The following is a 72089-nucleotide window of genomic DNA, read 5'->3' on the forward strand; positions in this document are numbered from 1 at the left end:
GATGTGATGGGATTTCCTTATACATCCCAATTTGAGGAGGGTAGGTTTAAACTAGTCAAATTCTGCAAGGGCTAAATTGTTCCTCTTAGACAGGAAATGCATGCAGCAAGAATTTAGGGCAGTTTTCTTTAAGTTAAATTAAATATATGAAAAACAAAAGCATAAACACTCAGATATAGATGATGAAAGAGAGTATATATCTTCTTGGTTAACTCAAAAACTTTATTAGGGAGCGGGGTTATCTTTTGAAATGTTAAGAGCAGTGGTACTACTTGTGGTGGCGTGATGGATGGCATATGAAGATTCGCTCGCTCAATGTTTGTTTACGAGAAAGGTGATGAATTAAGTGTTAAAAAGCAGCCTTTGAAAAGAGTTTCCTTAAACTGCATATTGATTTGCTCGCAGTGTAAGAAGGATTCCATCTGCAGCCTTATGTCTGCTCTTTTCCTGCTTTGCTTCTCTTAAATTGGTTTTGCATTTATTCTCTTCGAGTAACGTGAAAACTTTCGCCACCCACCACCATCTCTCTCATCTTCTTCCTTTGCCTTTTCTTCTTAGACATAATTCAGTAGTTTCACATCCAAGACGAACTTGACTAGATGCAATTCTTAATTTCTTATGCAAATTCCACCCTATGGTTCTGATTGGTTCTATGGAATATGCAAATGGTATAAATTTAGTATAAATTCCTAGCTAATATACTTCTTAAGGAATTAATAAACTTGCCCCTTGCGCCTTGAGGCATTACCAATATGAGGATTAAATTAAAAGTTGCTTTAGTGCTGGCCCTAGACACTGAATTGAGTTATTGCCGACAATTGAATGCTTGACAATGACAGTATGATTATCGAAAATTTAGATGGTTCAGTCCCATGCAGTATGTTATGTCGAATGAAACTGAATTCAATTCATTAACATTCAACAATCACCATGTTATTAACTCGTCGATACAAAGCCGCAGATGAATGAAGGAAAGCTTTTTATTAGGATTATAATTTGAAAGTAACCTAACACGTACAATAATCTCAGCCTAATTAGATACCATGCTCCTTCCCCCCCAAAAGTCACCCTCGTGACTCAAAACTTAAGAAAAAAAATATATATCAAAAGAGAAATGCATTACACCAAGAACAAACAATGATGCTACGGCCTATGGGCGCTTGGCCTTGCCACAATATAATGCATTTGGAGGAACATCAGTCTCTGTATACACGCTATGTTCATTGTTCCATACTCGTAGATATAATTGCTGACCCAAATACCGTCTTGACCAGATAGCAGACCTCAAGTTCCACATACCCTTGTTGTCCAATGACACATACACTGCGCTCCAAGAACTTGGATATACCTGTTCATTCCAGAGCAATCACGATTTAGTATAAATTTTAAGTTCTGATTCAAAAAATTTGAGTAATCACTTTTGTAATAATGCTTCAAGACAACGTTATCTTATACCATCAGGATCACTGTGTTCTAGCTAGCATGTGATGCATATTGCAGCTAGCAGTTGCAGGTATAAAGCTTTATGAAGAATTAAATGATACTGCCTAATCTAGCTAACGTTAATTACTTGGAGTTTTTTGTAAAAAAACTGTTTCATTTACCTGAACGGTGTGTCGGGAAACAGCATCAGCCAAATTGTACTTTTTCTTCATATCAGTTGTCCATTGACCACCACCATAACTGTGATTTTCAGAGATCATTAGCTTAGTTGTTTTTTCATTAATAGATAAGTTGAAAATAATTCAAAGAATGGAGGGCTACCCAACAACATAGAAACTGGATCCATCGAGATGCCAAGATTGGACAGTTGTGTCGTTGTTCTGGAAGACGATTTCAACGTAGTCATGAAGAGTAAGTCCAATGACAGAGACACCAGCCTTGGCGAGGGCGCCATGAGTGGGTTTGTCCTTGATGGTTTTTAAATCAAAGACACCAGAAATGTTATACCAATCAGCAAGCTTCAATGGGGTGGATGGATCCACATAGGAGATCCCATTAACAGCATATCGAAGCTTGCCGTTTATCTTTACTGCTGTATTCTCTAAAACGATGGTCCTCACAACTCGTATTTGACCATAATGGAATGATCCTTGAGGATTGGGCCTGGCTGCATTTGCTGTCAAATTCGTTCTTCACAAACCAAAATTAATTGAAACCAGTTAGAATATTAATACATGGTAATTAAATAACTAGACATGTAAATTCATGTTTTACTTGTAATTAATTGTGATGGAAAAATAAGAATAAAATCGTAGAGAAAATATAAAATGGTGAGTACCTGATGGTCCTGGCTTGCTTCATAGACCAGTGAAGGTGATAAGTGGGAGCAATAGGCAAGGGAAGAGAAGGTGGAGTATGAGAGCCATCATAATGAAGAATAGCAGTAGTAGTAAGAATAGGCTTAGTGAAACGAGAAGAAGCAACGATGTAATAATCTTTTGGTGACCCATTTAATGTAATTTCAACAGCTACAGATTGACCCACATGAACATCAATCGACTCATACACTTCCTGCAAAGTGTGAGCTCCTTCAACTTCAACAAGTGTCATCGTATGACCCTGGATCCTGAAGTTGATGGATGTTTCTATGCATAAATTTGATACCCTGAATTTGTAGGTTTTTCCTGAAATAATTAAATACATTAAACCCATTTAAATATTATCTTAAAGACTAATATGTTACCAACATATATGTTTATCAGGAAATCAAAAGGATGAAACAATTACCTTTTTGACCAGTAAAGGACAATGAGTTCGGCCGGCCATTGATAAGAAGACTATCAGGAACTGGCAATGCATGGCCATCATCAAGTCTTTTCTGCAAAGCCTGCAAATTAAAAAGAAAAAAGTAGTATGTACTAGAAAACTTTTGCCTTGAAGGATGATTACAAAATTGAAAATAGACGAGGAAGACTATTGCATGGTCCCAAACCTTGTGGTCACCAAAGTTCTTGTACCAATCACTGACGAGAATAGTGAATTCTTGAGCAGGTATGGGATATGGAATTGATATGACAGACCTTGCTGCAATATTAAGAGCCCCATAACCTCCAAAAACTCTATGCATTTGTGTTGAAGGGAAGTAATTATAGGTTCCCACTTGATCTTTCAACTGGAATTTGTATGTCCAGTTTGTGTTTTGAGGGATTGGGCAATTGGTTCCCAGCACTCCATCTTGCCATGAGGTTCTTCTTTGCTTAACTCCATTCCTAAATTCCCATAAAACAAGTGTTGGATTAAACAAATTAACTTGCCCATCAAACTCACTTAATAAATACGTAGTTTTTATTTCATATATACAAGGAATTGATTTGTAATGTTCTGGCGGTGATTTGTGTAATTAAGGCCAAGAGAAAGTCAATCCTGGCTCAGTCCAGAAGGAAGAGAAGGTACCATGTAATGAGGAAAGGCTCATCCAATTTGTTAATGACATTTACAATTATGTTGTCATTAGTGACGGCTTCAATTGGAGGTCCAGGAAAAAGACCATTGATTAGAATTCCCTGTACAATCATAAAAATATGTAAAGATTAAATAAAATAATAAAAAGACTTGAACATGAAAATTTCTAAGCTGAGTTTTCCTTTTTGAATTCGGCAATGCAAAAAGCTAACCTGCTGATGACCACCGAGACGAGAAACTGTTCCGTAAGTAACAGTCCATGTATAATATCGATATGGGTCTTCTGCATTAACCGAAAAGACACTCAAGCAAGCCAATACTCCAGTTAAAAATTGCAGGAAAATGGCTTTTCTCATTTTATTAAAAATCTTCGACTTCCAAATATATCTGCCCAGCAAAACATGTTTACACAAGCAAATTATTGTAATCGATTACTGTATAGTATGATCAAACAGTCAGCTGCTTGAAGTTCGAAATAACATCTAATTAAAATAGGGAATGTGAAATATAATCATTGATTAATAGTATTAGACATGGATGATTATCAATATCTGATAAAGGATGCAACGAGCTGATGTATTCCTAGTTGGTAGTAGCCAATCTTTGTTTTCAGTATGGAATTAAATTTGAATAGAGAAAGGATAGAAAGAGAAACATACCAGTTTAAACCAATGGCCTCACAGCCAAACAATGACGAAAGAAAAATTGTAAGTGGAAGCGAAGTACGATGAATGGTCGAGCTCTCATAACATATATAGACTGTTTATATAAAAGAAGCGAAGTAAGAATGAAGATGATCTTAGCAGAGCCAGTATGGACACGTAAATCAATGCATGAAGGCTCGTTTGCGGCGTACTTTATGCACAACTCATTTTCACCTTAAAATTAATATTATTCAACTCCAAGTTGCTATTTTAACTAGAATTTCTCGAAACCCTGCTGAAACCCGCCACTGAATTCTTTTTTTCTTTTTCTTTTTTTAAATTATTTATTCTTTGCTTGCTATATTGGTTTCACTTATATTTGGCGGTGATGTTAAGCTTAGATTTGGATATTCGTGGGTAGAATGGTGGCGCGAAGGAGGAAAGAGGTAAGGAAGCGAGTGTGACGCAGCCGAGAACGGATCATCATTAAAACCAAACGTAGTTGATGTTATGCCTCAAAAGTCACATTTATATTAGCCTAATAAATATTTTTTTGTACTAACTGTTAAACCCATATCTCTTTAAAGATATTCTTACCAACCCTATCTCTTTTCAAGAAATGAATAAACGAGAGTCTTCCATGTGTCAAGTCAACTTGTAAAACACTCATTACATTGAGTGCAAAAGTGTATAAATTAGCACTTCTCTTCCCGAAGAGAGGGGCTAGGTATGTGAGAGCTAAAACATAGATTCAAGCTCAATTCTTTCTCTCTGTAAATACTGTATTTCTTCATTTTTGTATGTTTTACGGGCAATATCATAGAAATAGTCAAAGATTAATAAAATAACAGTGGATGTAAGAGTCGCTTGTTTGAGTATCCGAACCACTATAAAAACCTCTATTGTTAGTCTATTATTTATGTTTTCTGCAACATATATAATCTTAGCTCCATATTCAAATCTCATGGATCCATCATGTGTAATTTCTAAAACCCTCTTAATACTTTGCACGTGCGAATCGTTGGCGTCCAAAATCAAGCGTCAACAATTGACTTTTTTAGTTAATCAATTGTCATAATAAAGAGAACGCAGAGAGATTTAATAAGATGTTTTTAAGGTTTAATTAATGAGATGATTGGTTAATTAGATCTTCAAAACATCTTCGTTACCATAAGAAGCAAGAACCAAGACAAAGGGGGACTAGGGTGGATCGACTGCTTTGTTTTGTGTAGAAGTAATAACAGCTTGTCAATTTCACAGTTATATTGATTACAATTAATGCTATGGTAATTAATTATAGCTGTTGGATTGAGCGTCTTGAAGTGGAAAAGCGATCAAATATGTATTTAGGTTTGTTAGATAGATGAATTCCTCTACTATTTCAACACTGCAAAGCTCTTAAATATGATTAATGGCACAATTTCCTATAAAAATGGCACCTCATGAATATAATCTTAAAAAAAAAAAATATTATGTTTACAATTCAATCTCTTAATCTTTTTTTACAATTTTAACGTGTCAGTAGAGTTAACATTATCATATCAACTGACGACTTTGACTAAATATGAACGACTGTTCATTAGCGACGAATAACCATTCATTCATAAAGAACAATCATTCTTTATTAATGAACGACTGTTCTTTCATAAAAAATAATCATTCCTTATAAAACAATGGTTGTTTGTCCCTAAAAAATGGTCGTTTGTGTTTAGTCAAAATCATTTAGTGTCTTAGATATAGTGAGAGTTGACGCAACAATTGTTAACTCAACTGGTATATTGAGGTTATAAGATTGGATTATGAGCTTAATATTTCTCTAAAGTCAAAATTAATTCGAGGGTCTTTGCTGTGTTTGCTTAAAAACAACAATGGCAAGGTGGTGCGCCGCGTGTTTTACCAATAATCTTTAAGATCCACATCTCATTTTATGCTTACATTTTACGCAATATGCGTACATACAATCAGAAATTGGTTTTGAGTCTTATACAAATATTGGACATTGAACATGCATTCATAAGAATTAAGAAACTTTTGACTTTCTTATCTTATATTAATAAATCCAGCTAGATAAACATAGATTAATTAAGGATGAAACCATCTGAAGCATTGGTGCAGGGTACTAATCTCCTGGTACATAAACTGATTAAAGCCAATTAGTAAAAGGTGTTTTGATATGCAAGTTACTCGGTGAATAGGATGCATCCCAAGGACAGATCTTATGGGGAAACCAAAGATAAAATTACACATGCTCCATATGGTAGACCAACTTAATTTCTACACACATGAAATTGAGTTCTTATCATGTGATGTGCTCACAGCTACTATCATTTTACATATTGTTTTAAAATTTCTTGGCTTTTCAATGTCCTAATTATAACATTATTTCTTCCTAATTTTTGGAAGATGAGGCTGAAGTTTACGACAGTATAGTACTTTCAGGTAGAACTTTAGAAGCAGTTGAAGATGACTGTTTTCAAGGTAATTAGTAGCTTCAATCTTGTTTTCAAGCATGTAACTCTTTTACTTTTAAAACAATATTCAAAATGGTAAACAGTCCATTGTATAATAATTTAGAATACGGTCATCATTCAAACTCCAATTCCAATATGCTTCTTTTTTCAAAGAGTTCATCCTTAACGTAAAGACTGATAAATGCTAAGACTAAAGCATCAGAAACTAGCCAGTGAAAAGTGATATGAAGATTTTCACGAGCATAGGCGCTTGCATTTCGGCACAAAAATTTTGTTGTTCCTTTTAGCCAGAAATTGATGTATGCAAAGGATGTTAGCATAAATTCGTTTGAAGCTAAGCATGAAGGTTTGATAGATTAGATAATAAGTTCCCTTTCTGTAAAATAGCTTGAAAAAAGCTTCACTTTTTTCTTCAATTTAAATTCCGTCTGTTAGGATCTAACTGGCAAATCCAGAATAATGTTGCTTAGCACAAAACATACATACAATGAAACAAATATAATTTATGGGCCACAAAGTGAAAAAAGCATTAAAAACAAGAAGCTTCAGCACAATAGCTGCCCATGTGCTGGCCAGAATTCCAAAAAGAGTAACTACTGAATTTAAAATATCAAAGATACAACTTCACAAAAACCATGAAACCAGAAGAAAAATACTTTATAAATACTGTAGGCCATCAATCATAGATAAAACCAACTAAGTGAAAAATAGGTACAAATATATTAAGCTAATACATAATCATGTCAATGAAAATCCACCTAAATGTTTTTGAGATGTACAAATAAATAATTGGAATCCTCAAATCCGCATTCTTTTCTCCCTAGCAAAGACTCTTGCTTTCTCTTACAGTCATACCATCATGACTGATAAAATCAAATGACTAGTACTATTACATAATAATGAGACTAAGGGTGATGTCCAACAGCTTTCCCACAGAGTAGAATATTAGAGGGAGGGTCGTATTCATTAGCGAAGCTGCGGACTGCATTATAAACTTTGAGATAAAATTGTTGTCCAAGATATTGCCTTTCCCATATTGCAGACCTCACGTTCCACATGCCTTGGTTATCTAAGGACACATATATAGCAGTCCAAGATCGTGGATAGACCTGCAAAGAAAATTCAAGTGCATGAGGAAAAATTATAAGTACCTAACAAAGAACTTAAATGAGCGTTAACTACATTTGACCACAATACATAAGCATTATATAGATGGATTTAAGCTGTAATTTTTATTACTCATTTGTCTTGAGTTTACAGAGTATAGTTTTAAATAAAAAAAGAAATAGTAGCATTATATACAAGCATGAAAACAGGTATAATTATTCTGACAATAGTAAACAATAGCAATGCATGCACAGAGTAAGGAAGCTAAGATCAATTAAGCTTTGGTTTAAGTTACCTGAGCTGTGTGTCTAGTAAGAGTGTCAACTAGATTGTAGGTCTTTTTCTTGTCTGCTGTCCACTGTCCAGAACCATAACTGTACATAATACAAAAGGAACGGTTAGAACCTACCCAACTGGCAAAAAGCAAATACAACTTGGCAATGAAAAGTTTGACTTACCCAACAACCCAAAAATCATAACCATCAAGATGCCAGGATTGCATGGTATTTTCATTGTTTTGAAAGACAACCTCGATGTACTCGTGAAGCGATGTTTGCAAAACAGAGGTACCTACAGTTGGGGAACCACCAGAGGGTGTACTTTGGATCGAATTCACACTGAAAACTCCAGGGATGTTAAAATAATCAGCAAGCTTCAGAGGGGTATCAGCGTTCACGTAAGAGACACCATTAACTGCATAACGCTGCTTTCCATTTATTAAAGATGCTGAGTTTGCCAGAACAATAGTCCTTGTTGTGGTTATATTTCCATAATGGAATGAGCCCTGAGGATTCGGCCTGGCAGCATTTGCTGTCAAATTCCACCTGCCATAAAAAAAGTTATTGTTTCAATTACTACAATGGCTTAGTTTTATTAAGTGAAAAATGTATATCAGAAGGTGTATCAATGCCACTGAGATATCTTCATTTAACGACATCATAAGTGCAAATCTAGGAGTAGCTAGTCCTAAAGAAAGCTAACATGTTTTTGTGCAACTGGGAGGATAGATAGCATAAATCTGCTTGTGTGAAACCTCCTATCTTCTAAAGTAATTTATACCTGAAAGTTCGGGCTTGCTGCATAGACCAATGTAGTTGGTTTGAAGGAGCAGCAGGCAAGGGTCCTGAAGCCGGGGCCTTAGAATTAGCATAGTGTAATACTGCAGTAGCTGTGAGAACCTGCTTGGTAAACCGTGTGGATGCAACAATGTAGTAGTCCTTTGGAGACTGATTTAAGGTTACCAAGACAGATAAAGATTGACCAACATGCACATCAAGTGAGTCATATATGTTCTGAATTGTGTGAGATCCTTCAACTTCAACTAGCTTCATTGTGTGGCCCTGAATCCTGAAGTTGAATGAAGTCGATAAGCCCACATTTGAGATCTTGAACATATAGGTTTTACCTGAAAGCAAAACAACCATTGTTGGTAAAGACATATATTGTAGGATGAAAATTACTTTTTCAAGGAATTAAAAATATAGTTAGTTAGATGCTAAGTATGACCTTGATCACCAGTGAAGGTGGTATGTGCCTGGCCATTTATAAGAACTCCATCAGGAAATGGAAGAGATTTCCCTGAGTCCAAAGTTTGTTGCAATGTCTGCAAGCATCAAGATGTTATAGTGAGTACGGTAAACATGATACAGAGAATTGAACAATGAATGGGAAGGACAAAATTTTGGGTTTAAACACCAAACCCGTCCAAGTTAAAAATTCAGCTTTAAGACATATATATAAATTAAAAATGCTTTGAGTGAAAGAAAAATTTGAAGCATACTTCAAACAAAACCTTCTAAGTTATAGTCTAAATTTTGACTATTTCTAAACCATCAAACAGTGCCCAAGATTTTCCCTCCAAAATGAAGATAATGCAATGCAATGTAATTTATGCAAATAAAAAAGATTCAACCTTAACTAACTAGCAGCATCTCTACACGTGATGCTTTCCTCCTGATATAAAAGAAATACAGAGCTACATAATGGATAAGATGCTGCTTAAAAACAATTAATGCGCACAAGTCAGAGTGAAAATACCACTCAAACTTTAACATATCACACCATTGCTTTTGCCTTTGCAAGAGTATTTATTGAACTGTTTATAACTTGCAAAGTGGCTGCATTTTAACTCGGTACTGAGAATATGTAGGTAAACAGACAACAATATTTTCCATCTTGTGTATTTCCACCAATATCAGCAAAAACCATAAACGTAGCAACTTTATCAAGAGCTTAGATAAAAGAAAAAAATAGCTCACCTTATGGTTAGTCTTGAACCAATCACCAATAAGTAAAGTGAAATCTCCATTGGGGGTAGGATAAGGGATTGGGATCCTTGGCCTCTGATAGACATTGAGTCCTCCATATCCTCCAGCAGCTCTGTGCATAAGAGTTGAAGGGAAATACGTGTAGGTTCCAATCTGATCCTTGGTTTGAAACTTATAGGTGTAGTTTGAGTTTGGGGGGATGGGACAATTGGTTCCCAATACTCCATCTTGCCATGAGTTCTTCCTTTGTTTAATACCATTCCTTTTAGTCACAAAACAAGCTCTCGGTAGTCATTACACAATGTCATATTTCCAGACACCACAATCAAGTGATTGGATATGGAAATAAATATAACAATATCATCACAAATGAAACAAAAGCCAGTCATTTTTATAGAGCTCTAGAAAGGGGTGGAGTTTTTCTCTCATTGTTTTGTCTATAATGCAGAGGAAGTGTAAGAAAAGCACAAAAGTTAAGCTTTCAAATCTCACATTCACTCTTATCAGATCTATACAGTATTAGCATATAGAGAAAAGAATGTACCACAATGGCCTTATCTAAGAAGAAATATAACATCAAAAGACGCACAGACAGAGGGAAAAACTCACCATGTCAAGAGGAAAGGTTGATCCAGCTTGTTAATAAGGTTAAGAATGATGTTATCATTAGTCACCACATCCAATCTAGGTCCAGGAAACTGACCATTGATAAGAATCACCTGCAATTTAAAAACTTTCAGAAACCCGAAGGAAACAAGATACAAACTGAGATATTCCAAAAGCACCAACAAATATAAAACAAACCTGTTGGGGAACGCCAAGAGGAGCAACGGTTCCATAAGTGACAGTCCAAGTGTAATACTTATATGGGTCATCCGCATTCACCAAAGAAACACTCAAAACAGCCAAAACTCCACAAATCAGATGGAGCAAGACTGTACTTGCCATTGTACCTGCTAAACGTGAGTGAGTTAAAATTGGCATATGAGCAGTCAACCTTCATGCTTGATATAGATTTAAAAAAGACAGAGATGTAGAAGAGTACCAAATATGAATGTATTATAGAATCCAGCTCTAGTCTGTTCTGGGTCGCAATCTAAACAAGGAGTGAGCTTTTTATAAGCAGAGAGTGGGACAAAGCTATGAGTGAATAACAAATGTTACTTCATTTTTAGTAAAATCTTAACGCACTCAAAGGATTCATAAAGTAACAAAAGGCTGAATGACATTTTCCCACCCAAAGTTTGGCAAATATACTTTTCCCACCCATTGTTAAAATGCAAGACATTAGTTTTGACGGCAAAAGGGCATTCTCGACAGTTTACACAATATATATTATTGGGTTAATATTGTTACACCCCTAAATTACAAATATATAACAATTATCTTCACCAACTTGGGAATTAGCCTTTTAAACCCCATATCTTCAATTTCTATAATTAAAATAGAGGTTTTACTTTTAAAGTACAGGTGTTTCTAAACAAAATTAAAATTGTATATAGTAGATTAAAAATTATAATAATATTAGTCAATTAAATATTTATACAACTACAAAACAATATTTCATTAATTGTATATATTTATCATATTTTCACGATTAAAATAAAAATTTATGAATTTGAAAATGACAAATAATATTTATATTTTTTGTTATGTTATTATGTGAAATTATCATGTGTCTTGTTGTATCGTTAAACCTGAAGGAGGTACATGTAATTCCGTCACAAAGCTACACGAGTAAGATTATGGTCGAGTTGAGTTGAGTTCAGTTGAGTTTTCTATTGATTTAACACGAAGAAATGTTTGTATATATAAATTATAAATAAGGTTGTGTAATGTTCGGCGCATTTGACGCGTTTCCGCGTTATCATAATTCATAATATAGGTTGGTTGGTTGCTTCAAACCAAAGCTTATTTACCTCATTTCATTATACCTTTTTTCTAGAAGCCCCCTCTGATCCCGCCACTGATTCATTCCTTCCTTTTTCTTCTTTTTACTTTTATCTTTTGACTACCATTAAAATAAAACTTTTTAGAAATTAATATTGATTGATATTTATTACGGGAGGCGATAGTATTGATTGACATTGGTGGGGTAGTAATTGATGGGAGCAAGTTTGAAAAATGAAGATGTGAAAGCATTCGATATTATATTTATATGGATTTCACATGCACCTCTGTAACCAATTCACATTCCCAATTTCGAAAAGCCTTGAAATTTTTGGCAGCTGTCTTTATATATATATATATATATATATAATGTTTCTTTAACGATTTAAGACCGAATAAAATATTTATTATTTAAAAAAATAATTTATATTTTAAAGTTGTTATTACATTTTTTAACTTGTAAATACGTTACTAACTAATATGAACATCTTTTTGTTAAAGTCAAAAGATTTTTAGCTTCTCAAATATATTTATAGCTTCTTAGCATAAAAAGTTTTGTATTTTTATATTATCGTGATCGTGATTATTTCAATTTTTTTTTTTTGTCTAATTGTAGCAGTGATTTCTTCTTCAGTTAAAACATATATGACTTTTTATTCATTTAAATGATTAAGGAAGACATTAATATCAATTATATTAGTGTAGTGAATTGTCGAATCTGATCACTCAATTTTATACTGACTCTTTGATTCACCTCACCTATTTCATTTATAATTTATAATTCATCGATATCGAGAGTCCTAATTTTGTAATATTAAAACAATTGACAATTGTTTTTGGTTTCATATCAGTTTGATCATGCAATAATTACATTTATAATTTCATCAAAGACACTTATTTTTGCTGGTTTCAAGACACAATCTTCTATTCGTTTTAAAAACTAACAGTTAAAACATGAATTGAAATTATAATTCTGTACTAATAAAATATGAATTATATAAAATAAGAAATTTTTATAATTACACCTTTATTAAGTTATAACTTCTTTATACTAATAAAATTAGTTAGTTACAGTATTATTACCATTGAAAAGTTTTATTATATATTTATTTATTTATTTCTCCTTCTAAAAACAATGATTCAAACATTTCTGCATTATTATTATTATTTCAAATATATATATAGCCGCACCTCGTGAAATGTGTCACTTTTTGTCTTAGACCGTAGTCCACATATGGACATAAAATCGACTTCAAAATTATCCCCATGTCTTAAAATAATAAATGCGAATTTTTGTATAAAGTTATTGTTAAAACAAAAGAATTAACATGTAATCACAATTAAAACAAAAATTTAGATACTTTAGGTCATTACTTGATGGTATATAACCCTAAAGACAATATTGTAAATGGGTCAAATATAAGTATCCAATTTTTATTTTTATTTTTGGTTATCGTTCAGACTAATTTACACGTATTTCAATTAATCTCCCATAACCTTTTAATAGTTATCTCTATTAGTACGAGACTCAAACTCAAGAATCTATATTGGATCCCTTTACTGTTTTACTTTCAAGCCATTCAATAATAATTATAAGTGTCCAATTGTCCAGGTAGAAGTTTTTTGAATTAATTGAAGTTTGGTCAGCCAATTTTCAATACAAACTAACATGGAATCAAATCAATCAATAATCCAACCTAACTAATACAAAATAAGAGATGTGTTCCCAAACAACCGCTTGGCTTCTCTCTTATCAAAATATTCACACAATTGGCTAGTCAACCGACATGTTTGTTCATTAATTAAGGGCAAAATAATTATGGTCATTTTGTTGTAAGATATATAAATCCAATGTATTCCTTGTTTTTTTATTTTCTATAATCACCCCCTACCCTTTCGCTCAAAAAATTTTTTTTTTTTTTAGTACATTCAATACTTTGGTTTTTAAAATAACTAATTATAATAAATAAAGAGTGAATTAGTTAGTCCAGGCTGTTAATTAACTGTTTTTGCTTTTCCATATAAGAAAAGAAGCAATAGGAATAAAAGTTAATAATGGGTAGTCACGTGTTATGTTGGTGATTTGGATAATGGGTATTGACTTTAAGACAGGAATAGGTCCCACACGTTTTGCCAGTATGGCTTTGGGTTGTTTGCGCGTGATTCACCTTCACCTTCACCTTCACCGCCCCAGTCCCCACCTAGCCTTTCAATTCTGTTATCGAGATTCTAATTCTACCCTTAAATTACTCATCCCATATATATTTTATTCTCTTATTAATTAATAATAAAATATATAAAAACTTGTAATTTATTAAATAAAATTAGAATAGAGAGTGAAATTTAATTTTCTAGATATAGAAAGTCAAATTCACTTTTTAATTTATATTTAAAGAATAAAAAATCTATTGAACTCTTGTTTACAAACTCCTTGTAATAAAAAGTTTGGAGCATATAAAAATTTTTTTGAAGATGCTCTAATAAAATCTATAAAAACTTATAATTTATTAAATAAAATAGGGATAGAGAGTGAAATTTGACTTTATAAATATAGAAAGTCAAACTCACTCTTTAATTTATATTTAAAGAATAAAGAATCTATTGGACTCTAGTTTTTATGGATAAACTCTTTATAATAAAGAGTTTGAGTAATATAAAGAATTATTTGAAGATGCTCTTATGAACTGTATGAAACTGTCCGTTGTGAGAGGAGAGGAGAGAAGAGAGCCTTTGGAATTGGAATGACTGAATCACTTTACACATTTTGCTTTCTCATTTCTCTTTTACTAGGATGGTAGTTGGAAGAAATTTAGTTAAAAAGTGATGTTCATTATGATGTTTGCTCCAAAACCTAATCAATTTTAATAAAATACATCATCAGGATTGGGCCATTTTCTCTTATTACTTGCTTCCATAGTCAGATTAATCATTTTCACCCTTCTATTTTACCTTGTCCTATTAATATTTTTTTTTTTTTTTTTTTTTTTTTTTGTATACTTCTCTTTATCTCTCTTTTCATAATGGCCATACTTTTCCATGGGTTGAGTCACTTTGGAAAGAGAGCTCAACACTGCACTGGCCCGGTTTAACAAATGCCAGGCCCCGATTCTTCAGCGATTGGGTTTGATGAAAAAACTGCAGCAAGGCCCTCTTCGTTATAAACAGACTTGGATAAAATCACGTCTATTGGGCCTCAACTCAGGTGTGTTCATGAATCTATGGAGAGATTTTCACGACTGTTGTTCTTCAAAGTTCAAAACCAGCTGCATCTTTATTTTGAGTAAGAACAAAATTGTATATTGCATGATATTTGTATTTCTCTTTTGAGGACATCTATTGATACTACAAGGTATCACATGACTCATACCATCTATCAATACATTACAATTTATTGGCGGTCAGATTTGTGCCATGCATCCTCAAGGTGTGTCGAAGGCTAATGGCTTGGATCCTCTCACGTGTCGTCTCATCAGTGTTTATCTTCTCTCAAGGTGATTACTGTCAAAAGTATGGGTTAAGTTGTCATTAGCATGACTCGACCTGTTACAAACATGGAGATTACTGACTCAGATCCTAATTAAGGGGGTTATGCGTGCAAGCAATCCCGTAACACCCACTCACAACCATTGTCAGATAAGTCAAGTATAAAAAGAGCCCACGACCTCCGTTCCAAGAGATTCCAGTATTAATAAAGTCAAAGAGAAAAATACATTGATATGTTCTAGAGAGAATTTAAAGAGAATAGGCCGCGAGAGCTGAATGTCCTTCATTTATCTCGTGAGTTTCCCTCTATAACCTCATTCAATCTTGTAACATCACTCAATAATAACCCAACAGTGGATGCAGGTTTGGTTTTCATACCGTCGAACCACTATAAAATCTCTTTTGTTCTTTATTTTGTTACGTCGTTTTAACAACTTTGTTGGTTACCAATAACCATGCGTACATCTTACCTGGTCTCTTCCGAGGCTGGCTGGGTATCTCTGCTTGGTACGAATTATCACATCAACACAATATTTTAAATAAGTAAAGATTTCAAGATGTAATTTTAAACTTACATCCAATTGATTTTAATAAAAATTTCATTTAAGAAAAGAGATAAACAAGGTAGGGGGAGCCATTTTAGAACAAGAGGTAAAATAACATAATATTGGGTTAGGTTATTTTAATACAAAATTTTACACAAATTTATTATTCAAATCCTTGTCCATTAATTTAAAACAATCTAATGGTTGAAAAGGAGAAGTTAAAAATAGCTATAAGTCAATAACTTATAAGCCATTGGATTGTCTTAAATCAATAGATAAGAATATGTGTTACATATTTGTATTAAAAATTTGTGTTATAATACTTTATCATATTTAAATACAATAAAAACTCTCTATAGTGATACTTTATATAGGAATAACCTCCATGTAGTCATAAAAACTTTCAGTTCCAACTTGGGCAATTATAAATAAGAATAAATTTCGTATTGTAATAAGTTATAATTTTATTAGGTCTCGTCTTAAGGAACTTGCCTCTACATAGTAATAATTATATGTATACTGTAAAACATATATGTTATATTACATTAAAGGTTTAAGATAAAATAAAATATTTATCTAAAGTTGTTTGAAAATATTATTTATGCTTTAGAGTTGTTACTACATCTTTTATTGAAGTCAAAATATCTTTAGCTCTCAAGCATGTTTAAAGCTTTTTGGCACTAAACTTTTGGTATTTCTGTACTATCATCCTTAGAATCATCTCATTTCTCTTCTTGTTTGATTTCAATGATGATTAATTTCTTTTTTAATTAAAACATACACAACTTATTACTCATTTCGATGATTAATGAAGACATTAATATCCATTTGATTAGTGTAGTAAAGTTGTCAAATCTGATCACTCAATCTTGCATGACTCTTTGATATCCATTTTCATATTATCCTAATGCTATTAAAATAATGAATTAAAATCCTAATAATACTAAAACATAAATTATAAATAAAAAATCAGAACAATAATTTTTGAATCAAAACAATAATTCTTGTAACTACACCTCTATTAAGTTATAACCTCCTTATAGTAATAAATTTAGTTGATCCTAATATTATGACTATAGAAAAGTTTTACTGTACCACAAATTTATCATTTCTTATTGTACTACCTTTAGACTCAGCATTAGCATTTAAATGACTGTCTTTATTTCTACCAAATATTCCAATACTTGTAATTACCAATTTACTTGAATACAAAATAAACTAATTCTCTTTTTAATTTTTTTTTTTTTTTTAAAAACACATACATCTTACACTATTACAAGAGACTTTATTATCCGATGAGGGAGATGACACATAATGTGGAATGAATGTAGGTAGATCCATTCCGTGTGTCACTCATTTTTGTTATATCTAAATGCGGTGGGAATCATGATTTAAGATTTGAGTTCTCACCAGTCACGACAAGAGACTACGTACCTTCAACTTCATATAAATAAGAATAATATACCACCTGTGCTGTACGAGCACTGCATGGCCTCCACGTAACCTTATATTCCACACGTGTAAACCTTATTGTCCTCTCTCACCTTCACCCTCACCCTAGATTAAACATACCGCACCAAACTTTCGGACAGGAACTGAACAATACTTTTAATTTATCTCCAACTAGAGTTCATCTTCATTTTCGTATAGTTTTTCAGTATGGATGCTAGTGCTACAGAACAATCATCTTCACCTACAGCCCCAGTCATATCGTCAGGTAATTTAATTAAGCTACCTGTATATAGCACATTAAGGCCAAGAGTTTGATAACTAATTAAATAACTTTCAATCTTACTAATTAATATATCCAGATGTTTGGAGAGATATATTCCTATGGAGAAGAAAGAATCTGAGTTTAAGCGTTTTCCTCACGTCAACAGTAATTTGGGTATTGCTTGAAGTCTATCACTTTAACTTTGTCACTGTTGTTTCATGGGTGGCCATGGCCATTACTACTTTACTCTTCCTATGGGGAAACATACGGAAACTTCTCGGCAAGTAAGTGAGACAGGTTTTATATATATGTCTAATAATCTCTTTAATAGTTGTTTTCTCTTTCATGGTTTTGGTGTACTTTTGGTTTCAGAGTGCCACCAAACATGTCAGGACTAGAAATCTCAGAGCAGTCAGCTTTGGAGGTTGCGAATGCATGTCGAGGAATTGTTGAAGAAGTACTGAAATGGATGTTCCATGTGAGTGTTGACAGAGGGTGGTTTGTGTTTGTTCAAGTAGTTGCTGGATTGTTATTGCTCTCCTATGTAGGAACCGTCTTCTCTCTGCTTACACTTCTTTACATAGGTACTCTCTTGCTTTGAACAACTAACACAATCGATCCTATAAATAATTCAATACACAATTCTTTCTATAAATGTGGTTTTTGGTGTTCTTAATTTGCAGGTGTCATGATGGGCATGACAGTTCCAGTGAGTTATAAAAAGTACGAGGATAAAATAAAAAGCGGTGGGGAGTGCCTGAAAGTGAAGTCCAGGAGATTTTATGACATGATTGACGACAAGGTAATCAAGAATATGAAGAACAAGATTGTCAAAGAAGAGAAGGAGAAGAAGATTAAGTAAAATCTTTTTTACAAGAGTAGTGTATAATACAATCTCCTTAATGAAATTGGTAGCTTTTTAGCAACTGCACTAATTAAAATTTAAAAAAAACAAGAATGTTGTCAGTTGCTAATATATCTTAAATCAAACCTTGATATTAATAATTACACCAATGCTGTGCTATTTTTTCCTGGGCCTTAAAGTTTAATCTAAGTCTATGTAAATCTGCTGCCACAAAGTATTAATCGTTTTTATCTAATTAAAGAATGGATAACTCATCTCGTGGATCCGTGGCGCAATGGTAGCGCGTCTGACTCCAGATCAGAAGGTTGCGTGTTCGATTCACGTCGGGTTCAACTCCCCTTTTTTATTGGACAAAAGGATTTTCTTCTTATTATTATAATTATTTTTAAATTCCCGTTCATTTTTGCGGAGGGATTTTGGACTGGCTATTTAGATTATAGATCACAGCATGGCTGAAGCAAGATGTATATATCATTCGACCTCTTGAAGTTATTTAAGAATGGATATTTTGATGTAAATGTAAAAGAAAAAATCTTTTGGTGACATGAATTATCTAGGAATTCGTAATCACTCGATGGTGAACTAAGACATTTTTGGTTTGTAGATAAGAAATAGATGGAATGAAAGTATTGTGAATGAAAATAAATGGAATGAGAATTTGTAATTAGAAATAGATAGAATGAAAATATTATGAATGAAAATTAATGGATTCAAAATGTTGTGTGTGATTTTTCCTTCAAGCTCAAAAAATTGCAAGTTTGTAGCTCGATCCAGAACCAATTCGACTCAATTGATTGTCTAACCTAGTATAAGCTTATCGAGTCGTACCTCAACCTAGCATAAGCTAGTCGTGACCAATCCTTACAGTTGTTTAACTAACTCACAGATAACTTCAGATCTCAGATATCTCGAAAAAGATCATATCGACAGTAATCTTTGCGCAATCACAACGCTCAATCGCAAGAATATCGTAGTTGCATTTCAAATTTAATTATAATTTTTTTATTTTCGCTATTTTCTTTGTACAAAATCTGTATATAAACCCCCTCCAACGACGAGAAAGGGGTTAACAAATTATTCTATGATTGTTATTGTAAGCTTTCACAACAAATACAAAAACAGTGGAGACTCAAGAGTATAACTCACCAAACCACTTTAAAAACAGATTGTGCCATTTTCTTTATTGCATTTTACCGTTTATACATTGTTCATTATCCGTAATCAAGCACAAATCAGCTTCGATCCCGTCAAAGTTGATCTGATCACTCTAGTTAGTGTATTTTTGGATCAACACAAAATATTATAAGATTATTTATTTGCTTGTAACAAAGAATATTGATGAAATAGAAAACAATTTCCTTTTTTTTTTACTTTTCAAATTTTTTTTTTTTTTTGAAAACTTAATTTATTTTATTTAAAAAAATTAATTTTTTTTAAAACCTCATAAAATTTAATTATGTTAAATTTTGAAAGTTCAAAAAGTAAAAAATCGTCAAACCGTTATATGCCGATCAAAGTCATCGGACAACGACATTCTAGTTTGACATGTTAGGTCGTGACTGTTGGTGATGGTTTTTTTTTTTTTTTTTTTTTTTTTGGTATTCAAGAAATCCGGATCAGTTTGCACGTACTTCAACTAATTTCTTGAAACTTTGAAGTTAATAGTCAATTAAGCCTTTAGCGGCTATCCTTTATTAGTAGTTGTAAATTCGACCTTAAGATTTTTTCAATAATATATCCAAAAGTCTGAAACGAACCTTATAGAATAAGGTAAGAAATTAATATTGACAGTAAGTAGACATTTTGCCTATAAGCAAATAAGCAAAAGTCTGGAAAGGTGAATAAGCCAATAATTATATTGTTCCTCCGAGGAATATATCCTCAAATTTTAATCATAAACATTCTATGCAAAAATCAATTTCTTCTTGTACTTACAACCAACAACATTATCTAATTGATTATTTTCTAGTTGCTAGACCTGCAAACATCCAATAAATAAATAATGCGTATTAATTGGAGTAAAAAAATATTTCAACACAACAGAGCTTGAATGAATCCGGCAGTTCTAGGATGACCAAGTACAATTAGCGTTTTAATATTAATTATTAATGTAATCACTTTTCGGGTCGTATATAGGTAAGGTATTGTCAAATCTCTTAATATAAATTGGTGCCTCTTGAAGCCTTTTTCTTCATTAGGAAATTCTATGTCAATCAATCAAATTAATATTTGAATGAATTAGCAAGATATAGTAGTTCTTCAAGGGATGGTAATTTTCCCAAAGGGTACAAATTCTTACAATTTGAGCAAGAAAAAGTGCTTTGCTGACATGTGAACATCACCACCTTAATTCCTCCATGAAATTAAATACAATACTGGATTAATCTCTTAATATTTGAATCAATCCATTGTCAAAGAAGGATTTTTGTTGCAACGATCTTCTGAAATGTCAGAAGAATTATGTTGTTATTAATAGTCTCATGTGGGACGATTGAGATAATTGCATGTGGCAATTACTAGCTCTCTCAATCATTAGAAAATCGTATCTTCTTCTGTTCAATTTCATAATCCTGATCTTCAGTCAGCATGCTGACTGAAGATCGAGTTAATTAGTTTAACTATTGTTTAAGGACAATTATTTCAAAACGAGTTTGGTCCTTATTATTTTAAAATACTTATATTAGTCCTTTGGCTCAATAAAAGGTTAATTACTATTTAATTTATATTGAAATGAAGGAAATACCCTCTTTCAAACTTATTAAATTTATTAAACACTGATTAAAAATTCATTTAAAAAAATGGGTAATAAAATTATATATAAAAACAAAAAATTACACATTACACATTTGAAAATCAAAATTAATAAAGTGTATGAATTCATAACTATATAGTTTATTTAATTTGAATTTGTAGTATGTAATATGTTTATTAATTTATATTGTTTGTGTAATATTTTCTTTTTTAAAAAGGGCATTTTTGTCATTTCACTACAAATTTAACAATGAACTAAGCTCTTATTAAGTTAGGGGACTAAAACAGTAGTATTTTGAAAAAGATACACTAAAGATCCCCAAAGAAGGCTGCCAACGCGTATGCAAGAAATGTCCACAAACAGTTTCTAGACGACCAAATAAGCTGGACAGTTGTACTACCTAATTTGTCAAATATTTGATGTTTCCATGCAAATGCAATGAAGACCAGAACCAGTAATCTACATTACTTACTAAGCACTGTATTGATATTCTGAAGTTTCTAAGTATATTCAGTGAAGAATTGAACAGGTCAGTTCCTTAAAGAGTACGTCTAATAGACAGCTTCCTCATTATAAATAGAGAGATAAAGGCTAAAGTACTAACAATGTGCTAAATATGGCCGAAGGAGTTATTTCACAGGTTGCTGTAGAAGCTGCAGTCAAGGGAATATGCAGAAACTATTGCAGGCAGCAAAAAGGATCATTAAATTTGAGTCCATCCTTAAAGACCTTAGAGCCACCAGAATCTTTGGCTCCAAGGATCAATAGGATTGCTCAACTAAAAGAGACACATCGTATCTGGAGGATGAAATCTGCAAGTTATGCTGCAATTGAATCAAGCTGAGGAGCTCATTAACAGGTGCGCAAGGGACGTCGCCTGGTGGAACTACTGTAAGAAGTACAGGTACTCAAAGAAGCTCCTTGAATTGACGCTTCTCTCAGTAAGTCGTTGATGGATTTGCCACATTAATATGGGAGGATACTCCACAAATTCTAGATGAGATTTCAAACTGATGAGAAATTGGACAGAATCGTACATGAAAGGAATGCTTATGGTAGATTCTTAATCTCGGCAAACTAAGGCTTTGCATTTGGTTAATGGTTGAAGAAAATTGTACAGTCCATACCAATTTGGATCCATCCCCATTTGAGCTGGTTCATGGGACTTCACAGATCAAGAAGGATTTCAAAGAATAATAGCCTGCTGTTATCCAAATTATGGTTGAGGTAAACAAGTTAAAAGAACAATACAATGTAATCATTGCCTCAGAAAATAAAATGCTACTACACAGTATAGAAGCAGAATCATCTATGTATTGAAGAACATTGTATCATGGTTGTATTTCAATAAAATGTGATTTCCAGCAAAAACTGGACTTAAATAATGTTAGTAGGGAGATATGTACTTATTTGTATATAGTGCATGAAAAGAAATGCGAAAAAAGAAAAAAAAAATCTAAAATTTGAATTAAGTCTTCATGTACAAGTCTAAATACAGTAATTTAATGATTTTTTCCTGTTATAAGTTTTGAGTGTCATGTAATTTTATATTTTATATGTTATAAACTTTGGCAAATAATAAAATTGTGGAAAAAAAAAGGTATAAATTGAAGATAATTGTGTCACTAATAATTTAAAGTATATTGAAAACTTTATTACATAAAAAAATGAGTTACTATTGAGATTATAACATTATGATAAAGTGAAAGAAAAGTAAACAAAATACAGGTTTAATGATATTCCCATTGGCCACCGAAGTTTCAGGAATGTACGTTTTCTCATCCGCGATCTTTTAAAAGAACATTTACCTATTGATTGTAAAAATTCAAACGTATTAACGGTGGAAGGGCATTCTTATCCGTTCGCGCAATATATATTATAGGATTAATATCGCTTAAACCCCTAAAATACAAAACAATGACATGGTCTTCACCAACTTAGAATTAACCACTTAAACTCCTATCTTCAATTTCTATAAATGAAGATTTCACTTAAAGTATGTTTTTCCATAAAAAAAAAAAAAAAAAAAAAAAAAAAAAAAAAAAAAAAAAAAAAAAAAAAAATCAAAAACCTTTTCATTTATAATAATATCTAAAAATTATAAAACTACAAAACAATATTTCATAATTGTATATATTTTATGAAATTATAATTTTCGAAAGAGGAAAAAAACTGAAAAATTGTAAATAAGAAAACAAAAAATTCCCAAAATATATATATATATATATAGGTCCCAATTAATGAAGAATTTAAATACAATTTTATTTTTTTTAAACAATGGATACAATAAATCTTATAAAAATGTGTTCGGTAAAAATAAGTAGAATTGTTTTTCAAAAACAGTTTCCTAATACAATCCTAAAAACTAGTTTAAAATCAGAAAAAGATTAAGGTGCATTTGGTTGAATATTCCTATCTATATTCCCAATCCTATTTCCAAAATATTTGTTTGTTTAATTATTTAGGAAATATTAGTATATTTTTTTAAATTATTTTAGACCGCTTAAGTTTATTAATTTCATTAAATACCCCTAGAAAAAAAGTTTAAAAATTAACAGAAACACCCCCACCCACCCATACTTGCTAGATTCCAGCAACCACCGTCAGTGGTAGCTGAAATCTATCACAACGGCCTATAAACGATCGGAACTAGCCGGTAATTCATCGATGTGGCCTTTTCCGGCCAGATCTGGCCGTCATCGACAACCAAAGAAATGGTCATCGTTGACGGTCAATGACGGCCAAATCTTGGCCATCGTTGATCGACAGCGATGGCCATACATTTGGCTGTCGTTGACGGCCAGATCTGGCCGTCGACGGCCAATCGATCTAGCCTTTTCCGGCTAGATCCGTGGTCGATCTGGCCGAAAAAGGCCATATCGACGCCCGACCCGTCAGATCCGACCGGTCTACGTCGTAATGCCCTTTTTCGGTCAGATTTCGATGGTGGTGATCGGAATCTGACACCGTGGGTAGGTGGGGGTGTTTTTATTAATTTTTAAACTTTTTTTAGGGGTATTTAATGAAATTAATAAACTTAAGGGGTATAAAAAATTAAAAAATATATACTAATATTTCCTAAATAATTAAACAAACAAATATTTTGGGAATATGGATAGGAATATTTAACCAAACGCACCCTAAAAGTTTTCATAGTTTTCTACAGCTTTTAATCCGAAAACAATTTTCAAATTTTATGTCAGACACATTTTCAAATATTAAAATATAACTCAAATTTGAATAGTATTTTAGTTTTTGAAAATCATTTTTTTCGACAAATATTAAAGGCCCATAAAAATTTGAAAAAAATAATCAAAAACTGAAAAAACATAAAAATAAAAAAAGTCGGCTGAAATCGCACTTGCGTGGGTGCGACTCCGACAGAGTCATACCTGTCCGTGTGCGATTCCCGCTTAATTAATTAAAAACATTAAAAACATCCAGCTGAGTAAAGGAAATGAAACTGATATCCTCCATGATCATTTCTTGGTTTGTACTTTATAATATCTGCATGAAGATCATAAAAAAATTAAGAGATTTGATAGTACAATATAATCAAATAATGACCACCAATCAATTTATCAGATTGCAATGGCCAGAGGAACGCAAGTTACAAAAAGCTAACAGTAACCCCTCATCTTAATCAACTTCTGTTCAATTGTCTCATCGATCTTTTTCTCCCAAAAGATATTATAGCCTTAAATCCAAAGCAGCTAAGAGTTGATCACTTCCAACATCCCATTGTTTATGTTGGTTGTGAACTGCACTTTTCCATTAAAACAAACTGAATTTATACAAAGTCTTTTGGTGTAGTGTTGCACCTAATCTGCAGTAAAACTTTACAAGCAAATTATCACCAACCATACATTATTAACAACTACAGTTATATCACATTAAACATAGGTGATAATCCTAAGATTATATTTTTTTTCTTATGATTTCAGTAGGATTTTTAATACTTCTCATCAGATTCTGGCTTGAATTGTTACTTAATTCAGTCTATTTTATGTTTTAGGCTTAAATCCTATTTTGGAGAGAAACAGAGCAAAATTGAGCTCGTTGACCCAGTTTTCATCGTAGTTCAGAAGATCAGAGAAGTTCTGAGGTTGATTGGAAGCACCCTTGAAGCTTGATCTGACTGGAAACCAAGAAGAGCAAAGATTCAAGTGAACAGACAAGCTGAGGGCAGTTCCATAAATTCAGGCCCTAAAACAGAACTTCGCCACGACAAGGTTTTTCCTTCTCCGCGGTGAAGTATTCCTAGAATTTTGGGTGTCACAAGATTAACTTACTATAGAAGTTATGTGTATAGAGTTAGGGGTATATGTGTAAATGTAAGGTAGTGAAAATATATATAGGGTGTAATATTATTTTATTATTTTAATTGAATAAACTACAGTAGAATATTTTATCACATGATATCAAAGCACCAATCTTATGGTTTTGTTCTGGTGGCTGACTGCACTGTTCACGTGACACTGTTAACATGACACTGTTCACAAGACATTATTAACGGTTGTTACTTTTTCCGGTGATTAAGTCTGTAATGTCTCCTGTTTTTCAGTCATGGTTTCCGGTTGGTGATTTGTTTCTATTATTATGCAATTTCTAGTTATTGTGTTTCTTTTTTTTTATGTTTATTTTATGACTGTTCTGGTTGTGGTGTTCGATTTGAATTGTGAATTTGTTGTGAATTGGTGATTTGGGTTTGCTGGATATTGGTGATTGGAGGTGATCTTGTCTGTGAGCTTAGTAGAGAATTCATTGTTGGTTTGATTAAGCTATGGCAGTGGAAGATAAACAGGTGGTGACTGAAATTTCAGTTCACTCATCTGCAAGGATTACTGACAGGAATCTACTGGGAAAGTAGAATTATGCTCAATGGAGACGAACTGTTAGGAGATATGTTTCTAGCATTAGCATAGGAGATCATTTGACTGAGGATCTATCTACGGATTCACTTCCACGAACAGAGAGTGTTAAGCAACCAGAAGGTAGTGATAAGAGATTAGAGAGTGTTAGGAGAATTTGGAAGAAATGGCTCATGAAGGAAGCTAAATTGTTTAATCAGATCCAGAATACTCTAGATTCCACAGTGGATGATGTTATTAATCATTGTGATACAGTTAAAGAGTTATAGAAGTATCTAGAGTTTCTGTATGCTAGTAAACATGACTTGTCTCATGTTCATGAGCTGTTATTGTGGATTTATCAAGCAAATATGCAAGAGAATACTATACAAAGGTGGAGCAAGCCTTTCAGGAAAAACGAGCTATATTCCCTATGACTGCAGATGTTGTGCAAATGAAAGAACAAGAAGAGCAAGTGGTGTGCAGTGTTTTCTGGTTGGGCTGAGACCAGAATATTAGATAGTTCGGATACAACTCCTTACTAGTGATAAACTTCCTTCTCTAACAGAGGTTTATGCTCGTCTTCTTCGGGTTAGTAAAGGGGATGATAGAGAAGCATCTAAAGACAGGGAGACTCTTCATGTTGCTCAAGATTATGCGGCTCTTGCTAGCATGAAGTCTAATAGTGGTAAAGGCAACAAAGGTGCCAGTCAAGATATCAAGGGTACTCGTGGTAATGGTAATGGTCCTCGTACTTGCTTCCATTGTGGTGTTGAAGGTCATGTCAAAAAGAATTGTTAGAAGTTACATGGAAAGCCTCCAACTATGTCAAGCAATCAAAAATATGCTCATGTTGCCACTCAAGATGATATTTTACCTATCCTTCACATGTTACTATATCTACAGATGAGTATGCTCGCCATACTTAGCTTGCTAGCCCCCAGTCATCCATTCTGTCAACTGTTACTACATTAACTCAACTAGGTAATCTGATAGCTTGTGTATCTACTTCTAGTCATAACTGGGTCATTGATTCTGGTGCTACGCACCGTATGACAAGTGATACAAGTATTCTCTCCTCATTTACACCTTTTTCTAATTTTTCTTCTGTTACTTTAGCTAATGGGTCTACTGTGCCAATTATGGGTTGTGGTGCTGGTAATCCCACCAAATCTATGTCTCTCTCCTCTGTTCTATGTCTTCCTCACTTTCCCTTTAATCTCTTATTTGTTAGTCAAATCACTACTGCATTTAATTGTGGTGTTTACTTTTTCCCTACTCATTGTATCTTTCAGGATCTTGGAACAAAGCAGATTATTGGTAGGGCTCGTGTCTCAGGTGGCTTGTACATGCTTGATGACATCTCTACTCTAATGCCACCACATGTTGCAGGTACCAGTGATTTGTCCTTCTCTTTTTTCCATGGTTGTTTTGGTCATCCTCCTCTTCCAATCCTGAAGAAGTTATGTCCTAGTTTACAGTCAATGTCACAGCTTAACTGTGAAGCGTGTCAATTTGGGAAACACCATCGAGTGTCTTTCAGTCCTAGAAAAAATAAACGAGCTATTGCTCCTTTTGATGTTATACATTTTGACATTTGGGGTCCTTGTCTTGTTTTATCTAAATATGGTTATAAATATTTTGTTACTTTTATGGATGATTTTTCATGTGTTACGTGGCTATTTTTATGAAAAATTGTTATGAATTATTCTCTATATTTTGTGCCTTTTATACTAAGATACAAAACCAATTTGCTTCATCTATCAAAATTTTGTGAAGTGATAATGCCAAAGTATAATTTTTTGCCTCTCTCTCTTCTTTTTTGTCCACCAGGGGTATTATTCATCAGTCGTCTTGTGTGTATATGCCTCAGCAAAATGGAGTTGCTAAGCGAAAAAATTGTCATTTGTTAAAGGTCGCTCGTACACTTCTCTTTCATATGAAAGTCTCTAAAGAGTTTTGGGCACATGTTATTTCTACTGCTTGTTACTTAATCAATCGTATGTCTTCATCTATTCTATTTGGCCAAATACCTTACTCCATTCTTTTTCCTTCTCAACCTTTGTTCCCTTTCGCTCCTAAAATCTTTGGGTGTACTTGCTTTGTTCAAGTTGTTTGCCATCATCTTTCCAAATTAGACCCTGGATCCCTCAAGTGTATATTCTTAGGTTACCCACAGTATCAAAAAGGCTATCGTTGTTTTTCTCCTACTTTGGGTAAGTATATTGTCTCGGCTAATGTTTCATTCTTCGAAACTACTCCTTATGTTGACAATTCCATTCCATCTTCTTCTCTAGTCATTGATGATTTTCTTATTTATACCATTACTCACTATAGCTCTCCACCCCTATCTTGTCCTCCTATCACTCAGATATACTCTCGCCGCCCTCCACCGCAACAAGTGGCACTAGCGCTAACACCAATGTCGGCATCTGATACACTTGAGACTTTGCCCCTACTACCTACCTGGCCCCCGGGTCTGGATCCTCCTCCTTCTAACCTAGATCTTCTCATTGCTTTACGTAAAGGTAAGCGCCTTTGTACTTATCCTATTTCCTCTTTTGTTTCTTATAACTCATTGTCTCTATCTTCCAAGTTGGTTGTTGCCTCTTTAGATTCCGTGTCTATTCCCCGTTCAGTGTTTGAAGTAGTTGCTCGTGATGGATGGCGAAGGGCTATGCAAGAAGAGATGTTGGCTCTTGAGCATAACAATACATAAAATCTCGGTGATTTACCTGGTGACAAAAATACCATTGGGTGTAAGTGGGTTTTCATGGTGAATGTTAATCCTGATAGGTCTGCGGCCTGGTTGAAAGCTCAGTTGATTGCTAAGGGTTATGCTCAAACATATGGTATTGATTATTCGTAGACATTTTCTCATATTTCTAAGATGACCTTTGTTCGGTTGTTTATTTCTCTTATAGCTTCCTATGGTTGGCCCCTTCACCAACTTGATGTCAAGAATGTCTTTCTTCATGGTGATCTTCTTAAGAAGGTTTACATGGAGCAACCACTAGGGTTTGTTGCTCAGGGGGAGTCTGGAAAGGTATGCAAACTTAGAAAATCTTTATATGGTTTGAAACAATTTCCACGTGCTTAGTTTGGGAGATTTAGTGATGTAGTGATTGAATTTGGTTTGCATAGAAGTGCTTATGATCATTCTGTCTTCTATAGGCAATCTAGTTCTGTATTCTCCTCATTGTTGTTTATGTTGATGACATTGTAATCACTGGTAGTGATAGTGTTGGTATTCATAGTTTGAGAATCTTTTTGGCTTTCAAATTTTCACACGAAAGACTTAGGCTCTTTAAAGTATTTTCTGGGATTTGAGGTTTCTCAAAGTAGGAGAAGGATTGTCTTGTCTCAACGCAAGTATGTGTTAGATTTGTTGACTGAAACATGTCTAACTAGAGCCAAGCCTTGTGATACTCCTATGGTTCCTAACGTAAAATTGAATGTTGAAGATGGAGAGGTGTTTGTTGATCCAGAGCGATATAGATGCAAAGTTGGAAAGTTGAATTATCTTGCAGTAACTTGTCCAAATATTACTTTCTCAATGAGTGTGGTAAGTCAATTTATGTCATCTCTTAGGACACCTCATTGGGATACAGTTCTTCATATTTTGAAATATCTCAAGAGGGCTCTTGGACGTGAGATCCTTTATATTAATCATGGCCACAGTAAAGTAGAAGGATTTTCATATGCAAATGGTGCAGGATCATTTGTAGACAGACGTTCTATGACTGGATTTTGTGTTTTTGTTGGAGGGAATCTTATTTCTTAGAAAAGTAAGAAACAACCTGTTGTAGCTGGATCAAATGCAGAATTTGAGTATCGAGCTATGGCACAAGTAACTTGTGAGCTTATATGGACAAAATATCTCCTTAGAGAAGTTGGAATTGGTGATCCATGGATTCTGGACTTGTGGTGTGATAACCAAGCAGCCATACATATAGCCAACAATCCAGTTTTTATGAGCGAATAAAGCATATAGAAGTTAATTGTCATTTTGTCTGAGAGAAACTTGAACAAAAATTAATTTCCACTAAGCATAGCCAAACTTGCAGCTTCAACTAACGACCATCTTCATTAGTTTCCAGCAAAATATCATCACATTCAACAGTTTATAGCTTCTTAACTTGAAATACCAAGCACGTCCTCTTGTAATTACTGACAAACTTTAAAGACTGAAATCACTCTAATGATGAGCCCTTCCTAAACCTGGGTCACCAATTATTCTTCCTGAGTGACATTGAAGAGGACGAAATCTCCAAGCGAGTTCAATCTATCTAACAATCGCTGAAAAAGGTTGGAGTTTCAAAGCAATAGAATAATACTTGCTAGATTTTCAGGAAGTTTGAATCACCAATAATCACTACAAGAACAATTCCCATCCTCAAAACTATGGAACCCATTGAATCCCTCACAATTACATTCAACAGTTTATAGCTTCTTAACTTGAAATACCACAACTTCCTCTTTTAATCTACTGACAAACTTTAAAAGACTGAATCAACTCTAATGATCGTAGCCCTTTCCAAACCTGGTCCCAATTATTCTTCTGAGTGACATTGAAGAGGACAGAAATCTCCAAGCGAGTTCAATCTTATCTAACAATCGTGCTGAAAAAGGTTGGAGTTTCAAAGCAATAGAATAGATACTTGCTAGATTTTCAGAAGGTTTGAATCACCAATATCACTACAAGAACATTCCCATCCTCAAAACTATGGAACCCATTTGAATCCCTCGCAATTATTTTTCTCATCCTCAAAGCCATTGAGTGACGAAGCTACTGAAACACTTTAACATGGGTGGCTGACGGTCACAATCATATGGGTGTTGAGTTGTTTTGGCTAATTTTTAAACTTTTATCTAAGTAAAAAGCTTCTCTCAAATTCTTTTATCTTCAACATTAAATATATTAATATAATATATTTACCAATTTATTTCAATCTAATTAAACATATAACATAATATTTCTAAAATTTCAAAGTATTTATCTTCTCATTAATATAATATTTTCAATAATATATAATTTTTGAACTAAACCCCTTAAAGATAGTTTTTCAGAATTTTCATACACATAACGAAACGAAGATGTTATATAAAATTTCATATATAAGATGTGACCACTGACAATTGAATTTTCGGAGAAATAATGTAAAAGGCAGGGGATTCTCATAAACTAATTAATGAAGCTTTTTAACTTTTGGAAAATCATTTCTTTGGATTGGGGACAAGCAAACTTGTTAACATATTTACGAGTCGGCAAAAGTAAGGGAGTGCTTTACCATAAATTCCACAAAAAGAATGATTGTAAGAAAATATTAAAATATTAGCGAAGCACTAGCAGACTGACTCAAAGACTTCAATTTTGTAGAGAATACGTGATAAGTCAATGAAAGTAATTCACTTTCCGCTGCATCTATGTTAATCCACAATAATATTTTTATTTTTCAATTATTATAAAGATTATTTTTTAAATCGATTATATATTATCACAAATTTAAAGAAGCATAATTCTAAACTAATTTAAATACACGTTAAACACAAACAAATATATAAGTCTGGAATGAGAATTGAATTAGTATTGTAGTGATAATTTAAAGTTATTTCGATATAAGTAAAAACTAAATGAGATAAATTAATTGTTAATAAAATATATATTTTCTAAAAAAGAATAAAAAAATAACTTAAATTTTATAGAAGTTATTTTAATATTTTACTTCAACATTTTTTTCCCCTTTATTCGATTAAAAAAAAAGCAGTGGATTTTTTTGGGTAAACCCGGTAAATGTATAGAAGAGAAAAAAGAACAACGTAGGGAGGTAACTCCCGGGCAAACTACTTTTCTTCTATTTTTAAGTGAGACTGTAAAGAAGAGAGAACAAGAAAACCTTGATCTAAGGGACCAATTATTAATTCTTCTTCTTTACTATTGCAAAACTCATTTGAAATTGAGATTAGTTCATTTCTTGAATTGGGTATCTGGGTTTTGAAGAGAAGTGTGGAATGCAGCTGACTTCCTTGGAGGAGCTGCGGTTGGAGCAGTGTTGGGCGAGCTACTAAGAGCTGTTTTAGAGCAGAGAGAAAGCAAAAAACTTTAAGCCCCAGTTGGCAATTACAATCCACTTTGGAAATAATGTTTCGGTTATCCAACAAATTGAGAAGTACAATGAAAATTGGATTATCCGAAGAGTGAAACTCAATTGATATTGAGAAATGAAGGAAGGGGCAGCTTGTTCGCAGATGCTTAACAGTGAAGTGGAATTACTTAAAAGGACTCGTTATGCTGATAAACTAATCAAACGAATAGTTTAATGGACAGGTTCTTTCAGGTTGATATGAGCACAACAGACCAGAGACAACAAAGAAATTCTGCTGGGTATGAGAGATCTGCAAAGGTCGTTCACCGCATGTATAGTAATGGAAGCATTGGTGTCAAGTTTAGTCGAGATGGAATTATTAACCTTGTTCGGTGCCTAATCCCCGGAGATGACCCCTGGATTAGATGTACCTTGGAGGAGTTGAAGAGGGAATTGTTGGGATGGCAAGCAAGTGATTGTTGTGTCAGCCCCTGGAGAACTGGGAAGACTACATTGATTAAGAAACTTTGCAAAGATGAAAAAGTCGAAGGTATCAATTTATATTACTCGTTCTCTTTTTGTTTTCTAAGCCCCTTATGGTTAAGTTAATTTGCACATTTTGTTGGAATTCTTCTTTCGGAGTGGATTTTTATTTATAATGATCGTCTCCGATAACTTTTCAATGTATATACTGATTGTGTTTGAATTGAACTCGGTGGCCTTTATGTAAAATCTTGACACTTTTGCCATATTGCCAGATAATATGTAAACATTGATTTTCCATTATGCCAAATTTCTTTATGTAGAATTGGCACTTAATTTCATTAGAATTTTTATCAAAAGCATTCTAACACAGTATTTCAACAGCAAAATTCAAGGACAACATTTTCTTTGTCACTGTTTCTAAACCACACAATGTGAAGGTTATTGTACGGAAAATAATCCAGCATATGGGTAAAGATGTGTGTGAGTTTCAAACAGATGAGCATGCAATCAATGACTTGGAACGTTTGTTGAAGGAAATGGGTTCACCACCCATATTGTTGGTCCTTGATGATGTCTGGTCTGGATCAGAATCCATGCTGCACAAGTTCAAGTCCCAATTGCCCAATTACAAGATTTTGGTGACTTCAAGAGCTGTATTCCCAAAACTTGGTTTTGAATATAATTTAAAACCATTGAGTGACGAAGCTGCTGAAACACTTTTCCGTTATACAGTGGGTGGAGACTCATACGTTGGAGATAAAAAGCTTGTCAATAAGGTGCTCTGTCAATCTGCAGTACAAACATACATGCACATATGTGTCTGTTTCCTTTTCCTTTTTATCCTCATTATTCATGTATCGAATACCAAATCATTTTTAGTATAAGTTAGGAAGTTTTTGGCATGTTTAATCACTCTTTCTACCATTGGCCAACGTACAGTGACAAATGTGACCGTTGCACTATAAATTGAGCCTTTTAAACAACAAAAGCAAACTTTGATCTGATGTGAATTCATTGCAGATATTGGGAGTCTGTAAGGGATCTCCACTAGCCCTTACTGTAGTTGGTAGATCACTCTGTGGGCGGTCTGCAGCAGTCTGGAAAAGTAGAGTGAAGGAATGGCAGGATGCAACTATTTTCCATTCTAACACTGATTTGCTTGTTTGTCTCCAAAGCAGCTTGGATGCCTTAGATGATAAGCTCAAGGAGTGTTACATGGACCTTGGTTCTTTTGCTGAGGACCATAGAATTCCTGTCACTGCCCTCATCGACATGTGGGTGGAATTGTATAAAAGGGATGAAGATAATCTTTATCTCATCCTTAGTGATCTCTCTGACGTAAATCTGTTTGATCTAGTGGTGACCAGGTATGCTGGCTATATAGTTCTCTATGATGTAACTAAATGCTTTCCCTAATGATTTTTTTTTTTTTTTATGTAAAAAAAGCAAAAAGTTTCAGGGAGCCACAAGTTTAGCATTTTGTCATTTGTTTTATGGATGATTGTCATCAATTGTTGCAAATGATAATTGATTGTGATGAATTTTCTATTTGAGCTACTGACTATTCATTCTATCAACTTAGCAAGTCTCTTGCTTTATATCTACAGAATTTGAATCTGATCCTGACTAATCAATTTATGTCTATTCAACCGGAAAAATGGCAGTGATGATGGCTCCTACAATGATCACTTTGTTATACACCATGATCTTCTCAGAGAGCTAATTATCCATCAAAGCTTATTAGAACCAGTAGAAAAGATGAAAAGACTATTCATAGAGATAAGTGGAAACAATTTTCCTCCGTGGTGGTTGGAACAGAATCTGCACCCAGTTAATGCCCGTCTCTTGTCAATCTCCACAGGTTTTCATTTCTAACACACCTTCTTAAATGTTTTTATTTTTATTTGTTCTGCTCATTACTAAGTTGGACATAATTCGCAGATGAAACATTCTCATCCGGTTGGTATGACATCAAAGCACCTGCAGTTGAAGTTGTAGTTCTAAATGTTCGAACAAAGGAGTACGCCATGCCAGATTTTATGGAGAAGATGGAAAAATTGAAGGTCTTGATAGTCACAAGTTGCGGATTCCTTCCTGTTGAATTAAGTAACTTTCAACTTCTTGGTTCTTTGTCAAATCTAAAGAGAATTAGATTGGAGCGAGTTTCAATTTCCTTTGACATGACAACGATACAAATGAAGAATCTGCAGAAGTTATCCTTGGTTTTATGCAATGTGGGTCAGGTTTTTAGTAATTCTACCTTCCAAATTTCAGATGCATTTCCAAATTTGAAGGAGATGGACATTGACTATTGCAATGATCTAGAGGCACTGCCTGATGGGGTATGTGATATTGTCTCCCTAGAAAATCTCAGCATCACCAATTGTCATAAGCTGTCCCAACTGCCGGAAGGGATTGGCAAGCTGGTAAACTTACAGGTGCTAAGGCTTGCTTCTTGTACTGATCTCGAAGCATTGCCAGACACAATTGGGGACCTAGCCAATTTAAGACTTCTTGATATATCTGAATGCCTAAGCATCACAGAATTGCCAGCACAGATTGGTCAGTTATACAGATTAGAAAAACTTTGCATGAGAGGCTGCTGTAGTTGTGATCTACCCACATCAATTACGAAGCTTAAGAATTTGGAGGTTGTGCGATGCGATGAAGAGACAGCTTATAAATGGGAAGAACTAGAGGCCTGTTTCACATATCTGACAATAGAAGTGCCTAAAGAAGATATAAACTTAAATTGGCTTTACAAGTAACATTTGTCAGAAATTTCAAGCAATCCTCACGCTCTGTTGAGAATATGGCTCAGCAGCTGATTTGGTCAAGGATTGCTGCTAATGTGTTGTTGCTGATTTGGTGTTGAAAGTTGTTAAAGGTGTGCGTTTCCAGAGTTAAGTCTTTGAAATAGTGCTAGTCATGTGCTTGTTTTTAGGAGTATGTTATTTCAATAGTGGATAAGCTGTTAGTGGAGTCATGTTCAGTTTTTTTAGCAAGTTTGTTAAAGTATTTCTATTACAAAATCTTGTATATATTTGCTCCTGATTCACTAAAGATTTGTGTGAGCTTGTAGTCTCTCTTAAGTCATTTTTGCATTATCTCTGTTCAGATTTTGTCCTTGAACAAATAAAACTATACGCTCTATTGACTTGTAATTATGTTAGAATGGAAGTGATAGAAAAAATTTCATGGGGAAGTAGTGTGTATCTCTTCTGTACTTGATGTTGCTGTTCAAGTGATAATCTAAACCAGAAGTTCTGGATCGACTAGGGTATTGTCCACTTAATTTTTAAAAGAGAAATTAAACGAAGCTAGTTTCATGTATATATTCTGAGAAAAAGTTGCTTGTAATTTACAAAGAGCAATGAGGTGGGTGGTTCCAGTGTCGTATGGGATTACATGTCCATGGCTTCTGCCGCTTTTCCCAATTTGAATACACATTAAAACAAAACAATATAATAATGTTTGAAAAGAGAATTAAATTAATAATTGTAAATTTAAAAAAACAATAATTGTGAACTAATTTGAATACACCTAAAAACAAAACAAATATATAAACTAATCTGAATTTCCCGCACGACATCATGAAACCGACAAGTTCATTAGGAAATTGGAACAAGGCGAGCAACTTGTGCCGCAAATGCTCAACAGTAAGGTTGAATTGCTTTAAAAGAATCGTTTACGCTCACAAACTCCAGAAACTGGATACCTCAATAGTCAGGTTGATATGGTCGCACAACAGGCAAGAGACACTTGTGAAGTCAATGAAATGCATAGCATCGTCAAGAGACTCGACGGTAAAGAAAACGCAAGTGGGTTTAAAATTATTGGAGCTTGCTCAGTGCCTGATCCTCCGGAGACCCCTGGCCTGGATGTGCCTTTGGAGGAGTTATACACACTTTTGCAACTAATAAAATTGTGAAAACAAACGAAAAGTATGAATTGTGTCACTAAATTAATTTAAAGTAATATTGAAAACTTTATTACAATAAAAATTTGAGTTACTATTGAGATTATGACAGTTGTGACAAAGTGAAAGCAAAGTAAACAAAATATAGGTTGAATGATATTTCCCACCCAAGTTTGAGGAATCTACATTTTCTCACCAGCAATCATTGAGAAGAACATTTACTTACCCCATCGTTAAAATTAACGGTGAAACGGTTCACACAGTATATATTATAGGATTAATGTCGATTATACCCCTAAAATACAAACAAACGAACAATTGTCTTCACCAACTTAGGAATTAACCACTTAAACCCCTATCTTCAATTTCTATAAAGAGAAATATTATAGGTACAAAGAGTCTTACAAAGAGTTTTTGTATAAAGTGATATAACACTTTTTTTTTCATAAACTAGTGGTGTGACAGCTGTCACATTACTTTGTACAAAGACTTTTTGTAAGAGTCTTTGTACCTCTAACATTTCCCTTTTATAAAATGGAGGTTTCACTTAAAGCATATGTGTTTCCATAAAAAAAATAAAAAAACCTTTACATTTATAATAATATCTAAAAATTATAAAACTACAAAACAATATTTCATATTTCATATATTATATATTTTATGAAATTATATAAAAACATAATTTCTAAAAGAGGAAAAAAAACTGAAAAATTGTAAATAAGAAAACAAAAAATTCCGAAAATATATATATATATAGGACCCAATTAATAAAGGATTTAAATACATTTTTTTATTAATAGGAGATACAATAAATCTTATGAAAATGCATTTGGTAAAAATGATTAGAATTGTTTTTCAAAAATAGTTTTCCAATACAAACCTAAAAACTAGTGTAAAATTAAAAAACATTAAAAGTCATTTTCATAGTCTTCTACCGCTTTTAATCTGAAAACAGTTTTTAAATTTTATATTAGACACATTTTTCAAATGTTAAAATACAACTAAAATTTGAATCATAATTTAGTTTTTGAAAATTATTTTTGAATCACAAATGAAAAAGGCCCATAAAAATTTGAAAAAAAAAAAAAATCAAAAACTGAAAAAAAAAAAAACAGTTGGCTAAAATCGCACTCAACTAGGTGCGATTCGGCTAAATCATACATGGTCGTGCGCAATTCCAGCTTAATTAATTAAAAACATCCAGCTGAGTAGAGCAAATGAAACTGATATCCTCCATCATCTTTTCTTGGTGTATACTTTATTTTTAAAAAATTATTTGGTAAGTTATTTGAAAAAATGTTATTTTGAAAAATTATCTGAATAAATAGGATATGATTAAATTAAATAGGATAAGATTATGAGATTGTATTTGGTATAATGTGTAAAAATTATATTTAAGTTGGATAAAAATTAAAATAGTTGTTTGATACATTTTTTAAAAACATTTTCTGAAAATATTTAGATTATTTTTAATCCCCTATATTTGTTAATTTAGCTAAACACCTCTAACAATAAAAGTTTATAAATTAACAAAAACATTCATCCACCAAAACCAAATTGCACACGATTTGTTGGACTTGGTCAATTGTACGCCAATCGTGCAAAAAACGGCTAGATCTATAACTAGAATTTGGTTGTCGTTAATGGCCAAAATATGGTCGTCAACGACTAAATCTTTAGTCGTAAATTTGGCCAGAAAAAACTAGATCGACGCACGACTAGTCAAGTTTGACCGATTGTGCATCGTTTCAATACCGACGATCACCGATGGTAGCGACGACGGCTGGTGGTGGTTGCTAGGGGTCAACAATGGCTTGTGTGGGTATGATATTTTTATTAATTTATAAACTTTTATTGTAAAATGTAATTATTTTTAGTTGAATAGAATTAAAAAAAATATTAAAATAAGATAATAGAAAACAAGTCCAACCCACTTTTCATTTTCAATGAAAAAAATCTTATTTGACGGTGATTGATTTTTAAAATAATGATCCCAAGTAAACAAACACATATTTTGTTTTGTAATCAAAGTAGGACAATTAAAAAGAGTGAAACAAGCAGGGTAAGAGATTTGATATTACAATATAATCAAATAATGACCACCAATCAGTTTATCATATTGCAATGGCCAGAGGAACCACAGCAAGTTACTAAAGGCTAACAGTAACCCGTCATCTTAATCAACTTCTGTTCAATTGTCTCGTCTTTTTCTCCCAAAAGATATTATAGCCTTAAATCCAAAGCAGCTAAGGGTTCCACACTCCAACATCCCATTGTTTATAGCTTCTTAACTTGAAATACCAGCAACTTCCTCTTTTAATCTATGACAAACTTGAAAAGACTGAATTAATCTGATGATCATAGCCCTTTCCCCACACCTGGGTCACCAATTAATCATCCTGAGTGACATTGAAGAGGACAGAAATCTCCAAGTGAGTTCAATCTTTTCTGACAGTCGTGCTGAAAATGGTTGGAGTGTCAAAGCAAAAGAAATATACTTGCTGGATTTTCAGAAGGTTTAAATCACCAATAATCACTACAAGAACAATTCCCATCCTCAAAACTATGGAACCGATTTGAATCCCTCACAATTATTTTTCTCTTAACAATCTTTGAGATAAACTTGATGGCATTGTGGCAATCTACACAAGTTCTTAAATTCTTAAATACTTTGATTGTTTTTCCCGGGGGAGTAGCAATAATCCCAAAAGCAACTGCAAGCTTCTCACTGTGGTACGAGAGATTTTGCTCCTTCTGCTCCTCCTCCACATCATGCAACACAAAATTGGTATCAGGAATATACCCTTCTTCCCTCATTCTTCTTGAAAGCTTGCCCAAAAACTCATGAATTTCCTTGGACTTCGGATGAGATGTATCTCCCACTAAGAACACATGCACCTCTCTCTTGACCTCTATCCAACTCAAACCTGGTTTCTTTACAACGCCTTTGTCATCCATTATCTTTCTGATTTTTGAAACTTCTTTCCACATGCCAGCAGCGGCATAAATGTTGGCCACAGTAATGTAAGTGGCTGGATTCTCAGGCTCAATCTCAAATAATGCTTCTGCTGCTTGTTTAGCCAGTTCAAGGTTTCCATGAATTCTGCAACCACCAAGCAAGGAAGCCCACAAAAATTTATCTGGTTTCATTGGCATTTTAGAAATGATGCCCTCAGCCTCCTTAAACCGACCAGACCTTGCCAATAGATCAATAATACAAGCATAATGATCAGCAGTATGTGTTAGCCCATGTTTCTCCTTTATTGAGTGGAAATACTCAAGCCCTTTATCAACCAAACCAGCGTGAGTACAGGCTGTAAGAACTCCAACAAAGACAATATGATCAGGCTGAGTACCTGATTTAAGTAACAACTCAAAGTACTCCAAAGCCTTATCAGGCAGACCATTTTGAGCATATCCAGCAATCAATGAAGTCCAGGAAACTAAATCTGGTCTAGGGATCTCATTAAATACTCTTTTCGCATTTTCAACATTTCCACACTTAGAGTACATATGAACAAGCGCACTAGCTGCAAAACTGTAAGGATCAAATCCTATTCTCGTCATATACCCATGAACTTGTTTTCCAAGTTCCTCTGCTGCATGATCAGCACACGCATTCAAAACCCCGGCAAAAGTAAACTCATTAGGCCTACTCCTTGATTTCATCAACTCACAAAACAAAGCAAACCCTTCTTCTCTCCTCCCTTCTTCAAAATATCTCCCAATCATAGCTGTCCATGAAACTACGTCTCTATCCAACATTCCATCAAAAATGTGCCTCGCTTCATTTATACTCCCGCATTTTCCATACATATCAGACAAAGCACTCCAAACTATCTCATCTGAATCCAACCCAGTTCGCATTATATAACCATGAATCTCTTTACCTAAACGTAAACAGTGAATAGCTGACACTGCTGCCAATGCACTAGACACGGTAAACTTATTCGACACCGAACTTTCACTTCTTTGCATGCTTCTATACAACTCTAAAGCCTCTATTGTCTGATTATAACGTACATACCCCGAAATCATTGCAGTCCAAGAAAAATTGTCTCTTTGAGGCATTTCATCGAAAAATTTTCTTGCTTGTTCAAGAAACCCCACTTTCGCATAACCGGATATCATAGTGTTATACGAGCAAAGATCTCTTTCATTCATTTCATCAAAAACTTTCTGGGCATCAATTAAACTCTCACATTTCGCGTACATATCTAGCAAACGGTTAGATATGAAGACACCGGGCTTAAACCCGGAAGCTTTTAAGTGTGCATGGACTCTTTTGCCCTCTTCGAGAGCGTAATTTTGGCGGCAAAATTGGATGAGAGTGGAATAGATTGAAGCAGAGGGCTGGTTGATTTGATGGAGGACATGAATTGCTTCTTTCAAGCGTTTTTGGTTGCATAAAATGTCTAACGCTTCTTTGAATTTGTTGTCTTTGCATAAGCTGGTTATGAGACTGTCATTGGTGTTAAATTTGAAAAAGGACTTTTGATTAACAGGTTTATGACGGTTAGATTGAGAAGAATAAGAGCAGAAAGTAGTTTTGTTAAGTTGAAACAGATTACAAGTGTTTGAGGTTCTGAACTTCCCTGGTTTCATGGTTTAAAGTGGCTGCCAACAAAAAATTTCACCTGGTTGTGATGTTTAGGAGGATGTAAATGGGCTTTGGTTGAGCCCGGGATAGAAAGCCCATTATGGTTTTGAAGGAATAATAATATTTATCAATTCTAACAGTAAGTGGTGAATTGCAGTGGCTAATTTTTAGGGTGTCTTTGGTTAGGATAATGGGTCCTTAATCCAGTAATGTCATTTTATATTATTGATATTATCATATATGGTTCTTAAGTAATAAACAATTTTGGTAATCTTTCAATACTAATAATAATTATTATAGATTATATAGACAGTAATCTGAATACTACTATTTTCGTAGATTTTCTAAGATTATTTAATAATCTTAATTTTGTTACTATTTTACCCTAAATTAATCAAATAATAAAATAAGGTTTTTTAATCAAACAATTTTGTTACAATTTTACCCATAATTTTGTTCCAATCTAATCTAACATATTTAATACAACATTCCCAATAATTTTTAAAGTAATCTATCTTCTCATTAATATAACATTTACAATAATATAACACAAAGATGTTAATATAAAAATTTCATATATAAAGATGTGACAATTGCAATCGACAATTGCATCTTTGGAGAAATAATGTAAAAAACAGGGGATTCTCATAAACATAAGTAATGAAAGCTTTCACTTTAACCCCAAAGGGTTGGCGTAGTCAAGGAGTTTTATTTTCTTTCTTGAGTTTTTGGTTCAAACCTTAGAGTTACTTGTCACGATAATATTGTGACTTACCTAGTTTTTTTGACTTATAAGGTGTTCAATGGACTCCGGAGATTGAGAGGTGATTGTAAACTGGTTCGGACACTCTGGTTACCAAAAAAAAAAAAAAAAAAAAAAAAAAACTTTCACTTTTGAAAGATCAATTTCTTTGGACTGGGGACGAAGCAAACTTGTGTAACACATCTATATCAATAAGAGTCGGCGAAATTGGGATTGCTTCGGCATAGATTCCACATCAAGAATGATTGAAAAGAAATTGGCAAAATAAAGTTAATCAAACAAGTTTTTTTATGTATAAATTATTCTCTTTTTGTTTGTTTTGTTTTTTTGGGTAAATCAAATATATTTATTATATTTTATTGTTTCGTTTTATTTGGCAAAGGAAAGTGGATTGTTGTTGTTCATTAAGAGGGAATAACAAAAATATTAAAATACATTTGATTAGCGAAGTCAATGAAAGTGATTCATGTTCAGATGCATCTATTGTTAATCCACAATAATATTTTTAATTTCCAATTATTATAAACATTAATTTAAAAATCAATTTATATATTATCGCATTTAGTTTTGTTTTATAGATTAATTCATGGATTTAAAAAAAAATCTTTTTTTTTTTAACTGAAAAACAAATAGGAAGAACTATTAATAATAACATGTTGAATGATATAGTCAACATTATCTTATAACATATATTCAATAAAAATTCAATCAAACCAATTATATATAATTAACGAAGCAAATTTAAAGAAGCAATAATTCTAAACTAATTTGAATACACGTAAAAACAAGGCAAATATAATAAAGTTTGAAATGAGAATTAAATTGATATTGTAGTGATAATTGAAATTTATTTCAATATAAATAAAAACTAAATGAGATGAAACTAAATTGTTAATAAAATATTATAATTTTATAGAAAAAGAATTATTTAATATTTAATTATATACATTTTCTTAAAAAGATCTAAACCTAAAATTTGCAAATTTAGTTATTTGATTAATTGATTATTAAGCAGTAAAAATTAATATTCTACTTTTTTTTTTTTAAATTTTAATTAAAAAAAGTTAAAAACATTCTGAAAATTCTAAAATAAGGCAAAAATGAGACCTGGTCTGCTGGTCAAGTCAAGTTCCAAATGTTATAACGGAAGCTGAGTCAGCTACTGCCTACGCGCTAAATTAAAAATACGATTCCCTCACGTTGATATGAAGAAGCAAAGTGGCGTTTAAGTGGTTGTATACTTGTATTCGTTGATTCTTCTATTTGTGTTTCATTGACAAAAGCAGAGGAGAGGACTCATTCTTAATTTCTTCCAAAATTTAGACTGAAATTTGTTCGTTTCCTAGAATTTAGATTTGTGTTTTCGTTCAAGAGAAAGTGATGCCGGACGTTGGAGGAGCTGCCTTTGGAGCAGTGTTCGGAGAGCTATTACAAGCAGTTGTTGAGGCAAGTATTAAAGCATGGATGTTCAAGTCCCTATTGAAGCAACTGAACTCCACTTTAGAGTCTGTAACTCCTATCGTCAAAGAAATTGAGAAGTTGAACAGAGATTTGGATCGGCCAAGGCATGAAACTGGTAAGTTCATTAGGAAATTGGAACAAGGTGAGCAACTTGTGCCGCAAATGCTCAACAATAAGGTTGAATTGCTTTAAAAGAATCTTTTACGCTTACAAACTCCAGAAACTGGATACCTCAATAGCCAGTTTCTTTCAGGTTGATATGGTAGCACAACATTTAAGGGACACCAAAGAAACACTTGTGAAAGTCAATGAAATGCATAGCATCTTCAAGAGACCCGACGGTAAAGAAAACGCAAGTGGGTTTAAACCGTTTAAAATTATTGGAGCTTGCTCAGTGCCTGATCCTCCGCAGATTGCCCCTGGCCTGGATGTTCAATTGGAGGAGTTAAAGATGGATTTGCTTAAGAAGGGCATGCAAGTGACTGTGGTGTCAGCTCCTGGAGGATCTGGGAAGACTACATTGGTTAAAAAACTTTGCAAAGATGATAAAGTCAAAGGTATCAATTGCAATTACTTGCTTTCTTTTTATGTTATTTAGTAAATTAATTAAGTTACCAATTTTACTAGTGGACTCAAACATGATTGGCAGATGGGATTGTGCTTGATAATTGTTCGAATCATTAGTGATTGTGTTTAGGAAAGTAATGAAGCAATTTCATTTCTTTGTTGCTTTATGTATGTGCAGATTAGATAAATTATATGATATGAATATGCTATTTTGTACAGTTTTCCTTATGTAGAACAGTACAAGTGACAGTTAACAATCTTAAAGCTTCTATCACATGTTACTTGAACAGGAAAATTCCAGAACAACATATTCTTTGTCACTGTGTCTAAAACGCCCAATGTGAAGGTGATTGTACAGAAAATATTTAAACATAAGGATTGCGAGGTGCCTGAGCTTCTGACTGATGAAGACGCATTTAATGAATTGGGACGATTGCTGAACCAAATACAGTCACAGCCTATATTGTTGGTCCTTGATGATGTCTGGTCTGGATCAGAAACCATGATGCAAAACTTGAAGTTCCAATTGCCTGATTACAAGATTTTGGTGACATCAAGATTTGTATTCCCGCAATTTGGTCCTGGACATAATTTGAAACCACTGAATGAAGAAGATTCAATGACTCTTTTTAACCATTCAGCAATGCTGCCAGATGGGACCTTGTACATTCCAGATCAAAATCTTGCCTATCAGGTGCTCTGTGAAGTTTGTAGTTATAAACATGCACATATGTATTTGTCTTCAGTTTATTTCCTGTTTTCTTGTGTAGCATGCATATAGTGCATATGAATACATTTCTTATCCTACCAAATCATGTTTAGTAAATGATTGTATGCCTTTATGCCTGTTTCACTCTTTTTCATCATTTGCCAACATATAGTGACAAATGAGACCATTGCTCTCTAGTTCGATTATTTTTACCTGTTTTGAATCAATTTCAGATAGTGAGAGCCTGTAAGGGATCTCCACTGGCCCTTACTGTAGTTGGCAGATCACTCTGTGGGCAGCCTGAGGAAGTCTGGCAAATAAGAGTGAAGGAATGGACTCAAGATGCAACTATTTTCTATTCTAACACTGATCTACTTGTTCCTCTCCAAAGCAGCTTGGATGCCCTAGATAATAAAATCAAGGAGTGTTACATGGACCTTGGTTCATTTCCTGAGGACCAAAGAATTCCTGTCACTGCCCTAATTGACATGTGGATGGAATTGTATAAACTGGTCGAAGGTCGTTATGCCATTGCAAACCTCAATGATCTCTCCAATCGAAATTTGGTTAATCTGGCGGTCACAAGGTATGCTGGCTATATAGAGCTCTGTGATATAATTAAATGCCCTTCTCTATTCATTTTTACAGGACAGAAAAGAAGTAAAGTAAACAAGAAGTTGTGAGAACAACTAGTAAATTTTAGCGTTTTGTGAATTGTTTTATGGATGTCTGATCTCAATTGATGCAAATGAAAATAAAGGGTGATGAATTCTCTATTGTGCTACCAATTATTTGTTCTATCATACAGGCATCTACCTTTATGTGTGTAGAGTTTGTATCTTTTCTCTGAGCACTCCATTTTCGTTTATTCACAGGAATACTGCTAGTCATAATGGCTGCTACAATGATCATTTTGTCATGCAACATGACCTTCTCAGAGATCTGATTATCCATCAAAGCATGTTGGAGCCAATAGAGAAGAGAAAAAGACTATTCATAGAGATAAGTGGAAACAATTTTCCTGAGTGGTGGTTGGAACAAACTCTGCACCCAGTTAACGCCCGTCTCTTGTCAATCTCCACAGGTTGTTTATCTCTATTTCTAATACATGTTCTAAAATATACTTGGTATTTTTTTTTTTTCTGTCCTTATCATCTCACTAAAAATGGGACATAATTTGTAGATGAAACATTCTCGTCCAGTTGGTACGACATCAAAGCACCTGTTAAGTTGCGGTTGTAGTTCTAACTATCAAACAAAGAAGTACACCTTGCCAATTTTCATGGAGATGATGGACAAAATGAAGGTCTTGATAGTCACAAATAATGGTTCTTCTTGCTGAATTAAGTAACTTTCAAATTCTGGTTTCTTTATCCAATCTAAAGACATTAGATTGGAGGCAGTTTCAATTCCTTCCTTTGACCATGACAGCGATACAAATGAGAATCTGCTGAAAATATCCTTGGTTTGTGCAATGTTGTGAGTTTTTAGGAATTCCCCTTCCACGTTTCAGACGCATTTCCAAATCTAAAGATGGACGTTGACTATTGCAATGTATCTTGATGAATTGCCTGATGGGGTATGTGATATTGTCTCCCTAAACAAGCTCAGCATCACCAACTGTCATAAGCTGACTCAACTGCTGAAGAATTGGGAAGGCTTGTAAACTTAGAATTGCTAAGGCTTGCTTCCTGCGCCGAGTTGAAGCTTTGCCAGACACAAATTGGGAACCTATCTAATTTAAACTTTCTTGACATATCTGAATGTCTAAGCATCAAGGAGTTGCCAAACGATTGGTGAATTATGCGTTTAAAACGCTTAGCATGAGAGGGTGCTCTAGTTGTGAGCTACCCGCGTCCATTATGAATCTTAAGAAATTAGAATTGTGAGATGCACGAAGAGACAGCCTATAACTGGGAACAATTCGAGGCCCTTCTGACAATCTAAAGGTAAAGAGGTGAAAGAGGATCCCGACTTGATTGGCTTCACAATTAACATTTCTGAGAATTTTGTTTTTTTTGTTTTTCTTGTTATACCATGCTCACAGTAAACTCGTTGACTTGTAATTATTATTTTGGAATGATAGTAAAAATATTATAAGAAAAAATACAGGAAAGTTTTGATGATACTCAACGATGACAGTGCTCTATTTTAATATTTGCCCATACTTTATGTCTTGTCGGATGTGGAAAGAACAGTAGATTATCTTTTCTTGGAGAGAGGGATTAAAAAAGGGGATCTCGTGACTTCACTAGTGGCGAGTGGCGACGAAGACTTAATCTAGGTAGAGCCGTAGAGATAACCATTAATTTATTACCAATCATATACAACTTAAAGCCATTTTCAGTTCAATCGTCAATCAAGCGTCGTTGAAATTACGTTTCATTATCATTAAAAAAAAATATATTTTTATAAATTCCCTTGAGCTATGAGTGTTTGAATTTCTATTGAAGTCTGATATAAGATGATATAAACCCATCATTATCATCATTATATGGTTTGATAGTAAAAGCTTTAAGTTTTAAGTGAGTGTTAGGATTTTGGTCCTTTTTTTATTAGTTTTTGAACTGCTGGGGAAACTTGACTGCAATCATCATAATTGTCCGAAACAAAGTTTCAAAACTTAGGAGGGGTAGATTAAGTTTTACTCACAATTTTATACTAAAGAAATTGACTAATCGGGAAAAATACAGAAAAATTAAGTAAATTACTTATTTGACCCTTTTAGGGCTTAAACTAATTAAATAAAATATAACTCAAATTTGAGAAATTAATTAAAAACACATCTTCTGTTTTACATGTTTTTTCATCATTTAATAACCACAAAAAACGTTTACGAAATTAAATTCAGATTTTAATTCAAATTCTACATTCTAAATTTAACAAGGCAAAGGAGAAGGGCGTCTTGAAGAACTCTAAACTCTAAAACCCTCTAACCTATAAATGTTAATTAATAAAAAACTTTAATTATAAGTTTACTAGCAAACGAGAGTATCTCAAATAACTTTTTATATACTTAAATTATTTATCTAAAATAAAAATTTAGCAATTTTTTATTCTTTAATATAAATAAGAGTGAATTTATTTCTTCACATTTAAAGCAAATTTTACTGTCTATCCTAATTTTAAATAAAATTATAAATTTGATGTTTTTATTTATAATTTATTTTTTCTATTAGGATTTTTTTTTGAAAAAATATTTTTTTTCTGTTAAAATTTAAAAGTAATAAAAATTTTATTTTTTATATAAAAATTAATAAAATATCATTTTTTATTTAAAATATACTCTTTAACTCAAAGATTCGTATATTCCATTAAGATGTGGGTAAATCTAAGTCAAACGTCATTTTACGCCCTTAATTTCTCGGACGCGGCGTCGCAAGAGGTGACATCATGTATGGTGCAGGAAGCTTCGTTTGCAATTACCAAGCAACCGTGTGTACGGACCCACCCAAAAATATCCCTTTGGTTCTGTTATGCCCAGGAAAATGAAGGGCTGACGTGGGAAAGTCACGTAAGGGTGACCTGCTCCCGTCAGAGCAGGTCCACACGTCAGGCCTGCCAAGTGATATGGACCCACCGCTTCATTTTCTCTGCAACAAGTCGTGCGATATCAGCTTGGGAAAAGGGAAATGGCACGTAAAGCCGGATTACATCCTGACAATCACACCAAACCATGGATTTAGTGATGATAACACTTTAGCCTGATATAAAAGAAGACCACCCCTTCATTAAGGGGATTCAGCATTTTTCATACTAAAGAAGAAATCTCTCTCCTGTAATCATTTTTTACTTTCTCGTCTTATTTAAGTCAGCTCGCGCCGCGACCTGACACCCACTAATACCATACAAATCAGTGGATATAGGATTTGCTACCTTAGCATCCGAACCACTTAAAAACTCCCTTTACATTTATTTCGCTTTTATATATTCCTTTTTCACGTGTGTTGAACAGCCACCAACGTCATACACGTGAGAATTCGTTTTGCTTAAACGGAGCATCAACAGTTTGGTGCTAGAAGGAGGGCCGATTTAGTGTCTACCCTTCATCAGGAGAATCTTTGACTACTGGTCTGCAGCACAATGGCCGCCAATCTGAACCTGACCAGGGGAACCAGCATGCTGAAGGAGTCCCCCTGGCCCAGAGGGACACCCCTTCCAACATACCTCAATTTCGCAAAATGCTGCTGGGAATACCCCACAGCCCCGCAATTGGACCCTGCCGTCAGAAGCTACCGGAGAGGTTCGACAATACTCTCCAGACGGTCAACCAAGGCTGGACCGTCTGGACCAAGGAATGTCATCCCGACAAGCCGGAGCGGTACAACCGCCAAAAAAGCCTGCAGGTCGCCGAAAGCGGCAAAGGGCGATAGCCCGTGCCGCGAGCACTGCACGCGTAAGCGCAAGGGTAAACAGTGGCGAAAAATAAGCCTACGGCTCCCAAGGGCCAGCAAATACCAAAGGTGCCCCTACAGGTATCACGAAGCTGAGACTTGGCGAAAGAGTGGACCCCGAGCTGTCCCATGCCACGGGACCAAACCCAAGCAAAATGCTGGGCATGGTGGTCCCCGATCACTACCACAGAGCAATCCCGATCGTTATGCGGCCCTCACACCTCACGGGGCGGTTCGTACCACCGCGAGGGTCGTGAAAGTGCCCCTCACAACCTCGTCTTCACATGCTCATAGTCAGCATGTGTCAAGTGCGCCGGAAATGCCGGCCAGGCGAGGAGGAATCCGATCTCCGGACTGTCCTGAACCGCAACGCCAGAAGGAGGGCTCGCACGGGTGAAAACAACCCCCAATTGGCTCCATTACCGCAATTGAGGAGGCTAGCGAGCTCTGGACAGGTTGGGAGCAGCAAAATGAACAGGCGCAGGTCGCCTCTCCATCCCCATTTTCCCGGAAGTGCTAGCTGCCCCACTTCCACCAGGTTCTCCAGATATGGCCAGATGATCATCTCTTATATGACTGTCAACGACCTTAATGGGTTCGCTCCACACCCCCATGTGTTTCGGACCTTGCGAAGTGCCGCTGTTTGGCTGTGACGCTGACTTCCCACGTCAAACGTGGTTTAAGGTCGCTCCCAGCGGGATCAATCAGTTCGTGGCCTCAGATAAGCACAACGTTCTTCGGCATTTCCAAGCCAACCGGAATTTTCAATGCCTTTGAGCTACCTCAGTAACATAAGGCAAGAAGGGACGAGTCCCTGCGTCTTACTTTGATCGCTTCCACAGGGAACTCAACAAGGTGGCTCATGCCCCAGAAGAGTCCATCCGAACTCTTATAATAGCCGGAGTTTGCCCGCAAACCGACCTGTGAAGGAACTGCAGGCTGAGGACGATATTTCCCTCACCAGATTCTACAACCTGACGGAAAAGTATCTCCGATAGAGAATTCACTGGCGGCACTTCCCGTCGATCACGGCACCTCCAGCAGTATGTCAGGTCGGGAGATAACAGGCGACTGATCGTAAAGGAGACAATGACGATCCAAAAGGGAAAAACCCCGCTACGAGCAAAAAAGTCCTATGCTCTATCCCCCGTCACGACCGTGACAGGCCCAATACACACCGCTGAATGTGTCCATATTTGCGATCCTCGACAAATCCGAGGAGCCCAGCCTGCTCGGTGAACCAAACCCATGAAAACTCCTGCAACGGCCAGAACAGCAAGAAATACTGTTGTTATCATCGGGATAACACGCACAACTGATGAGTGCCGAGCTCTAAAGCAGGACTATCGAAGAGCTTATCAAGAAGGGGCACTTCAAGGAGTACATTGACGACTCCCCAAAGAAACTAAGGGGAGCGAAAGAAACAAGCGTCGTGATCGCAGCGGGTACAGCAGTGAACCTAATTTTCGGAGGTCCGCACCTCGCTGGAAACACGCGGAGGCGCAGGACAGGTATGCTCGAGCCGCACTGACCCTCAGGATCATGAGCACATCGTAGCGACCTCAGAAACGAAGGAAGAACCAATCACCTCTGCAGAAGGAGGCAGCTCGCTTGCACCACCCGCACGAGGACGCTCTGGTAATCACACCCCTGATAGGGTGTCACAATGTCTGCAGAATGCTTGTGGACAACGGACGCTGTGAACATTCTGTTCAGTCCGCTTTCGATAGAATGAACCTGGTCGAGGCCGACTTGAAGCCAGCCTCGATGCCTCTATAACGGTTTTACAGGATCACCTGATCCCCAGGGTAACAATCCAGCTCACCAGTCACACTCAGGCGACTCACGAGGTGACTAGGGTCACCGAATTCTTGGTCGTGGACTGCCCCCAGCCTTCAATGGGATCCTAGGGCGACCCTCTACTGAGAACCTCAAGGCAGTTACTTCCATTTATCACTCAGATGAAGTTCCCCCCTCCATCGGGGATCGGGGTAAGGCGGTTCGCAAAGCGCGTCACGCGAATGCTATGTAAAGGCGGTCAAATGGCCGATAAGGGGAAGGCATTTCGGTGCGCACCGACCCGCCAGCTATGCGATCAGCCGGATCGAGCCCGCCTGGTCCCAGCGGAGGATAATATAGATCCACGAATTCAGGAAATCCCCCCGAGCGGCCCGATTGAGGATCTGTCTGAAGTATCAGTTGATCCAAAAGGCCAAGCCGAATGCTAAGATCGGGAGCTGTCTCAATCCCCAGCTCGCTTTCGAGCTGGTGACTTCTTGAGGAGAACATTGAGGTTTTCGCCTGGTCGCACGCTGACATGTCGGATCAGCCGGACGTTATCTGCCATTCCCTGAACGTCAGCAGTGAAGCTAGCCATGCCACCCAAAAGAGAAGGCGGGATCCAGAGCGGTACGCCGCGTTAAAATCAGAATTGGAGAACCTTCTCCAAAATGGATCTGTTCGCGAAGCTCTTACCCGACCTGGTCGTCAACCCGTCCTGGTAAAGAAGCCAAACGGTAAGTGGCGAACCTGCTTAGACTTCAGTCCCTGAACAAAGCTTGCCCAAAGACAGTTCCCCCTGCCAAGATTGACCAGCTCCTTGTGCCACCTCGGGCACGAGCTGTAAGCTTCATGGATGCATACCGGGATACATCAAATCCCGATGCAATAGCCGGATGAGGAGCATAGACCTTCATCACGGATAGGGGGCTATACTGCTACAGTAATGCCCTTCGGCCTCAAGAATGCGGTGTCGACCTATCAGAGGTTGGTCAACCGAATGTTCTCCGACCAGATCGGAGGACAATGGAGGTCTATGTAGACGACATGCTAGTTAAGTCCCAGGTCGCCTCAGAACATATTAAGCATCTCGCAGAGATGTTTGACATACTCCGACTCTACAGAATGAAGCTGAACCCTCTCAATGTTCATTCGGGGTATCGTCAGGAAATTCCTAGGGTATATGGTCAACCAGCGGGGCATAGAAGTAAACCCTGAAAGATTCAAGCTCTGCTTGATATGGAGAGCCCACAGCAAAAAGCAGGTCATGAGTTTGAACGGGCGAATAGCGGCACTCAGCCGCTTCATATCAAGGCTAACCGACCGCTGTTTACCATTCTTCAATGTTCTGAGGGCCAATAAGAAATTCGAATGGACTTCCGAATGCGAGCAGCATTCCAAGTATAAAAGAGCATCTGGGAAAGCCCACCTCTCTCTCAAACCTCTTCCAACAGAAAATCCTGCTCATCTACTCTCCGTGTCTCAGTTCGCGGTCAGTGCAGCTTTAATACGGGAAGAGGAAAAAAGCTCAGTGGCTAGTGTTTATCAAGTACCGTCTATCGGATGCCGAGATGCGGTAACCGGAAATGGAGCGACTAAGCTTTTGCCTTACTGGTCGCGTCCAGAAAGCTACACCTTATTCCATGCCCATACGCATCATGTAATGACAAATTACCCCTAAGGCAGGTCCTCCAGAAACCTGAGGCCTCAGGAAAACTGCTCAAATGGCATGGAGCTGAGCCAGTTCGACCTGAAGTATACGCCCAGGTCGACCATCAAAGGCAAGTTGTTGCAGACTTCATCTCGATTCTCCTATCTCCCAAGCGAGCAACAGTCCAGCGAAGTTGGGCAAGAAACTATTCGAGACCCATCGACCTGAGGCCTCTACGTCGATGTCATCAAACAGGAAAAGAGCCGGTAACGGGTCTTCTCCTGGAAGCCCCGAGGGGGTCGAATCCAGGGAATTCTCCGGTTCGGGTTTAAGGCGACCAACAATGAGTCCGAATACGAAGCCCGCTCGCCGGTTGCGACTGCGCAAAGAAATGGGTGCAACCGCGATCAGTATCTACACGCGACTCCATGCTGGTCGTCAACCCAATTCTAGGAGATACCAGACCAAAGAAGGGAACATGTGCCGCTACTTGGAAAAAGCTAAGGCCTCTCTAGGGTCGTTTAGACACTTTAAAATCGCTCAGATCCCCGGAGAGCAACTCTATAGCGGACGCCTTGGCAAAGATAGCCTCATCATTAGACTCTGAGGCCCCTGATAGCATTCCTGTTCGATTTGTCGACGCTCCGTCTATCAGCTCGACCGAACAAGCCATGAACAAGGTTCAGTCAGATTCCTGGATGACTCCCATTATACATTACCTCAAGGACGGGACCTTGCCTAACGACAAGGTCAAGGCAAGGGTCCTGCGAGTAAGGTCTACTCGCTCACACTCATCGGATCAGCTGTACAGAGAGGATTCAGTCCCCCTCTCCTCCGATGTGTACCAGTGAAGAAGCAGATTACATCATGAGGAAATTCATGAAGGGATCTGTGTAACCACACCCAGCTCGATCTCTCGCGAACAAAATTGTTCGTCAGGATATTATTGCCCCAAATCCAAGAAGATCGCACACGCTTGTCAAGAAGTGCGACAAATGCCAGCGGTTCGCAAACATCCCGCGAGCACCCTCTCACGAACTGGTTACTATGTCAAGCCCCTGGCCATTTCCATGTGGGGATCGACCTTATCGGCCCCATCCATTGGAAAGGGAGGTTCAAGTACGCCGTGGTCGCGTAGACTATTTTACCAAATGGGTCGAAGCCGAGCCCTGGCCACGATCACGACCAGGAAGTTAAGAGACTTCGTTCAAGAACATAGTGTGCCGCTACGAATTCCTCACACCCTTATCTCAGATAATGGAAAGCAATTCGATAATGAGGAGTTTCAAGCAGTTCTGCGACGAGCTGGGTATCCACAAAAATTTGCCTCAGTCGCCAGGCCGCAAGCGAATGGCCAAGTTGAAGCGAGTCAACGACCATCAAGCCCACTCTGAAGGCCAAGCTTGGGGCGCCAAGGGAATTTGGCTGACGACCTCCCCGAAGTTTTATGGGCGTACAGGACAACTCCAAGGACCTCCACCTCGGAACCCCTTTTCACTAGCCTATGGCTGTGAAGCGATGATCCCTGTAGAGGTCGGGACCGGTTCTCTTCGAGGGACCTGTACAACGAGGACGACAACGAAGCACTTCTGAGAGCAAGTTTGATCTAATTGAAGAACTCCGCAGCAAGGTTTTGCTAAGACACAGCCTACCAGCAAGCGAGCAAAAGGTTCTTCGACTCAAAGGTCCGGCGAAGAGACTTCCAGGTCGGAGACCTGGTGCTAAAGGAAGTCTCCTCGGGGCCAAGACCAAGTGCGGGGGTTCTAGGCCTAACTGGGAAGGTCCGTACCGGATCGACAAAGTGATCAGACCCGGGGAGCCTCCTCTCAAGATTAAACGCTCCAAGTACCCCGAGCTTGGAACGCCGAGCACCTTCGGCCATACTATCAGTAATCCCAAACTCAGCTCAGTTTTTATATTTCTTTTTCAGCATTACTCTGTTTGCTTAAAACATTCGAATGTGTTCTGTTCGCATGTCAAAATTTATGTAATCGCTCATGTAAATCACAATTGTAAATAGTGCATATTATAAAAAAAAAAAAGCAAACTTCAATTGCAAAGAAAGTCATATACAAAAGTCTAAGACTCGGTGACAATGGGAAACGACTCTCTAAAACCTAAGGCTGTCGGGAAGATCCTTCGAGCCGAGCCACCTGCCTGGTCGGGTCCCTGTCGGGTTCATGGGTCCCGCTGGCAGCCTGGTCCTCCTCGCCATGATCCGCAAGGTCGCCTGCCAGAGATCCGGGAGGTCGGAGAAGTCCAAAGCAATTATTTGCACACAGGGTGTAAATGGATCCGATCGCCCGTCCGCGGCCTTCTCCTCCATCCCTCAGATTGATTCTGCATTTCCGCAGTTTAGTGCAGTGACCCTCTCCCGACTCTCCTAAAGCTCGGCCTCAAGGGCTAGCCTTTCTTGTTCGAAGGCCCTTTATATCTTCTTCAGCTCGCTGAGCCCGTTCGAAAGTCGCCCCATTTCCTGGTCCTTCTCATCAGCGACCTCCTTGGTGAGCCGGGCGGTTGTCTTTGAAGCTCTTTTATCTCCTCCGCACGACGGTCGACTCCCCCGCCTTTTGGAAATCCACCGTTCGTAAAGCGGCGTCCTTTTGGTGTAAATCCTGTTCGCCGCTTCGAACGCCTGTGTTCTTTTTTCGGCTTCGACGGACTCCAAGCTCAGCTTCAGCTTCGCGACCTCTTCTTCCAGGTCGCTAGTTCCCTTTGCGTTCCTAGCTTGTCTTCTCCATAGACATCCTCATCGCAAGCAATCCCTGCGAGCAGAGTACGAGTTAGAAATAAATCGGATTGAAATTTCAAGTACGCTAGTTCTTACCTTGCTCAATGTTGAAACGACGTAGACCAGCGTCGTCGCCCGTGTCCGCAAATTCATCGTACGACTCCGAGCTCGCAATCAAGCAGCCATATACGATGGGCTGCAGGTACTCGGGTAGATCCCCAACGAGTCTAGAACAGGTGCGTCCTTCGCCTTGTCGCCTGCACCTGCCTCGCTCACGGGGCTCTTGCCCGACCTCCGGGATCCCTGGCGCGACCTCAGAGGCTCTCCGTCTGATTCAGTCTCCGACCGTCAGCTGAACCTGCTTTCCTCTTCTTTGACCTCTGGGCCGGAGCTTTCCGCTTGGGACAGCAGTGTCGCCCTGAGCGGCCTGTTCCGACCTGGTTGCCCCTTGCGCAGCGGGCGGGGCTGAGGAGCTAGACTGTTCGCACGGCTGTGCCGGGACGCACGAGCAGCCTCAAGCCTCCCTCTCGATCCTCGATCGAGGAAAGACAAACGTGCCCGGCGGACTGTCCGACTCCTTTGGGGGCATCGTCCTGCATTCAAGGTCGTTAGTAAACGAACCAATTCACGACCAGAAGGGGCCAAGTGTAACTTACCTTCTGAAGGTTCTAAAGACGCCTGGTCCTGAAAAAACCGTACTTCCGCAAGTTCACGGTGGTCACAAGCTTCTTGCGTCGCGACTATCCTCGTCCAGTACTCCAAAGGATCAAGCCTGTCCGGGTCAGCGAGTAGCGACTGCTCGGTTGTTCTATACTGCAAACAAAAAGGTCGTTATTTAGGGATCAAGCGAGCATATAATGAACTCAGGCGAGAAAACCTACTTGGATCTTGAAAACGGCAATAGCCGTTGTAAGAAAAAGAAGAACTTCGTCTCTTAGGCCCCGCATTGCTGGATAGCTGTGTATCCCCGCGCGATGTAGGTCGCCGACAGTGTAGTACGAGTCCTTGTCCCTACTCTTCTTAGTAGTAGGCGACACCAAGCTCCACCGCCGTCGCTCTCCCAAGCCGCTTTCGCAGCAGCACGCGATGTACCATCCGACAGCGATACATACGCGTTTCGTCAATTGCATCGGGCGATCCTGAAATGATCCAGGACCGACCGATGAAAGGATGGAAGGGAATCCTCCCTCCACCTTGAAGATCTCCTCAGAGATGCGGCAAGCCATCGTACCGGGCGCCGTGACGACCTTTGGTGTTCGAGGAACACCTCCGCGCGAATATCGTACTGCGTTTTTATTCTATTAAACTCCTCGAATGAGAACCGCGTAGACTCAAGGGCTGCGTCCTCAGGGACTTCCGCAGGACGGACTGGCTCCTTCCTCGGGTCTGGATGTTACCGTTCCATTCCAGCTGTAACTCGACAGACACGGTCTTAGGGCCTTTGTGTTCGTCCCGAGTAATGGTATGGGACATCTTAAAATCTACGAGTGACTCGAGGCCGCCATCCACGGCTCGAATCCAATGGCGGCGTCGCATCTCCGGTGAAACGCCGAGAGACCCAACGCCATTTTCCAACCAAACCAGTGCAAAAAAAAAAAAAAAAAAAAAAAAAAATGAGAAGGGAAAAAGAAACCTTACTCTCTGAGATGCGAACTAAGGCCGAAATTCGTCTAGGTTGCCTAAAATGCGCCCGGTCGAAAGAAAATCGTCCCTAAAGCGTAAAGGTTAATCACTTGAAGCGAAGAATTCCAGTGGCCTCATCAGAAAAATGCAATTTTTATAGATTGCGAATCGACGGTTACCACTCCTGAAACTGAAACGACAGCCCCTCCTCTCCCCGCATTAAAGCGCCCCACGTCGCATTAAATGACGTGGTAATGGTCGTCGCTTCGGTTTACCTGCGCCACTAACGCTGCCAACGGTGCCAGCTCAGCACGCGAGGCATTTAATGTGCCTGACATGCTTTAATGCGCGCAGACCGCATGACAGCGTGAAACCAGGTTCGTGAATCTGTACAGAGGAGCGCCCCTCGATCCAGTCGCTAAGGTGGAGATTGTCAGGATGCGCTCTGACTGGGAACAGCAGAGATAGTGTGTCGCCAGAGTCCTGTGCCGAGCTCACCCCTTCAGGTCGGAGCAACCAAAAAACTCCGACGTGACTTAGTTTCCAAGGTCCGACCCTCGACCTTAAAAACTAGGGGGCTTCTGTTATGCCAGGAAAATGAAGGCTGACGTGGGAAAGTCACGTGAAGGGTGACCTCCCCGTCAGAGCAGGTCGCACACGTCAGGCCTGCCAAGTGATATTGGAGCCCACACGCGCCTTTTCTCTGCAACAAGTCGTGCGATGTCAGCTTAGAAAGGGAAATGGGATGTAAGCCGGATTACATCCTGACACACCCCACATGGATTTAGTGATGATTATACACTTTGCCTGATATAAAAAAGACCACCCACCCTTCATTAAGGGGATTCAGCCATTTTTCATACTAAGAAAGAAATCTCTCTCCTGTAATCATTTTTTACTTTCTCGCTTATGTAGTCACGCTCGCGACCGGCGACCTACACCCACTAATATCATACAAATCAGTGAAGTAGGTTTGCTACCTTAGCTATCCGAACCACTAAAAAACTCTTTACATTATTTCACTTTTATATATTCCTTTTTCAGTTGTTGAACAGCCAACCAACGTCATACACTTGAGAATTCGTTGGTGCTTAAACGGAAGCATCAACAGGTTCCTTCACACTGTTAAGAAGAGTGAACAAGAAAACCTTGATTTAAGGGAGACAATTATTCTTCCTTCTTACTTTATTGCAAAACTCATTTTGAAATTGAGATTAGTTCCTTTCTTGAATTGGGTATCTGGTTTTGAAGACAAGTGGTGGAATGAAGCTGACTTACTTGGAGGATCTGCGATTGGAGCAGTGTTTGGCGAGCTACTAAGAGCTGTTTTAGAGCCAGAGAGAAACCAAAAAACTTTAAGCCCCAGTTGGAGCAACTACAATCCCTTTTGAGCATAATTTTCGGTTATCAAAAAAAATGAGAGTATAATGAATATTGGATTATCCCAAGAGTGAAACTCAATTGATGATTGAGAAAATGAAGGAAGGGGACAGCTTGTTCGCAGATGCTCACAGTGAAGTGGAATTACATTAAAGGACTCGTTATGCTGATAACTAATCAAACTGAATAGTTTAATTGACAGGTTCTTTCAGGTTGATATGCAAGCACAACAGACCAGAGACAACAAAGAAATTCTGCTGGTTATGAGAGATCTGCAAAGGTCGTTCACCGCATGTACTAGTAATGGAAGCATCGGTGTCAAGTTTGTCAATATGGAATTATTAGACCTGTTCGGTGCCTGATCCTCCGGAGATACCCCTGGATTAGATGTACCATTGGAGGAGTTGAAGAGGAATTGTTAAGGGATGGCAAGCAAGTGATTGTTGTGTCAGCCCCTGGAGGAACTGGGAAGACTACATTGATTAGAAAACTTTGCAAAGATGAAAAAGTTGAAGGTACAATTATATTACTGGTTCTTTTTTTTGTTTCTAAGCCCTTTATGGTTAAGTTAATTTGCATATTTTGTTGGAATTCTTCTTTCGGAGTGGAATTTTATTTATAATGACATCTCCGATAACTTTTGAATTACATACTGATTGTCTTGAATTGAACTCGGTGGCCTTTATGTACTCTTGACACTTTTGCTATATTAGTAGATGATTGAAATGAACCTCTGTCCCATTGTGCTTATGGTATCTGTACATTAAAATTTGTTGTTAGGAAGTGATAAAGCAATTTTCATTATCATAGTTTGCATTATTACTAAAGTCTGGATTTGGATTAGATATATGTACACAGATTTCCATTATGTCAAATTTCTTTAGTAGAGTGGCACTTGATTTCATTAGAATTTATTGGAAGCATTCTGACACATATTTCAACAGACAAATTCAAGGACAACATTTTCTTTGTCACTGTTCTAACCCCACCATGTGAAGGTTATTGTACGGAAAATATCCCACATATGTTTAAGATGTGTATGAGTTTCAAACAGTGAGATGCAACATGACTTGGAACGTTTGTTGAAGAAATGCAATCACCACCCATATTGTTGGTCCTTGATGATTCTGGCCTGAATCGAATCCATGCTGCACAAGTGAAGTCCCAATTGCCCAATTACAGATTTTGGTGACTTCAAGATCTGTATTCCCAAAACTGGGTTTTGGATATAATTTAAAACCATTGAGTGACGAGCTGCTGAAACTTTTCCGTTATACAGTGGGTGGAGACTCATACGTTCGAGATAAAAAGCTGTCAATAAGGTGTTCTGTCATCTGCAGTGCAAACATACATGCAGATATGTGTCTGTTTTCTTTTATTTTTATCCTCATTATTCATTTATTGGATACCAAATCATTTTTAGTATGTTAGTAAGTTTTTGCATGTTTAATCACTCTTTCTACTCATTAGCCAACATACAGTACAAATGAGGCCATTGCACTATAATTAAGCCTTTTGAACAACCACAGCAAACTTGATCTGATGTGAATTTATTGCAGGTATTGAGATTCTGTAAGGGTCTCCACTAGCCCTTACTGTAGTTGGTAGATCACTCTGTGGGCGGCCTGCAGCAGTCTGGAAAAGTAGAGTGAAGGAATGGCAGGATGCAACTATTTTCCATTTAACACTGATTTGTTGTTTGTCTCCAAAGCAGCTTGGATGCCTTAGATGACAAGCTCAAGGAGTGTTACATGGACCTTGGTTCTTTCCTGAGGACCATAGAATTCCTGTCACTACCCTCATCGACATGTGGGTGGAATTGTATGAAAGAGATGAAGATTTCTTTATGCCATCCTTAGTGATCTCTCCAACGTAAATCTGTTTGATCTAGTGGTGCACAGTGTATGCTGGCTATATATTTTCTCTATGATGTAACTAAATGCTTTCTCAAATGATATTTTTATAGGGAGAAAGCAACAAAGTTTGGGGGAGCCACAAGTAAGTTTAGCATTTTGTCATTTGTTTTATGGATGACTGTCTCATTTGCTGCACATGATAATTGATTGTGATGAATTGTCTATTTGAGCTACTGACTATTATTCTATTAACTTAGCAAGTCTCTTGCTCTATATCTACAGAATTTGAATCTGATCCTGACTAATCATTTATGTCTATTCAACCGAAAAATGGCAGTGATGATGGCTCCTACAATGATCACTTTGTTGACAACATGATCTTCTCAGAGAGCTAATTATCCATCAAAGCTTATTGGACACCAGTAAAAAGATGAAAAGACATTCATAGAGATAAGTGGAAACAATTTCCTCCGTGGTGGTTGGAACAAGCTGCACCCAGTTAATGCCCGTCTCTTGTCAATCTCCACAGGTTTTTCATTTCTAACACACCTTCTGAAATGTTTTTTATTTTTATTTATTCGTGCTTATTACTAAGTTGGACATAATTCGCAGATGAACTTCTCATCCAGTTGGTATGACATCAAAGCACCTGCAGTTGAAGTTGTGTTCAAATGTTCGACCAAGGAGTAACCATGCCAAATTTTATGGAGAAGATGGAAATTTGAAGTCTTGATGGTCACAAGTTGCGGATTCCTTCCTGTTGAATTAAAGTACTTTCAGCTTCTTGTTTCTTTGTCAAATCTAAAGAGAATTAGATTGGACGAGTTTCAATTTCCTTTGACATGACAACGATACAAATGAAGAATCTGCAGAAGTTATCCTTGGTTTTATGCAATGTGGGTCAGGTTTTTAGTGATTCTACTTCCAAATTTCAGATGCATTTCCAAATTTGAAGGAGATGGACATTGATATTGCAATGATCTTGAGGCACTGCCTAACGGGTATCTGATATTGTCTCCCTAAAAAATCTCACGCATCACAATTGTCATAAGCTGTCCCAACTGCCCGAAGGGATTGGCAAGCTGGTAAACTTAGAGGTGCTAAGGCTTGCTTCTTGTTGCTGATCTGGAAGCATTGCCACACCCAATTGGGACCTAACCAATTTAAAATTTCTTGTATATATTGAATGTCTAAGCATCACAGAATTGCCAGTACAGATTGGTGAGTTATACAGATTGAAACACCCTACATGAGAGGCTGTTTTAGTTGTGATCTACCTACATCAATCACGAATCTTAGAATTTGGAGGTTGTGCAATGCGATGAAGAGCAGCATAAATGGGAAGAACTAGAGGCCTGTTTCACAGATCTGAATAGAAGTGCCTAAAGAAGATATCACTTATTTTCTTTACAAATAACATTGTGAGAAATTTCAATAATCCTCGCGTTCCATTGACTTGTAATTATGTTAGATGGAATGAGAGAAAATTTTCATGGGGAAGTAGTTGTGTATCATTTCTGTACTTTGTGTACTGTTCAAGTGATAATAACAACCCAAAGTTCTGGATGAGTAGGTTTTGGCCACATAATTTCTGAAGAGAATTAAACGAAGTTAGTTTCATGATATCTTCTGAAATAGAAAGAAAAGTTCCTTGTAATTTAAAAAGAGCATGAGGTGAGTGGTTTCAGTGTCATGTGGGATTACATGTCCATTGTTGCTTGGCTTCTGCCGTTTGTCCCAGTGTTTTGGGAAAAATTTGTACGGTATTACGCTTACAAGCCAAAACTTTCAAGATGTAGAAGCTTTACTTCTCCAACAGCAAACCAAAATGCACTGACTGAATATCCTAGCTACATTCATATAACCAACATATTTGCAACACTTAGGATGGGAAGATGAAAAACAAAACTATTAAAACAATACAGAAACAAGGGATAATTGTAAACTAGAAACAGTATCTTTTTTACTCCATAAACACTAGATACCGAACGACCTGTGAACTTTCAGAGTCTCCAAGACCTGGAAACGGAAAATTGTTTTGTAAATCGTTATCGAACAGGCCCGCCTTTCAAGTGATTGGTTTCTTACATTCTTGTGTCGGGGCTCTAAGTCTCCGTGGCAGCAATATCAGAAATGGGTTATTTAAGAGAGAAAATTATGCTTCCTTCTTTCTTAGTTTGTTTGAAAACTCCAATGATACGACAGTGATGGCAGCTGCATTTTTTGGAGGAGCTTTTCTTGGAGCAGTGTCGCGGAGCTACTAAGAGCAATTTCAGAGGTAAAAGACAAAACACACAAGTTCAGGCCCCGATACAGAGAGATCTTAGCCTTTTTTTTTTCTTCCTTTTTATAGCTAAACCTGGAACAAGTGGAGCGAGATCGCTTGATTAACAGGCCTCCTCGTTGGACAATATTTTGTCACAAAATCTTTGAACTCCTGAAAGTAATAGAACCGTCCAGTGGATGAGATTTTGTGTCAGGAGAGTAATGTAGCAATTTTATTTCTACTTCTGGGTTAAATAAGTTATATTTATGCATTTCCATTTACGTACAAAATGTACTGATCTAGAAATGGCACATTATTTCCTTTCATCAGAAGCATTCTCACATGCTGTACTTGAACAAAAATTCAAGGACAGCTTTTCTTTGTTATTCTGTTTCTTCAACAACCCATTGTGAAGTGATTGTCACAAAAATATCAATCATAAGGCCTGTGATGTGCCTGAGCTTAAAACAGATGAAGATGCCATCAGTAATTAGGAAATATGAATTAGAGGGATACACTATTGGTCCTTGAGATGTCTTGTCTGGGTCCGAATCCACATTGCAAAGTTCAGTTCCAATCACACAACTGCAAGCTCTTGGTGTCTTCAAGATCGTACTCCCACGGTTATAATTTGAAACTATTGAATGAGGAAACTGCCACCTCTTTTTTCGTTATTGAGATATCCTACCAGTGGGAACTCGTAAATTCCAGATCAAAATCTCTTTGATAAGGTGCTCTGTCAAAATGCAGTACAAACACCTTTTATTTATCTGCTTCCTTCTTTTGTAGATGGCATATATTATATATGAGGACCTTTTTTTCCCCCTACTAAATCTTTTTTTATTAGTATATGCTAGAAGCATCTATGAATTCAGTCATTCCATGAGCACATAAGTGGACAATGAGACCATTGCACTCTTAAGTTATTCTTTTGAACAACCAAAGCAAACTTTGATTGGTTGTGAATCAAATAACACAGATATTAAGAGCCTGTAAGGGATCTCCACTGGCCGTAGTGCAGTCGAAAGAAGAGTGAAGAAGTGGACTTGGGATGAACTACTTTTCAGTCTAACACTGATCTGTTTTGTTTGTTCTCCAACTAGCTTAGGTGCCTTGGATAATGAACCCAAGACCTTGGCTCATGTCCTGATAACCAAAGAATTCCTGTCGCTGCCCTCATTGACATGTGGATAGAATTGTATAAACGGATTGAAGATGATCTCTATGACCTTCTCTAGTGGTGACGGAATGTATAGTATCTCTGATTTAATTTTAACAAACGGTTTTTTTCTGATACTTGACTTAGATTCATGCATGCAAATGAAATAGATTGTGATGAATTGTATCTGTCCGTAGCAATCAATTTTAGTGTATCCACCAGGAAAAATGTCAGTGACGATGGCTGCTACAAATGATCACCTTTTTTAATACATCATGATCTCTTCTCAGAGGACTTATTATCCATATAAGCATGTTAAGCCCATAAAAGCTCTCGTCAATCGCCACAGGTTTTCTCATCTATTTATTTTTTTTCAACATCATTTGAAATATGTACAGTATTAGTTTTTTTCCTCCTTGTTCTCATCATTTCACTAAATATAGGACACAATTTTTCGAAAAGTCAATCTTAACAGGTCTCTAACTAACAGTATAAGTGATATTTGATATAAGATGTAATATGCTCCTCTTTGTTCTGTAACACATTTATCAGCACATGTTATACAAAGCATATGTATATAAATTGGGAATTAAAGCAAAACAATACCACGAACTACAGCAACGATTCAAAAAAATAATTGAATAGTTCAACAAAGGGAAATCTACCCCTTGATTGAAATATTTTACCATTACTCACACCATGACTATGAGCATCATCAAATTTCTCCACATATAAAGGTATAAAAGCTTCATGTTTCTAACAATGCGACTCAAGACTCCAAGGATCTTATGTAACTGAAACACACACTTAACCGAGGCAGTACTTTGGTAATCTACTACTACCCACACTTTCTCTTACTAATGATATTCACATTTCCATTAGACCCAAAATTACTAAATTGTCGAAGCTGCCGCCAATAAGATTTCATACACACACAGGCTGCTATTACAGTGCTAAACTACTCTCTCCACTACTGTCAATATCGAGGGTCGATTCAGAATCAAATCCTCCATGTCATCATCATGTCAAAGTTGTCTGTCTTATCGTTAAGCCCATTTCCAACTGCTGGTATGGAGAGCCTCAGCAATATCTGCATGATCACATCAATGCCGCTGCATTGGTTGATCAGGTCTTCATAATGGCTACCCATTGTCTTTTCGTCCCACAGGTCTGCAGGCAGGTTCTTCAAAAACCACGATGGTTCCTAATTTCAGGAATCGTGATTCTCTGTACCAACATGTATACAAAGAGCATGGATTTAAGCAAGTCCAAACCCTAAAATGGAAGAAAACAAATTCTAACATAAAGTTCTTTACTAATACCTATATTTTATAAAGCATTTAACATCCCTATCGTTATGTTTAATTACACAAGTGCAGTTGCTAATAAAGCATTTTCCTTCAACACCATATCTCTTAAGTTGTATATACATCAGGCATAATTCAACATCTACATATAAACTGGACTTGAAGAAAGAAAATTACTCACGGTGTTGCAGGTCAGCACAAAAATTCTAGAAATCAGATCGCGGCACTCCTGAGATTTTGAAACATCTGGAATGGCATACTGGACACTGAGAATCCTCTGCATGAAGCCAATTATAACATGTCTTTGTCAAAAAAATAAAGTTGAATAAAAACAAAAGTATATGATGTAACAATAAGGTTCCATTAATTAATCTTGTATTGTTTTCCTGAAATCCTTTGGCTCCTCAGGATCCTCAAAAGGATATAGGCTCCCACCACATCACATATAATGTTACACCACATACCATACATCTGCAATCTGTAGTAACAAGAACAAGCAGCACACTTTTATAATCAACTTACAATATCAATTAAGATAATTGAAGGTATGCAAACCAAAACACCAACGATAGAAAAGACAAAATTACTTAAACTGAGAAGCAGGCTACTAATCTAAGTTTGAGCAATGTTTGCTAATAAAAGCATTCTTTTATATTTCAGATATGTTATTTGCCAAAATAAGACAAAAGTTGTGAATGTAGATTCTAAATTTCAACTAATGAAAGATAGAACTAAAGAGACCTTGGAGGCATCACAATTAAATGGGGGATAACAAAAGTCCTAAGAGAGAGTAGAGAACTCTAGGTAGGCACAAGGTTCTTCAACAGCAGGAACCACAGGATATTTGTAACGGCATTTTTGAAAACCTTCCACAACCAGGGGCAGTCCAGCATGTGCTTCCCCACCAACCCCAGAACCCCATTTTTGGGGGAAAATAAGTAAATATAGAATAGCAAAAATAAAAGATATATCATATTTCTAACCAACATTTTCATAATTAATATTAACACATCACGGGAATCTTATTACAAGTTCTCTCAGAAAAAACTCCTGCAAACCAAAATTCCACTCCACTTTCCTCATGCCAATCGTGAAAAGAAATCCAATGCTTGCTATTGCTATTTAGCAATAATTAGAATGTCCATGACAATCAATTGAAAGGACAAAATATTATACGTTTCCTTTCTCTATTTTACTTTTTTGCTATACTTTAGAAATAATTTTTTCTCATAAATTTGTATTAAAAAATTTTGGTGGGTTGTTAAGGTTATAACCATATATTGAAATTTAAAGAAAAATCCAACATATTTTTTCTCTTTTCAAACATCTTTTTGAGAAATGACCAAAATATTTTTTTCTTTGAATAACTGCTTAAACAAAATGATGTGTTAAACTTTCTCAATTAAATATTCATTTTGAATAAAAGTTGGCACAACTGTCATAGATACAAATATTCTCTTTGTATGTTCTTTCTTCTGTAGATATAATATGTAATTTCTTTTTTATAGCCCATTTTCTTCTAGATGGTGTCACTGAACTTTTATTTCCTAAATGAGATAGCAACTGTCTCCACAATTAAGTTATTAGATACTTTATTTATATAATAAAAAAAATAATACAATAAAAACATCAGTCTTGCACATGATTCATATAAAATCTTGGCCCTGATCTAGGATAGGATCTCACCTAGACATTGAGGAGCCATGGCTCAACTAGATTCACCATCGGTATTCCAAAGGTTTAGTTTAGGTCACTTAACACTCAGGATCTCCAGTTGAGAAAAAGTTCAAAGATATACCATCCTAACCAGGCTTACCCCAATGGAGCTGATCCTCTCAATATCCTAACCAAGCTAAGAGCCTGAGTCCCTGACTTCCTGAAACTTCTACGATTCACATAAACTGAGAATAGCTGAAAACTTTTCGGAAAAGTTAACAGTTGCATGAATACCAAACTTGGATTGAAATGACTAATTATATGCTGAACATTCAAGCGAGGGCCAATTAATTGAATATCCAGCCCATTAAGACTGTATATAAAAGTTTAAGTTCAAAAAGTGCCAGGGTAGAGCTAACCAAAATTAGACAACACAACAAAGACAAAAGGAAACTAACCCAACAAAGATCTGGCAAGAACTCAGTTGTGGGCCCATAACAATATTCTTTATCTACAATGCAAGGCATGGTGAAATCTTTATAAGAAACTGGAGTGACTTTAACAGCCATATTTTTAATCAAACTGTTTTATAGCAGCCTATAATTGCTAAAGAGAATGCAGGGCTTGCTAATTGCTTCCCATGGATGGGATTATACGAAAATTGACATTGTCAATAATCAATCTAAAACACGACAACTATAGGTCATTTTTGACACAAGGCATCATTTCAGTCATAATACTAAGACATGCTCTTCGTAAGCTAAAATCAAACTGTGAAAGGATATAATAGAACTCTGGTGCCAAATAGGTTAAAAAGAAAAGACCAGCTAGAAAAATGTAACCTAGGCCGCATTACAATGTAACAAAGAGAAAACAAATGGATCGATATGATATCATCACATTAATATGCATAACTAGAAAGCAGTGCACCAGGCAACTATACATCAAATATCTTGTCCAACAAATGAATTATATTCGAACATATTTTTCCTTCAAGCTTTAATAAAAAGGCTATGGTTGCAAAGGAAATGTTTGGTTATGAACTAGTTTAAATTAAGCTGTAAAAGTATACCTTGCCATCATACTCTTGCTTCAGCAATACTTCTGGAGCAATATATGCAGGAGTTCCCACGGTTGATTTAGGTTGTGAATGAAGCACCGAGGACTGAGAAAGAAAACATCCATAAAACACAAAAAATAACTGACAATAATTACTGGTCAATTTTTTATGTAAGACTACAAACCACAAAAGAAAACCACCGAACCCAAATAAAATAAGATTAGAAAGAAATCTTGGCCGAAAAACATGCAAAATCAAAAGCTTTTTATCCCAATCTGCCTAGTAGTCCAGGAAAACAACAATACATGGCAAGTTAACCAAGGCTGAAGAAAACTGCATGAAAAGTTAAGCAAGGACTTTTTATCATATATATCCAAGAATACTAGGTAAGAACAGAAATGGCGTCAGAGAAATAAGAAAGATAAAGACAAGCAGCACCTTAGAGTACCCAAAATCACATATCTTTAACCGAGGAGCCAGGCTTCCATCCAACAATGTGTTTTCCAACTTTAAGTCCCGGTGGCATACTTGCTTTATCCAGAAACACCAAAAGAAAGCAAATGAATACTCAAATTTGGCCCAAGATACAAAATGATATATCTTCTAAGTGAAAAATGGGTTTATCATAAAAAGAAAATAAGAATAAAAAGGTCATACACAATAAAAATTACAGCTTACCATTGCATGGCAATAGCTGACGCCAGATATCAGCTGCTGAAAGAAGAAGCGAGCCTGCACTAAAACAAAGCCAAAATAAAGAAGCCATGCAAAAAGTATATGCTAGGAGAAGAAGAATGCAAAATTTGGCATGTGAACCTCATCCTCACTGAAACGCCCAGCATTGCATATTCGCTCGAAAAGCTCTCCACCAGATGCATATTCCATTACAATGGCTAGATGGGTAGGTGTCAAAATAACCTGTAGCAGGATTTACAGAAAAATAGTTGAAAGATTTATCTATGAAGCACTTTGAAGGCAACACAATATTCAAAAAAGAATGATCACGAAATGAACTAACCTCTTTAAACCTGACAATATTAGGATGCCTCAGTGACCTGTGATTAATTATCTCTCTTTGAACATTCTCATCTATCTGCAACACACAGTACCACAATGAGAAAGCCAGAGGAGTTGAAAACTTACATCACTCTAGATTCACAACACGCAAGCTTTATTAAAATAATTTTATTGGTAGATTTTATATTTAATTTAAGGGCATTAGAACATTAAATCCCCATCCTCTTGTACACTCTTAGAGTGTCTACTTGAGGTTGCCAACAAAAAAATAAAAAAAAAAATTGAAAATGACAAAACAAACCCAAGAAAACTACGGTTTACTTTCTCATTTATCACCGGGAAAAAAAAAATTGTTATTCTGGTTATGACTCATGGTCTTCTTATTTGATCTTAAAGGAAGAGCCTATCCATGCTTGCCTAAAATATATATAACCCCTTAATCCCTTGTATAAGCCTTGTCATGCAAAAACAGAAATACTACTTTTACATAAATGCTTTAATATAACTTATATACAAAATGATATGTCTACATTAGATGATAATGAGATCAAAACAATCCAGCCCACAACGAAATGTTCCAGATATTGAAACTCCGGAAATCTAATACGTCAAAAATTTTCAACTTCAACAACCAAACACAGACTCATTTCATCCATGTTTAAAGTCAAACCCGTTTTCTTTCTTTTTCTTTCTTTTTTTTTTCCCCCTCTAGCATTAGATTTTTTTCAGCGATTAAAGATAATACTCATTAATCTTCCCAAAAAAGGAGGAAAAAATCAAAAATGAAAACGTATTTACTATCTCGAAAGCCGCCTCAAAACAGACAAACTCGCAAACATATCCACAAATAACAAAAAGTAAAAGCGCTAAAGTTAAAAAGACAATCGAAACGGCAAACATTTCCATAATTTGCTAAAATTATGGAATGCAACAGGTAGTCAGGTACCAAATTTAGCAAAACAAAAACCATCGATCACTAATTATTTCAAACGAATTTCCAAGACTGACCTTATCTCCTCTCTCGATGTACTTAACAGCAACAAGTTCTTTGGTGAGTTTGTCTCTCATTAGCCGAGCCACGCCGAAGTTACCGGAGCCGATATCTTTCACCAAATCATACCGGTCGCTGTCGTGCATGATCGGCATGTCCATCGCCGGCCCCACCGTTATCGCCGCCCGATCCATTTTTTTTTTTTTTTTCTGAGTTAGCGATTATTCACTTAACACAAAAACTCACCACCACATTGGATTAGATAAGACCGCTTCAAAAGAACGCCGTTTTGTGGCGTAACAAAATCAATAAAGTGCTAAACAAGTAGTCCTTTACTTGAAGATTGTCACAGAGTGATATTTAAGTAATCAGCGACAGGTTAATATTTGTTTCTGGTAAACGAACAGCAATGGAGATGGGTCGGATGACTTTGGATGAGAGGAGATAATGAGAAGGAAATAGTTGATCTATACAAGGTAAACGGGACAAAAACTTAAGTCGTTTTGATTCAAAGCGACGACGTTTAGCTGTTGGCTGCCTTGTCAGTATCATAATGTTTGTTTTCATTTCCTGGCTTTGCACTTGTCTCTCTGTATTTTAGTCGATTGCTTGACCTTCTTTGCTTCCTAAATGGCGAAAATGACCTTTCTCTGCTCTGGGTAAATTTCAGGGGCATTGGTCACGTGATTCCTTCAGTCTACCAAAGCGTAATGAAATCATCAGACGGTTGTCATTCAATCCCTATTCATCACATCAAAGGAATGGTTATGATAATCTTTTTATTATACTATAACTTTATGTGAAAAGAAATTTGAAGAAAGTGTCTTTGTTAAGATGCAATAGCCAATAGGTGTAGCCGCACAATCCCCAGGACATTTTGGTGAAATCAATACAAAGAAGTGGAACACAGCACCTTAGAACAGAGGAAAGTTTCTGGTTTCAGGCAGGCAGTAATTGGATAATAAATTAAATAAGCTTATCATGGAGAATAATCTCGGTGTATTCAAGACGTAACAACGTTACTTATCAATGCCGTTGAAATTAAGTTGATTTTATGATTAGCCATACAAAAGATATGATCCATAAATACAAGGGAGGGCATACTACAGGCTAACATTTCTTATTGATTAAAAAGGACAAGGGAGAATCTTTCTACCATAGGTCGGCTGTTAATGCCTAGAAAAGTGAAAGCAACCCACTGGGGATATATTTGTATTTATATATACAGGTAATATTAAGAAAATCATTTAGATGAAAGGGACATATGGAGGTAGTTGCCTACTTGCCAAGTTGGGTGTATACAGATTGCTACATGTTCTTAATTAATAATTATGCGACAGAGTGGTGACCTTATTTTTTACCTAAATAATAGTTCAATGACACATTCCTAATTTCCTATCTACATCGTCAATCAATTTTAAAATATTATTTTATTATTTAAATTTATATTATATTTCTAATTTTAATATTATTATAATCTCTTATCACTATCATTCTCCTTTTCGATCATCATTTATTATAACTGTTTAATTCTTACTCTTGTAATCCCACCAGTCATCGGTAATTGATCAAATAAGGTTTATGTAACTATTTTTCTCAAGTTAAATTCTTATTAATCTCTTCTAACTATTAAAATCTAACTTTTTAGTCTTTTATTTTCAAAAGCTTCAAACAGTCTTAACTAAGTTTGTTTTTTACGCATCATTGAAATATAAATTTGATAATAAAATGGTATTTAAAAAAAATACGTGAATAGACTAGAAATGGTTGTTAACTCCTCTGCAGCAAGCCACGGGGTATTCCTTAATTAAGTTTGAATGTAGGATTTATGAAATTCCAATTATACCATTTGTGAATTGGAATGATTCTCTGAAAGATACCTTTCTTGGGTTTTGGAGTTTCAGATGGCCTTCTTTATCACCCAATAGCTTTAAATTACCTGAACCTTCTTATTCATTTTTTAAATATCTTACCGTAACTTTCAATCATTCGCTTTTTATATTTCTTCAATGTTTTACAACCCGACCCGATCGGATCAATCCGGACCCAAAAACTTCAACGGATCATGTTTAATTTTTTTCTATTTATCTAATATCCTAAAATTTTCGGTGATGATCGGTGAACAATTAACTATCGGCATGTTGGGGTTTTTGAAGAACAATTTCCTGTGAATGTAATGGTAATAAAAGAGTTGATTTCCGGTGAGTAAATCGACCGAAAATCAAACAAAACTGGCAGCGGCAACGATGAGATTTTTCCAACGATTGACAAGGCTAATGGCAGTGGGATGAGATGGGTTTTGGTCGGAAGGAAAAGGGGAGTAATTCTGGGGTGATGGGGAGGGTTGTTGTTACCGGAATCGATGGGATCTAGCCTGGAATATTGACGTCGACATTAGTGAGATCTGGCCGAAATTGAACCAATTTCGGCCAGATCTTGGGTATATTTTGATGGAAATGGACTCAAGGGACAATTGGGGTTGCATCTGGGGTGTCGCCGCCGCTAATCAGTCACCGGTCGATTTGCAGTTGGGGTGTGTTTGATAAATTTCAAACCTATAGGGACTTCAAATTTTTAGGGGGATATTTGCTTTATTTTAAAAGTTTTTATCAACCGGTTTGACCAACGGTCAAAC

General features: G+C 36.4%; 5 protein-coding genes, 1 non-coding gene and 2 pseudogenes across 7 annotated transcripts; 4 read left to right on the forward strand and 4 right to left on the reverse strand.

The window, feature by feature from the left end:
• Positions 1 to 982: 982 nt before the first annotated feature.
• On the reverse strand, positions 983 to 4133 carry LOC116123589 (L-ascorbate oxidase homolog). The gene is made up of 9 exons (XM_031409337.1): positions 4065 to 4133; positions 3618 to 3792; positions 3397 to 3506; positions 2936 to 3212; positions 2731 to 2830; positions 2282 to 2627; positions 1765 to 2133; positions 1605 to 1683; positions 983 to 1348 (listed from the first exon to the last, which is right to left on the reverse strand). Exons 2-9 carry the CDS (start codon positions 3759 to 3761, stop codon positions 1151 to 1153), a joined length of 1623 nt encoding a protein of 540 aa, XP_031265197.1. The 5' UTR covers positions 3762 to 3792; positions 4065 to 4133; the 3' UTR covers positions 983 to 1150.
• A 3292-nt stretch (positions 4134 to 7425) lies between these two features.
• Positions 7426 to 11014, reverse strand: LOC116123583 (L-ascorbate oxidase homolog). Of its 2 annotated transcripts, none has more exons than XM_031409329.1 (9): positions 10940 to 11014; positions 10699 to 10850; positions 10504 to 10613; positions 9886 to 10156; positions 9134 to 9230; positions 8687 to 9032; positions 8086 to 8451; positions 7923 to 8001; positions 7426 to 7629 (listed from the first exon to the last, which is right to left on the reverse strand). In XM_031409329.1, exons 2-9 carry the CDS (start codon positions 10840 to 10842, stop codon positions 7426 to 7428), a joined length of 1617 nt encoding a protein of 538 aa, XP_031265189.1. In that variant the 5' UTR covers positions 10843 to 10850; positions 10940 to 11014. The 2 variants fall into 2 exon arrangements, with proteins under 2 accessions (XP_031265189.1, XP_031265188.1); XM_031409328.1 differs by having other exon boundaries at positions 10699 to 10847; positions 10940 to 10958.
• Positions 11015 to 17911: 6897 nt separating this feature from the next.
• Positions 17912 to 18388, forward strand: LOC116123562 (reticulon-like protein B13). The gene is made up of 2 exons (XM_031409314.1): positions 17912 to 18110; positions 18210 to 18388. Exons 1-2 carry the CDS (start codon positions 17912 to 17914, stop codon positions 18386 to 18388), a joined length of 378 nt encoding a protein of 125 aa, XP_031265174.1.
• A 263-nt stretch (positions 18389 to 18651) lies between these two features.
• TRNAW-CCA lies at positions 18652 to 18723 on the forward strand. Its single transcript has one exon. It is a non-coding gene; the product is annotated as a tRNA-Trp (tRNA).
• Positions 18724 to 25926: 7203 nt separating this feature from the next.
• On the forward strand, positions 25927 to 35333 carry LOC116123563 (probable disease resistance protein At5g66900). The gene is given in 18 exon segments (XM_031409315.1): positions 25927 to 26009; positions 26360 to 26478; positions 26562 to 26771; positions 27113 to 27183; positions 27289 to 27385; positions 28162 to 28521; positions 28609 to 28684; positions 28790 to 28845; positions 28918 to 29011; positions 29339 to 29558; positions 29778 to 29920; positions 32322 to 32471; positions 32527 to 32573; positions 32576 to 32629; positions 32947 to 33341; positions 33586 to 33932; positions 34230 to 34426; positions 34507 to 35333. Coding segments are annotated over 18 exon segments (3546 nt in total).
• A 3674-nt stretch (positions 35334 to 39007) lies between these two features.
• Positions 39008 to 41092, reverse strand: LOC116123599 (pentatricopeptide repeat-containing protein At4g37170-like). Its single transcript, XM_031409344.1, has one exon. It carries the CDS (start codon positions 41087 to 41089, stop codon positions 39008 to 39010), a length of 2082 nt encoding a protein of 693 aa, XP_031265204.1. The 5' UTR covers positions 41090 to 41092.
• A 2135-nt stretch (positions 41093 to 43227) lies between these two features.
• Positions 43228 to 46531, forward strand: LOC116123564 (annotated as a pseudogene).
• Positions 46532 to 64368: 17837 nt separating this feature from the next.
• Positions 64369 to 70040, reverse strand: LOC116123541 (annotated as a pseudogene).
• Positions 70041 to 72089: the final 2049 nt, after the last annotated feature.

The sequence above is a fragment of the Pistacia vera genome, unplaced genomic scaffold (genome assembly GCF_008641045.1).
Source record: "Pistacia vera cultivar Batoury unplaced genomic scaffold, PisVer_v2 Contig143, whole genome shotgun sequence".
Classification (NCBI taxonomy): domain Eukaryota; kingdom Viridiplantae; phylum Streptophyta; class Magnoliopsida; order Sapindales; family Anacardiaceae; genus Pistacia; species Pistacia vera.

What these genes read in the sequence shown, in the direction of transcription:
- LOC116123589 (XM_031409337.1), bottom strand. Translation starts at nt 3,761, where the DNA reads ATGAGAAAAGCCATTTTCCTGCAATTTTTAACTGGAGTATTGGCTTGC. An exon ending in GTCCTTTACTGGTCAAAAAG is followed by an intron (nt 2,628 to 2,730) that starts GTAATTGTTTCA and finishes TAATTATTTCAG; the next exon opens with GAAAAACCTACAAATTCAGG. An exon ending in AAGCAAGCCAGGACCATCAG is followed by an intron (nt 2,134 to 2,281) that starts GTACTCACCATT and finishes TGGTTTGTGAAG; the next exon opens with AACGAATTTGACAGCAAATG.
- LOC116123562 (XM_031409314.1), top strand. Translation starts at nt 17,912, where the DNA reads ATGTCAGGACTAGAAATCTCAGAGCAGTCAGCTTTGGAGGTTGCGAAT. An exon ending in GCTTACACTTCTTTACATAG is followed by an intron (nt 18,111 to 18,209) that starts GTACTCTCTTGC and finishes CTTAATTTGCAG; the next exon opens with GTGTCATGATGGGCATGACA.
- LOC116123583 (XM_031409329.1), bottom strand. Translation starts at nt 10,842, where the DNA reads ATGGCAAGTACAGTCTTGCTCCATCTGATTTGTGGAGTTTTGGCTGTT. An exon ending in GGTTCAAGACTAACCATAAG is followed by an intron (nt 9,231 to 9,885) that starts GTGAGCTATTTT and finishes TGATGCTTGCAG; the next exon opens with ACATTGCAACAAACTTTGGA. An exon ending in CACCTTCACTGGTGATCAAG is followed by an intron (nt 9,033 to 9,133) that starts GTCATACTTAGC and finishes TTTTGCTTTCAG; the next exon opens with GTAAAACCTATATGTTCAAG.
- LOC116123599 (XM_031409344.1), bottom strand. Translation starts at nt 41,089, where the DNA reads ATGAAACCAGGGAAGTTCAGAACCTCAAACACTTGTAATCTGTTTCAA.